At 46.3% G+C, this 70,878-nt stretch overlaps 1 protein-coding gene across 3 annotated transcripts; it reads left to right on the forward strand.

Moving 5' to 3' along the window:
- The first annotated feature begins 26,297 nt into the window (after positions 1 to 26,297).
- On the forward strand, positions 26,298 to 42,011 carry ENO1 (enolase 1). 3 transcript variants are annotated; one of them, XM_082493633.1, is made up of 12 exons: positions 26,298 to 26,354; positions 31,539 to 31,632; positions 32,988 to 33,083; positions 35,280 to 35,338; positions 36,577 to 36,646; positions 36,842 to 36,975; positions 37,145 to 37,367; positions 39,383 to 39,580; positions 39,814 to 40,015; positions 40,392 to 40,500; positions 40,944 to 41,002; positions 41,535 to 42,011. In XM_082493633.1, the coding sequence occupies exons 2-12, from the start codon at positions 31,548 to 31,550 to the stop codon at positions 41,602 to 41,604; spliced, it is 1,305 nt and encodes a 434-aa protein (XP_082349759.1). In that variant the 5' UTR covers positions 26,298 to 26,354; positions 31,539 to 31,547; the 3' UTR covers positions 41,605 to 42,011. The 3 variants fall into 3 exon arrangements, with proteins under 3 accessions (XP_082349759.1, XP_082349758.1, XP_082349760.1); XM_082493632.1 differs by lacking the exon at positions 35,280 to 35,338 and adding an exon at positions 35,625 to 35,683; XM_082493634.1 differs by lacking the exons at positions 26,298 to 26,354; positions 31,539 to 31,632; positions 32,988 to 33,083; positions 35,280 to 35,338 and adding exons at positions 34,427 to 34,490; positions 35,625 to 35,683.
- The last annotated feature ends 28,867 nt before the right edge of the window (positions 42,012 to 70,878 follow it).

Consider the following 70,878-nt stretch of genomic DNA (forward strand, 5'->3'; position numbering starts at 1 on the left):
CCAACTCAGTTCCTGTGGTCAAGTAACCTATGTCTAAGGTGATGGATGCTCCTGATGTCCTGATTGACACATCTCAGGTGACATAGGCCAGCACTTGGGCTGGGTTGTGTTCAGTCCTGTGCAGGGAGTGCATTATATTCCTCTGAGGAGCTGTCTGAGAGTCCATCATGAGTCATGGCACCAGCCTTTGGTGCTCTGGGGTGGAAAGAGTATCAGTTGTTCTGAGGTGCTTTGTTAGATGGGCTGATAATGGCATTTATCCTGTCAACACTTGTTCTTCCTTTGTGTGCTTCAAAGGACTGCTAAACTGGAAATGCACATCATTATAATCTCACCCCTGCCTTGCTCACCCCACTCTCTCCTTCAAATCAAAGCTAGTCCTCAACTGTTGCTGATGAGTCCTTCCCAAGCCTTACCTTTGAGGTTAGCACTCCTCCATCTGGCTGATGCTTATTCACAGCCAATTTATACCCGGTTGTTTCAGGGTACCCTAGTCTTTGAGCTATTTAGCTCATTTCACTCCCTAATGTTTACACTTCCGTTGCCAAAGAGCAACAGTCCTTCTCTTAATCCTTTAATAATCCCCCGTATCTCTACCGTGTACACATGAGCCAGTTGGAGCTCCTTTGTCCCCCAGAGGTACGTGGTATTGAACTCAGTAAGAACCTCCCTGCTGCGTTGTGGGAGTCAAATTCGGGTCGATTCCTGTGCAGTGGGCTGCAGGTTGGAGCCTGTGTTCGCAAATGTGTCCAAACTTGTCTTTAGTTTCTCACATTGGGTTGCTTAAATTACCACTCTCGGGTACTTGAAACAACTTGAAATCTTCAAACAGTTCAGAGCTTGGTCCTCCTACTGGTTTCTGGTTGTGTCCCATTCCACCTGCAGGGTAAATTGGTTTGGAAAAGCTCTGAGTCTGAACGACTGGTGCTGAATCTCAGAAGAAAGTAAAGTGCACACTGATAAAAATAGAGGATTTCTTAAAGTATTTATTAGTTTAAGGGGTTTGGGGTTAATTATGGCATAATTTAACATGGGGAAATTCAGTTTAATTAATTATGCAAGGCTGCTGCCCTCTGTTTTGAAAAAAGCAGAATTGTTGAACAGCCTGGCATGGATTTTGTTGTTGATGAATATAGCCCTTCACATGATTTACTTTAACTTTAGAAGGTGAGTTTTATACTTGCTCTCAAGCTTGTGATGTACACATGTTGACAAAGAAGCTGTTTCCATGCTCAGTCTCTACATCCATTTCCAGACAAGAAAGCGTGCCACTGATGGAAGCACAATGGTTGTGTGGGACCACACTCCGTCCTGCGAGGGCTTTACGTACCCTTGCCTATGTGATGCATCTGTAGGGGAAGGGGTGGTGACTTGATGGTGAGAAATGGGAAAGAAGGACGCGTGAAGGGAAGATGGTGAGAAAGTGAAGGACGTGAGAGACATTTTACTTGAGAAAGCGGCTCCTTTGCCCAAAGAGAGTAGCTTCTTGGCAGGTAGGAAGATCTATGTAGGGTGACCTAAGTCAAACTCCTAGGAGGGATGTGACAATACAAGGTGTTGGTCTGTGCCAAATTCCACTCTGTTCTTTGCCTCTCTCCCACTGATGGAGGCTTTGCTGCCACGTACCTACTTGGAAAAATGACCTGGAGCACTAGCAGGCGCGTAGTGAGCCTATACAAAGCAGAAGGAGAAACAAGCAAATAAAGTTTTCCTCAGTTTCCCCAGCAAGCAGTTTGGATTCTTCTGCTGCCTTAAAAAAAGAAAAAAGTTGGGGTCACTGACAGCTGGTGTCAGACTCCAGAACCACCCCTCCCAAGAGGGTCATGGAGGTTTCTCCCCATGCTATGATATCTCCCTTCAGTTGTCCTGGTTTGCACAGCGCAAGTGCCCGAATATCTGCAGGACTGAGAACTTGGCTCCACAGGTTCACATGAGTCATCCACCCTGCAAAACCGTTGGAGAACGTCCCGAGAAGAGTGTCTCTAGCTTTCCCAAGGACAAGAGTCCCTCCAGCCTGGCTCACATACCCCTTCTGGATACTCTTTTCTCTACCAGCTGCTCCATTGAGCCATAAAATGGCCATTCCAGACTGGGAGGCCCACGCCATGCAGTAGTGCAGCCAATTTTGTGCCCTGTGGTACAGGGGGAAGCTGATGAAATGGCCTCCTATCCACAATCCCACATCTGTGCCCACGGTCATCACCAGCTCATTATCCCTCTCCTGTGTGGAGTAGGAGAGAACGGTCTGACTGCCAGTGTCCTGGGCTTTTGCCCAGAAACATAAGGTGAAGGCTTGGAGAGACATGTCGAGGAGGGGACGAACAGTCACAAAACTCTCAATGTTTTCCACAGGGAAGTAGAAAGCTGGAAAAGTGCTGGATTTAATACCTGAAATAACCAAAAAAAAAAAAAAAAAAAGCCAGCTGTTAGATTTCCTGCTGGGCTTATAAATCAGCCCAAATCCTGAAGAATACACCCAGAGGAACTGGTGAGGCTCTGGCAGTCTTGGCTGTCTTGAGCCACAGTTACTGGCACGTGTCATACCGACAGGGAAAGGGGCTTGAAATGATGAAAACACCCAACTGTTTGGGAAAATTACTTCTCCCCCCCCCCCCCCCCCCCCGCCCCCTTCCTCTTGTCTCACCTTGTGTAAAACAGAGACAATGATTATTTATCCTAGGGGAACTGTGAGCCCAAATCTCTGTTTGTAAAAACGTGCTTACATGTTGCAGGAAAAAGCGGGAGTTGCTGTGAGAGTGGCGAGATTAGAGCTAGCTTTAACGATGCTCTAGTTGAAGAATTTCCATCAGCAAGCCTAGATATGGGACAAAATTCTATCTGCACGTATCGGTATCAAACCTGTTCATGATTTAGGCCATCAAGGACAGCAGGGCATGGGCTCTTTATCCTTGGAAGGTCAGCTGGACTCAAGAACAGATGTGTGTTTCTTACCCATGTGGCTCACTCCATTCAGCAACTCTCTCTTCATGTCTTGGAGCTGCACCTGGATTTGTTCCAGTCTGAGGTTGAATTCTTCCGATTGGCATTGTTCTAGAGCAATCAGACAGCTGAATTTATAGACGGCCAGGACCTGCGCACGGTAGATTTTTTTTCTGCTTTCTAGTTTGTAGAAGGTTTGGGGGAAAACCTTTGTTTTAAAAAGGAGAGCCTTGCCTCCCTGTGGTGCCCGGCTGATCAGAGCCGTTTCTACAGCGGTTGGTGTTCCTCACCCGTATGGATGCAGACGCACCTGAACCTAGTATTCTCACGTGGTGCCAGGTAGCGCCACTTGTCCTGGGAGTGCTGTGTGACACCACTGCGGTCAAAACAAGGGGCTGGCACACAACCTACAGCCACCACTGTGCTGTTGGAAGCAAGATGTGGTGGCGCATGGACCATCTCCAGCTGGGACACTGCTGCTCCTGGGAAAGGTGATCTCCACCATGCCTAGCTTAAGTGATTTGCAACCTAATTCTCTCCAGGGAGGTTTCTCGCCCTTCTGAGGGGAAAGCCCGGGTCCTGGCTGCTGACTGCCTTTACCTTGGGTGAATTTGGCTCTGAAGGAGGACTCCACCACCCGCCCGTTGAGGGGCTGAGCATGCCGGTAGTCGTTGCGCAGCGTCCTGTTTTGCCCGTCCAGCAAGGTGTTCTCCAGGAGGCTGATCTGTGAGCGATGCGGGTTTATTATGGAGGGAAACGGGAACAGCAGTTTTGCCTAGAAGTGCAGTGCAGATCCTGCAGCTCAGGATTGAACCGAGCAATTTCTTATAGGGGATCCCACAGGGCCTCTGGCTGAGTCTCAGCAAGGGAAAGGAACAGAACACCGGGGCTCTTATCAGCTAATTCATGATAAAGGTATTTAGCCTGAAGGAAGTTTTTAACACCTGCCTGATGATCTGCATGGATGGAGATTTTTGCTGCTATATTTGTACTGTTTACTCACAAGCGCCTACCAGCCTTCCCCATGCCAAAAAAGAGTATTTCTTTTTCAAGCGAGAACACATCGTGATCCTCCACTACTGTAGTCTCCGCTTTACCTTGTTCTTCTAGAAAAAGAAAATGTTTCTGATGCTTCTTTATTATTAAGGAAGATGAACCACTCTGCAGGACTCCGCAGTAAGCTTATTTTACTCGTGTTACTTTTTCCCTGCTGAAGCCTTTGTCCTGACAAGGCGGGCGGAGGGGATAGAAGGGAGTCCCACCATGTGGCAGTGTTCAGCTGCTGGGACAAGCAGGGTTCCTCTGCCCACCCCACAAGGTCCTCTGTGTGCCTCTGCGGGAGCCCGGACGAACCCTCTCCTGTCACGCGGCCACAGCTCACGGCAGGGCGCTCCTGAAATGATCCTAAGTGTAGACAAGAAAAATCCCCAAATACTCTTCTAAAAACGTGCCAATTATTCTGTAATTATTTTGACATTATAAATGGCCCTTTTATGGTTGGGGGAGGAGTTGGACTCTCTTGCAGCAGTTTTTGCCTTGCTGATTCTGACTGGTCTCTTACTTTTTGTAGTGCTTCAGGATGGTAGAGCTTAACTGAGCTTTGTTATCCCTCACCACACCTCAGGTAAACTGCTGCTGTACAAAAACCGGCCCTTGCTGTGATGTAGCATCCCAGCGTCATTACAGCCACCCGTAATTCCAGTTGCTTAGGAGTCTATCCCGAAAGCCCTACATGAGAAATGCCCTATTAGATCCTCTGTTCCCAAAAATCACTGGAGGACAGAAAAGGAAACTTGTGTGGAAAGGTGAAGCGTGGGCGAAGGAGAAGATGCCGTGTCTCGTAAACAGCTATCACTTACCTGTGTGTGCGACAGGACAATCGGGGAATGAAAGATGGTCCAGATCACACTCTCGGAGCAAGGTGGGGTTGTTAGAGAGCCCTGGTACCTGTAGAAGTGTGAGAGGTTTTCTGGCAGCATGGCTTGGACATCCAGAGAAACGAGCTTTGTTGACTGACCTCAAAAGGAAAGAGAGAGCTGCGTTTGAGCTGCGTGGGCAGGGACGGCGTGGAGTTGTGCGTGGCGGAGGATGCTTGGCCATGTAACTGCGAGCAAAGCAGCAGCAAAATGTCTGTCCCCCGACCCAGTACGTACGTATGGGTTTTGAGAATATCAAGGATGGAGAAAGGCAGTCCCAGGTCTTACCTGCAAACCTGATTTTTGCCAGTTTGGAAATGAATTCGCTGTAGTAGGTATTCTCGAAGTGCCCGTCCTAAACACAGCATAGAAACTTGAAGAAAAGGTTAGTGACCTGCCTGTCCTTCTGTACTGCTAATCAGCTTGGGGCACTAATTGATGAAATGGGACGCAAAGACAACAACTGCTATCACAGATCTCTCGACAGGCTGGACAATCCTAGGCATTATACCGTATGTACACATAGATATCAGGTAGAAGAGTGAACTATAAGGATCCTTTTCCACCACCTCTAAATCCACACAACGTCAAGTGTTCCCACTTGCAAATCAGAGCGATGCCTTGAGGCACAGCAGGGAAAAGCCAGCTGCTAGAGCTGATAATCCATCTGTACTTCTTACAGGGTAGATTTTTCTGGGGCTCCCAAGTTGTATTGGCTGGTATCGCGTGAAGCCCAGATGGCATATGGGAAGAACAGTCCGGCTACAGCACAGCTTCCTCAAACTGGTGGCAGACATCATCCCTTAGGATAGTTGTGCAAACCCCATACAGGCTGCTGGTGTCTGGACTGCGATTATGGTATAAGCAGCGATCGCAGACTGGCCCCGCTCAGCTGCCTGGGTGTCAAACCTACCGCGTACAGGAAGGCAAGCACAGCCAGTCCGTTTGGTTTGTCTTTGGCTTCTTCAAAGCTTGAGTAGTCAGCTGAGTTGTAGTGGACGATGTGCAGCTGTCAGAAGAGAGCAGGGTCATTTAGCAAGAAGTGATAAATGGCTTCCTCGGTGCCTTACAGGACCCACTGCAGGCTGAAGGGAGCGTCACCATCCCAATTCCTGCTGCCTGTGCCTCACGGCACAGCCAAACAGACCTTTAGTTTGGTAGGTTTGTGACAAATGTGGAGGAACGACTCCATCTTTGAAGGATATTAGTGCTATTGCGATGGCTTTTCTTAGTCTTCTGTGCCAGCACCACCAGGCTCAGCCCTTGCGTTGCACCAACCACCTGCACTTACAGGAGCCCCGTTTCTCGCCCTTGCCTCTGCATTGCTTCCTGCATGCAGGCTTTGTGGGCTGCAGCTTCCCGTCTCCCAGTTGCCAGACTTGCGACGAGCCCTCCCTTCCAGCCCGCTCCGTTCACAAGTACCTCTGCGAAGTATCTCATCCCGTCTATGGTGTGTTCGGAGCCGCTGGTCTCCAGGTCCAGGCCACCCCAGTGCAGGTGCATCTGTACAGCTGTGTAGAGGCCTGGGAGCCCTCTGGAGATGCGCATGGTGGGTGGCAAATCAATCTGAACTGAAAAAGAAACAACGGATGGGAGACAGCAATGGGTGCAGCCCTGCGCATTCCTGTAGTTGCCCTTCTAGCGCCGAGTGCTCTCTGCCAAGAACACCCTCTCCGAACTAAGCCGGCACAGTGGCGGGCAGGGAACCAACTCCAGTGTGCAAGGAGAACCGCTGAAGCTTAAAGCCAGGTGCGGTTAAAATCTTTCCTGACCTCAGGCTCCTGTACCACAAAGCCACGGGCTGTGTCCGCAGACTTTGTTTCCATCTGAGCCGCTCTGGGTTTTCCCCTTAGGCACTATTAAAAGTGCTTGAAATGCTCATCTCTCGCCGAGTACGTCACATCTTGCAGGGCTGTGCACAGATTTGTTAACTGCTTTTTTTTTTCCAAAGAAGAGAAGGGGGTAGAAATCAACAAAGCGACTGGCCTCATCCAACCTGTTGTCATAATTTCACAGAATCATAGAATGGTGAATCACAGAATCATAGAATTTCCAGTATTCTGGACTCTGTGTCTTCTAGGAACGGGCATACTGGGTCAGAGCCCTGTAAATTTGTGTTAATGCTTGAAGGATTTGTAGAGGCAAATCTCTTTGCTTCTCCTTGCCGAGGAGTACTCACAAAGTGACTATGAAACACTTGTCTTCCCGCTAATGTACTGCCACAAATCATATATTATGTTAATAAATATGCCAAACCTAGGAGTGAAAATGGAGACTTGCTTCATCCTAATGAGAGCCCAGAGCATGGTATTAGAAATAGCACCTATCCTTGCAAAATGTAGCACAGTATATATGATTCATTAGTCATTTTGTGAGAGGTTTCTTTTGTTTTTTTTTTAAACTGTTGACACACAGACAAGATGAAAACGTCTTTCCTGGTAATATCCCAAAGAGTCTGGAGTGGGGGGGGGAAAAGCATCTACCTTACTTCTTATGGAAGATCTCTGCTGACTGCTTTCCATAATTAAGGTTATTTACCTCAAGTAGCTCACTATGGTTGCTACTTTCCGCAAAACACAGCCAGAGAATTGTGTTCTGAGCTTATGGGAAGCTTAAGCCTCCTGTAAGATATATTATGCGAATACTTTGCTGAAAGCACGAGGGTAGGTAACAGCCCTGTTCACACCAGTGACAGGTAGAAGCAAAGCGTGTGTGGAGAGCGTGACTGCTCAGAGCTGGAAGTGCCGTACTCCTGCTGTGCTCTGGGGATCCGCTGGGACTGCGCAGCGCGAACCGGAGCGCGGCTGCGCCTTCCTCCAGCGTTTCTGCCCTGCGATTCGGACCCTTGTCCGTTCCTGCCTTACACATCGCAGCACACGCAGCCAGCCTCTCTCTCTTCCCAATGCTGGCCTCTGCAGCGGATGAGTTAATGAAGAAGTTAATGAAGGCCACACTTGAGGTGCCAGTCCTTTAAAAAAAAAAAAATAAAAATCTGCTACCGGAGGAAGTTACACACACCCTTCATCGATGACTTTTTAATCTTCCAGAGCTGTGTGTGTCCTCCCTACCTACTACAAGACCAATCCTGGTTAAAAAAAAAAAAAAAAAAAAAAAAGTAAAAAAAAAAAACAACCACCTCCAAATGCCAAATACAAATGTTTCATTAACCTAAGGTTATCTGTGAGAGTGTGTCTGCACGGATACGGTAGATAGGTGCAGACTCCTTATGCAGACACTCTGCACTGGTGCAAATAGGCTTTATCAGGTGGGATTTAGCCTGGTAATTGTACACCTAGAGAGGAAGCGTAGCTGTTTTCTTAGGCGAGGCAGTTGGTCTTCTGTCCCTGAGAGCCTGTAAGGAGAGTCCCGATGATAAACCCATCTCCTGTCCCTTTCAGATCTGCTGAATGTTTTCTGATGTGGCCCAGTGGAATATTTTCCTTGGGAGATACTTCTGTTTTGTCCCATCTCGCTGACGCCTGTAAGAAAGCCTAGTCTGACTTCACAGGGCTGTGAATAAGGACAGTCGTTTTTCCTTTGTGCTTTACCAAAATGCCCTGCATCAGAAAATCGTTGTTTTGATGTTAACAAAAAAGAATAGGAAAATACACATGTGCAGTCAGAGATCTGAAAGCTAAACCTGCAGGAATTAATTTGTAGGCGGTCGGGGTAGCAATGCTGACATGGGAGCTTCTAACCGAATGTTGAGCTTCTGTGGGCCACAAACAGGAGTACTTATTCATTTTGATTTTTTTAGAAATACAATCACGAATCACAACAGTCTTTCTCTGAAGGCCGCGTGTCTCTCATCACTTCATTTCCTTGCTCTCACTGTACTTCTCTCTGTTACAGAGCAGAAGAAAGAACTGTTGTGTGAGATTACAGAGCTACCAGCTTTATGTTCCAAGAGCCCTCCCAAAAATACTCATTCCCTCCCCACTGCAGCTACTAGAAAATTCTCTCGTTGCTCATGTGTAGTCCAAAAGCATTATCCCAACAGTACCAGCTGATCAATTATTTAGACAATGAATTACAGACTGCAGGAGGGGAATCCAGGACCTCCTAAATCATGAGCCTTGCCCTGAGACTGTGTGGCCAAAGGCAAGGCTCTTAACCCTCCCTGTGCTTCAGCACAGGGGCAAAAGATGCATTTTGTGAGCGCAGAGAGGAGTCAGCATGCACCACGTACTGTTGGCTACTATAGTCCTGCAGTCTTCTAGTTAGCTGACAGAAAGGGTCAATCTATAACGCTGTAGCTGCCTTTTAGCCCTTTTTGATGTCTAACAGAGAAAATACCTTGCAGAACCATAACTGCCTTTTATTTCTCTGGTTTACGTATGTGTTTCTGGAGAGCTTTCCTGTGCGATTGGGCAGAACAGCAAAACTAGGAGAGCAGAAAGAAGTGAGACGGCAAAGCAAAGTAAGGTGAATTTTTTTTTAAAAAAAAAAAAGGGTATTGTCTGTGAATAGCATTTCAATCAGCTAAAACGAATAATCTGTTCCTGCGCTGTCATGAGCTTGACATCCTCCCAGGACATCTGCTCAGCCAGGGAAGAAAAAAAAACCCGCCTACCCCTATGGCAAAGCTGGCTTATTCCACCGCATTTCAACCTAGTGTCACTTGCTGGCCAAAAAAGGCTTGTGATAATGTTCTGGCTATGGCAGGGTGCTGAGATGGACACACAGGAGCTGGTCCCGTATCCTGCATGTGCTGAGAGATTACATACATGAACTCATAACATGTCCTTTATACCCCAAATGCAATGGGGTAAGTGCGCGCTACGCTGCCCAGGTGAAACCTCCAGAGGGGACACCACAGCGCTACTTTACAGCTTAAAAGCAGAAAGCTGTCGGGTTCAAGTATTTCTCCCATCAGCTGTCCCAGCGGAAGGTATGTCTTTCTCCTGTTGAACGCTGCAGAACTCAGCCCGGTGTGATGCACGGAAAGTGCAGGGTGCGGTGTGGATGAAAGCGGTGCGGATGAAAGGGTTGGGCTTTCAGGACAGACCGACTATAAAAGGCATCTGCATTTCAAAAATGTAAGGCCTTTTCTCGGCAGCTGCTGACCTGTTCCCTGCATGGGATGCTGCAGCATCGCCCATTGTCATGGAAACGGGGCATGGGAGGCCCCTGGATGCCGCCTGTGCAGTCATCCGAGCGTGTACCAAGCCACGGCTCAGGGGGCAAAACGGGGCTGGAGGGGACAGGCAGCTCTTGCTTCCTTGTGCCTTAGAGCTTCTCCTTCTGCCACAAAGGTGACGGACAGCTGGAGCTGCTGCAGGACCAGTAAACTCCTTGAGCTGTGTCCTTTGCCAGCAATGAGTTCTTAACCAGCTCCTCGTTTTAGGTGGGTGATGCGAAGGACCCCCCCAGTCTTACCGGAGTGACCGTTGTTGGTCATTGTGAAATCCCCTCGCAAAGGCCCATCGTAACCACTCAGCTCCAGCTGCAGTAACTGGGGGTTGTACCTCACTTTTTTCCTCTGGATGTCAATCGGAGATTGGCGCTTGCCCGCACAGTCTGCAAAGTGCTCTCCCCAGTGCTCCTCATCCAGCTCTCCTTCTGTGGGGAGGAGAAGCAAACCAGGAGACATGGTGAGAACTGCTGTTAGCTCCGGAGTCGGAAAACTCTCCTCGTTTGCCAGCAGGGCATGCCGATCTAGTTATTATAACACCAGGAGCTGCGGCAATGAAAGGTTTCTCTGCCTTCCCTAGAGTGAAAATACACATCATTCGGTCTGCAAGACAACTGTGCTGCAAAATAAGAAACCTGCATTGCAGTCATAGCTTACTGATGGCTGGAGACTGAACCTCCACCCAAAGAGAAGCAGTGCTTATACAGAAATGGGGATTTAAGTGGGGCTCTCAGCTGCCAAAGGTGTGAAATCAGGTTCTCAACCAATGGGAGAGTGAGCAGGACCAGGGCAGCAGGCGGGAAGTCTCTGCTTAGGATCGGGAACTGGCAGCAGGTTTGCTATTTTTAACTCGGGAGAGAGCTAACAAAAGAAGAATAGGAGTGAAATGGTCTAAATAAATGGAAGCTTTTGTATGTTTGCTGGGATAGGACGGCTCTGGTCTGGCTTTGATGTCCGGGGTGTGTTTTTTATTAACAGAACCTCCTTTCCTGAGCACGGTGCTACGCCTCTTCCGGGCACCCCCTTTTTACACTCAACAAATAATGACAAAGCGATTCATTGCTCTTGTGAGACAGATCCCGGTGCGGAATAGGACCTGGGCGTCCCATTTTCATGATTCCGTTGATTGCTCTGAGCTCTTGATGCCCCTTCACCTCCCCATTAGCCTAATTAGCCCCCAAAGGTTATGGTAAGCGTTAACGCCAGCTCCTTGTCCGGCTCAGCGTCACCCGCTCAGGCACAAACCTGCGACACGGGACTAAGAACTGAAGGCCATAGCTTCACCTGCACCATCGCCTCTGCCAGTATTTCATGCTAAAATCCTCCTGCGGTCACCTATAGAGGGAGCAAATGCATAGGGGACCCGGTTTGCTGCCTGCTTTTCCCAGTGGCTCTGAGCCTCTTTGCCCTAATTGGAATCTTTCCTGCAGAGGTCTGGGGGCTGCTGAAACTCTTCACAACTGCTTGGACACTTCAAGGCTATTTGCCCTCTCTGTAGTTCTATATTTAGGACTTTAAGCATGAGTAGAAATTTGGATTCTGTCTCTGTCGTGGCAGTGACTGACAGTCAGTCACGGAAACCTTTTCTTCTTCACCCTAAAACTGCAATATATCGATCCATGTCGGAGTCGTGTCTCTCTGAGACAAACAGAGCCGGAGCTGAGGAATAATCATCATGTGATTGTTGAACTCGGTGACTTCAAATCCCACAGAGATGGTTTGGAAGGAGAGGTGATTGTTTTAAAAAGAAGATAGTTCAAAGCTACTTCACCGTTTTCCTAATTTGCAAATTATTATAATTATAGCCACGCCTGGAGATTTGTTGCTATTTGCCAATTCTTTTTTTTTTATGTCATTTAAGTAATGTCAGTTTGTAGGTATTTGTTTCCTGACATCGGTTAATGATGGGGGGCTTAGGAGATGCAGACAGCCTGGCCAAAAGAAAATCCAGAGAAAACTTCTGCAAACAGCGTAGTGTCCTAATTGCAATATTGCATCTCTTCTTCAACAATACCCTTTGTTTTAGCTTGACTCCCAGCCCAGTGACGTTCATAAAAGGACTACCGTTTACTTCAATGAGCTCTGCAAACAACCCCCCGAAACAAATGAAAAATCAGATAAAATTTCACAAAATATATGAATACATAAATAAGCACTTCTTCGTGATCTGCGCTGCATGGGGTATGACAATAAAATAATGAGCAGGCAGTATTTAAAGCTTTTCCTTCCAGGATCATCCAAAGGGCAGCTTTTATTCTAACACATTGAAAAGATTTTCCCCATTGTTTGAACCTCGTTGGTCTGCCAACTCTGACAATGTGTCCTAACCACACAAAGGAGTAAAAAGGGGTGACATTGAAGAGAATCACTTTCGAGACAGGCAGGCATCAATAAAGGGGAATAAATTAGCTGCTCTGTAGAGATCTTTCACTAATGGAAAGAGAGTCAAGCTGAGTGTCGCTTCTGCGGTGCAAAAAGGACGGGAGCGTCTTTAGCAAGCCGGCAGTCAGTAGCGATCCCAAAACAGCCTCGTTTTTCATTACCTTTGTATGTCCAGTGCAGTAGGTGAGGGCAGCCGAGGTGCAGCAGGAGCAGGCGGAACAGGGCAGCAGTGACCCACATGTCTCTCGCTGGATCTGCAGTCGGAACCAAGGCGGGGAGTGCATGTCTTTAAAAAGCCCCAGGAAGCGTAAATAGCAATTTACTCTGCACCCATCCCGCCCTCCTCCTCACCCATCCAAAACAATAACAGCAAACGATGCCCCTGAGAGATTTTATTTGGGCGGCCAGCTTTAAAGGCTAAAGGCGCTTTATTGATCCTCTGAACCAAGCTGTCCGTGCAGATGGAACAGGTTTCCCCCGTGGCCAAAGCTGATGGCCAAAGCCGACGGCCTCGGGGCCACGGTCTGACCCCAGATGCTACGCGCTCGCTGCCCACTATTGCTGCCCATTCGGTCCTGGTGAGCAGGTAGAAAAGCTTCGCTGCAAGTATGGGTAAAACTGCTCTTTGAGCAAAGATGCCCAACACAGCTCTCAAGCACTGTCCTGAGGTGGCCAACGGTTTCCTTCTTACACAGAGGAAGGCGCCAAGGCAGAAGGGACCGGTTTTCAAAAGTGCTGAGCATTCACAATCCTATTAGAAGTCAAAACTGTAGACGCTCGGCTCCTTTGAAAATCAGACTTCTGAGGCCAGATGTAAAAGTGCTCCACTCCTACAAGCCTAATATTTCAAAGCATTTTGCTTTCGGCACCTTCCCGACTCACTTTTGAATGTGAGACGTTCACAACCTTTGGAAAATTCAGAGCTCTGAAAAACTGTTTAGGCTGTTGAGAGATACAGGCATGATACGAGATGCTGAAACCCTGGTGGCTTTTTAAAAAACATAGAGGAATTAAAATGAAAACTAGCCGGTGTCAGATGACTAAATGCTCTTGTGGACTTCAGCACCTGCTCTGTATGTCTTCAGGCGCTTGATTTCCTTAAAAATGTGTCCCAGCCAAATAATTGTCCAGTAAAAAAAGTAATTTGGCAGACCAGGGAACAGGCCACGGATCTTCTGCCTGCCTTTGTGTGTCCTGTTACTAGGCAAATGCCATTCCCTTGGAAAAGCCTTCTCCTCCCCCCAAGGATGACACGCTACCGACAAACAGCCCTTTCCACCCTGCAGTGCCTCCCAACCCCTGACCCGTGGTTTAATAACAAAAGGGGAGCAGAAATCTCCCCAGGAATGGAATTCTCCCCTGGCACTGAGAAGAGCTACAGCTTCCACCAAATGCAGGGCAACTTTGCTGTTAATTTTAGGTGACAGGCAGCAATATTACACATTTGGCAAGAAGAAAGCTCACATCAGTGAAATCTCAGCACTTCTGTTCGCAGTGTCCCTGCCACTTGCAATAATGTTTGCAATTATTCTTTTCAGCAATAAGGTATGTAATGACAGCAATTCCATAGTAAGAGCCATAGGGGAGTTACAGATTTCACGTGAACTCAGGTTTCTAGGATTAGACTGTACTAAAGAACAGATGACCTTTTTTTTTATTCAAAATCTTATTCTTTGCAAGTGAATTATTAGCATTAAAAGGCCTTTCCTGGTTTGCCTTTTCATGCAGTGCATATTTAATCTTTGGGAACTGCTGCAATATGGAGTTGATTAACCAAATGTGTATTTTTGCCTCTCTCCCCTAAAGAAGTCATTTACTCTGACAGTTGCACTGAACTGTGTAAGGACTAAACTAATCAAACACGCCCTGCAATGCACTTCATAATCCTTGTGTATCCAGTTGGGTAAATAGGCTTTGAAATTAGCTGAGGGAGAAATTTTGGAGGTTTATACCTGTTCTCACTCCAGGATTCCACACAGCAGCACAGGAGGTTGTGAACAAGAGTCAAGAACGGGAGGTCACCTCTGCACCAGAGCATCCCTCCTGCCACCCTGCCCGCCTGTGTGCCAAGAGCGCTTAAATGGATGTCACTGAGGGACAAGCTGTTTCTCTTGCCCGTGCTTTATCGATCAGCTAGCCCAGTCTGCACAAAGGATTTGAAATAAAGCCCATTCGGGAATGAACTGGTGCCAGGAAACTGGAGATGACGGTAAATTAATTTTTAATGGAGCTTTTGCAACGTGCTAAACTTGTGACATTTCACTTGGCAGCAGCAGGAGCTGTGGGTGCTCAGCACACGCAAAACCCACGTCTCTGTTAGCTCAAGTTAGCTCCCCCCAAATTAGCGGCTACTCTGGAGGACACAGGAGTCTGGGGAGAGGATTTACTACGGGCACTAAGTATGGATTTGGTTTGGAGTTGTGACAGAAAAATAATTTTAATTAAACTCTTTAAATGTATTTTAATATTAAGCTTCTAACTCCAAACTGAATAATATGGAAGGAGTCCTTCTCCTGTATAAAGTATTGCTCACGTCAACAGTCACTTTTTGGTTCTCGGAGCTTGCAGCTTTGTTTAGCGTATATGGAGCTGAACCAGACTGGCTTAAGGTTTGTCTTTATCAGCCGTCTGCTTTGCTCCTCGGTATTGTTGCTAGAGAGGAGTATGGATGTAGTGCCTAGGGACCCCAGACATCACAGCAGGACTGCGCTTGAAGCAAACTGGAGTTTTACAGGCGAAGAAGATTGTGGGTCTAACAGGAATCGTCTCTGCGCCCAGATTTAGCCAGTGGGAAAATCTAATGTGGGATGTCTCAGCCACGAATATTCTTGGCAGGCAGCTTTCACACAGACGCAGATCTACAGGCTTCAGCCTCCCCCCTCCCGCCCCGACTACAGTAGGAAATAAGCCTTTAATCCCACATCATTGGCTTCCGTGCACTTCACTTTTATCTCTACAGTTTTCCCTGACTCTTTGCCATCTTTTAAATACGGCTTCTCCCAGGCTATTCCCTCTGTCCTCGCCGGCCTGAAGCTCAGCCCGGGTCTGACTTTCAGATCCGTTCTGAGTATCGGGAGCCACATTAAAACCGTGACATCGCATTGAAGTAGCTGGCGCAACACCGCCGTGCTCCTTTGACCCAGAACTTGAAAGGGTTAACTCCTTTCCCTGTGAATCAGCAGGGGTTTCATCAGGGGTTGCAGGAATAGCTGCATCGCTCCCAAGTCCAGCAAACGTTTGACCAGGAACAGGCTGTTTGATGTGGGACAAACAGATTGCCTTCAATCGGGCTATCTCGGTTTTCGCGAGTGAGTCTAAAAGCTCTTCAAATAGAGCTCTCCCCGCCGAGGCCGTGCTGGGCGAACAAAAGTGTTCAGAGCCTACACAAGTTTTACAAAAGACAAAAAGCAGCTAGTGCTGCTAAGCCCAAACCCACGAGTCAAGTGGGCAATAGCCGTGCAGAATGAAACGTGAGATCCTTTTATTCAACAGTTCCTGTAAGGTTTTTACATCTTCCTTCCAAAAATGGCCCTCGCTTCTTTGAAATTTTGCCCATGCTTCCCCCCCCCCCCATTTTTACCCCCTGGCTTTCAACTACCCACAGAGACCACAGAAGTCAGAGGTAGAAAAGCGTTGGAATTAATTTCTCCAGTTCACATAATCCCTTTAGGTCTCCTTCTTCTTATATAATATTTTGATGTGCTTTGCTAAATTCACCTTCTACCGACATAAATTCAGCTACGTTTGTTGATTCTGCTGAAGCTTTGTGATAGAAATGGGCTTTGAGGCAGTCCGAGATAGACACCCAGAGGTTTACACCAGCGTTCCTAAAAGCAGGATTTGCCCGTTTTAAAGCAGAGAGGTTTCCTCGGCGAATGCCATTTCACGGTCTAACGGATCTCAGCATTAGCTACCTGCAGTTCATTGTCAACCTAAATTTTCTTTTGCTCAGTTTCAGCCAATTACTCTTAGTTATAGCTGTAGCCTTTGGATTATCTTAAAACGCTTTTCCCTCTTTAATGTTCACATCATTTCTGGGGTGGGTATCACCTCACCGCACCACCAGCGCGAGCAGCCTTTCACTCGCCGTTTCCCCAAGGTGGTGAAAAGGACAATGGGATGCTATAAAAAGAGGAGAACATGGTGAAATAATCCCTCTTCATTTTCTTTTCCAGGAAATGTAATTAGAGTTCTTGTAACGTCTATATAGGTCCGCTCTACAGACTTTGCTGAAAGTGACTTCGTGTTCTGGGTCTTTATTTGAGACTTTGAAAAAAACCAAAACACAAAGGATTAGGAGGGGGGAGCTCAATCTTCCCTCTCCATTTAGAGTAATTTTAGAAAAAAAGAGCTTTTTTAGAAAAAAAAAGTTAGAAATTTTTCCATCATATGAGGGCTCTGTGCTGTGGACTGGATGGCGGTGGGATAAAGAAGGAATAATTCAGTGACAAGACAGCTTGGCAGCATGTGCAAATACCTGTCCACCTCCTCGGACACTGTGTTATGAATATTTTATACATATCTGCACCTCCTCCCATAAAAACATTCATTTTGCTTCTGATGTCCCCGTGTAACAGCATGCAGAGGAAGCACAGTTGCTGCTCAGTCTCTCTGAAAAGCAATATTAGCAGTGCGCAAACGCAGGAGAAGACCCCCCAAGCCCCTTAACAAACAAACGCTCTTCGCAGAACAAATGAGGGCTCTGGAACGGTGGTTTTTGCCCACTGCTGGGTAAGCACTTTTCCTTTCTTCTTTCAGCTGCATTGTGTGTTGAGCAGCTGTGACATCCAGTGGCCAAACACAATACGGTTGGGTTTGGTACGGAACTCTTCATACATGGTAACAATAACACAGCCCTTCCATTGCACTTTTCATCTTCAAATTGCTGTGTAAACAGTAATTCGTTAACCCCTACGCAGCTCAGTGGGACAGATGAATGTGGTGGCCCTACAAGTAGACACGAGAAAGGGAACCCACTCTCCGAGCCCTCCACAAGCACGGCAGTCAGCGCCGTAGGGAGGTGAAGAGCCTGCCCCAGGGCGAGAGAGAGGACCTTCACCCACCAGTGCTCAGAGATAGGGGATCAGAAAGGCGCAGCTCATTCAGCATCTGATGAAGAGGCCACACCTGAGGGAAGGGTTGTGCTCTTTTTCCCCAGAGCAAGAGAGCCCACGGTTAGGGACTGGGGAAAGCTATATGAGAGGACACAGCAGGACCAGAGCTGGTTTGGAAGAGATGCTTTGTCAGAGGCCTGGCCAGAGGAAAAGGCTTCTGCAGTGATTTTCTGAAGATGTCAGAGGGCTTTGTTGATAGATGTGGAAGGTAGGGAGCATAAACAGGGATTTGGATTAAGAAATACGGCGGGAGAATCAAAGAAATGTGACCGTAATGAGATTCCAGCGGTTAACTGGGATTCCTGTTGTGACAGGTAGATTGGAAGATACAGAAAACAAAGCAGTGGAAAAGAGGAGCTGGGTCTCGCCCGTGGAGCAAGGCATCCCACACTGATGCTAGCAAACATCTATTCCGCAAAGAAAGAAAGAAATGGACCGAGAGACGGGTTTTCACAGGCCCATGTAAATGGGGAGGAATAGAGGGTATAAAGTCTCTGACAGAGGTTTAATCATAGCATTTAGCGCATTTCAGACTTTGCTCCACTCTTTGCCCGTGCTTGAGGTTTGCGCTGAGGGAGCCGAGTGGGTGGTCGGAGCGTATGCGCTGAGCGCGGACAGCCTGGGAGAGCTGGTTTTCAGCGAGCGTCACAGGTGCAATTTCTCCATACCCCATAGAGTATAAGATCCAGGAAGACACGTAAAAGTTGTGTGCCTAGTTGTGAGTTCACCACCTCAAGCTTCCTTCCCAGCCCATGCAGAGGAACAGCCTCGCTACAGATGCTGTGTTTTATATGGGTATCTCTGAGCTCAATCCAGACGTGCCCGTTTCCTTTTGATTACAAAAGCAGACTCTGCGTGGCTCTGACATCCAAACTATGGACAGCTGCATCCAGTTTCAGAGAGCGAGAAATCAGTCCCCGCTTTCCCCAAGTCCTCTGTGCCCCAGTGTTTGCTTGCTCAGACCTGCAGTGGTATTTTTTGCTGTGGGCAAGGTCCACGCAGGGACACTAAGGAGGAGCAGAAGCGCCCGCAGCCCTTCCTCTCCCAGTAGCTCATCACAGCTGCGCTCTGCCTGTGCAAGAGGGGGGAAGAGGGTAGGAGCTAAAAGTGATTCCCATGGGAATTAGGTCGATTTTTAAGGCAGGAAGACAACATGAAGGAAATTTAAATCCCGCCGTCTGTGCTGTACCTGTTCTGTGGCAAGAGAATCCTGCTCGATAACCCTTGTGCTTTGCATGAGTGTTATGCGCTCATTAAGAAAACAAATGAGTTGTTATTGGTTTACTCATACTGGGTTTTTTAGGTTTCCATTCTAAAAAAACCCTAAATACCAAATACAATCTCTTAATGGCTAATCGATTCCTAGCTTGCTTTCCCCTTTATAGCAGAGTTATATTTCAAAGCGAGAGGGAAAGACCTGCTCAGCAAGGAGCCTCCAACACCCTGTAAGCGGCAGTGCAAGGCTTGCACGCTGGCCTCTGTAGAGGGGATTACTTAATGGGTTCGTCATGGTTTGAATGAGCAGCTACGGCCTTTGGATGCACAATTCCTGGCAATTAATATCCAGCTGGTTTAAAAGCTTGCAGTTTCACCTCAAATCACCGTAGCAGATCATTAGCTGCTGGGAAATGTACTCTTTGGTATCAGCACCCCGGTTTGTGCGTTGGCTCGCTTCCAAATAACCCTTCACCATCACCTGAGAATGGAGGCAGTAGTTTTAAACGTAGGGTAGCATTTACAGGAGTTAAAAAGTAGTATATATTTTTCCTATCCCAGCCATCTTACCTGCTTTTTTTGGTTGTTGCTGTGGCTGTTGTGCAGTAACATTCCATTTTAAACAAAATACGTTCAAAGTATGCTGCCTGCCACACCAGTGTTTAACACAGCTCTCACGTACGCAGGCGGGCTGATGATCGACCCATGCTACATAGTCATAGCTGCACACCAACCTGTGTCCACAGTATCACCCCTCAAAAACGGCCAGTTGGTCTAACGTTACCTGCATCTTCAGCATCCATTAAAGCCTTTTTAGTACTAAATAAATCCTGAGCTCCCATTTCATAGAAAATCAGACATGCAATTCTCTGGCCGAGGCCTGTAAGCCCTGCTGGCTTGCAAACCGGGGGCAGGGATTTCCATAGAAAATTCAAATCCCAAACCTACTGAAGCCAGCTGGAGTTGGAGAAAATCGGAAACCAGACCGCCAGGTGAGACAGCAGGCTGAGGTCCCTGCAGCCATGCAGGGTTGGCCACTCTGATAGCAGGTCCTCCCTGACAACTCTTAGTTTAATTTTTGTGCTGTAATTACAAGTTTTCTATATGAGCACCTGAAAAGATCTAATTCAGTCTAGGTCCTCCCCTTACAGACGCCAGTTATTGTACTGAAGTTACTTAAAAACTGGCTATTAAATGCAAGAACTGGTGGCTTTTAACTCATTTTCAGGACACTAACTAGTCCATCTCTCAAATCCTGGGAGAAGACAGGAGAATTAAGAGAAGTGGTGGAAGTTAGGAGCACTGAGAAAGACATCGGGTCTGTCATCTCAAGTCATTTCATTATTCATGTGCCTAAAACTTGTGGTGTTTAATCACAGAGTTAAGCTGTAGGACAAAAGCATGACAGAAAAGGGGGATGAGCCGCACGAGAGAGGGATGTAAAGCCAAAGGAGGTTTTGAATGCCTGGAAGAAAACATCTTAAATAGTCATTCAGTAATTTTAATAGATACCCAGAAACAACATTAGCCAGATTCTGTCATTACCTTTCCAACGAACGCTCCTTAAAAATACCACGATCCGCGGCGTCAATGACGAGAACAAATCTGAGCGATGGCGTGCCGCCTTCTGCATCCGCTCGCCTTCCTCCGGAGATCTCGCCTCGACTGCCGTGACGTAGTACCGCGGTCAGAACGCCTCGTTCACGAGGCCACTTAAATGCGGGACTGCTTTGCAAAAAGAATCCTACCCAAACAGAAACAGGCCGGCACTTGCAGATCTGTCGGCTAGAGTAGACGAGGGTGGTGCGTACCCCGCGACCCAGGCACATGTTCTTCAGCTGTTTTGTGAGGCGCTGGGGAGAAAGAGAAGTCCCTGAATATTCAGGAAGCTCAAGGTGCTACAAAAGCTCACGCCCTGGAATGCACCTTACACTGCGGAATGGTTATTAAGCACATTAGTGCACCGGCAGACAAGTCCTGATCTGTGGTGGTGGTTCTGCTCCCCGCCTTGGCATCCTCAGCTGTTTGAACCGGTGATTTCACACTCTGCAAAGCTCTGAACTCTCCTGCCCAACCACTTTAACCGGGGAAGGAAAAGGCTGGCTTCTGCGCTCACGAGCATGTTGCAAGCGATCAAAAAAACTTACATATAGTACACTTATGATTTTACCGTGGCCTGTAAAGCGCGAGGAATGACTAGGCCTTGCAATGGAAGGGGATTTTGGTCACGAGAATGGTGTTCCATTCCCGGGTGGTGGATGCCTGTAAGCCAGAGCTGTGTCGGTGTTTTTTCGCCATCTGCTCCATCAGCATGTTATACCAATGTGTTAGTGTACTTGCGTGGGCTGTCAAACTGGATTACTGGCTACACTGGCTTTATGTTTCCCAAAAGTCTCTGTTCCCAGTGTCCACCTCATTAGCCATACACCCCCCTCCCAAACCGTGAAAGAAATATATTATTTTAAAAGAATGCACTGAGTATTTGATTAACTGGTAACAAGCCCAGATTCCCACAGAAACTCATGCCAGAAAGATGTCTCATAGCCTCAGGGATGCTCAAATTTTCTTTAAAGAAAGAGAAAAAGAAAAATCAGGCAAGATACATGATTGAGCAGTGGCGGTTTTAATATCAGCTCTGACTTTTATTTTAATAGGTATGGTAGAATGTAATTTTAAATCTGCTGATCCAGGAAAAATTATACCAACACCTGAACAGTGCCAGACTTCTGATCATGGATGCCTGATCAATGCTGCCTCTAGCTACTGTAGTGGCGTGTCTTCAGCTGCGCCCTCTCTCGCGGAAACACGATTCAGTGGAGCGGACGTGGCTCTTGGCACGGGGTCTGTGGCCGGAACCGCGGGTGAGCCCTGTCTGCCGGGGATGGGACCGTGCGAGTTAGGGGGGATGCAGGTTCTCAGCACACGGCTTGTTGCTCACACTCCAGCGGAGGAAATTTGCTTGCTTTGTGATGTTTTTGCAGTCACAAGGAAAGAAAAGCCGAGGTGAGGGACAAGTGGGAGAGTGTAGGCTGGTCTCCTACAGCCAGTCCTCTCCCACAGCTTTGGTTTGATTGAACAGGATCGCTGAGATGCAAGAGCCTCAGTGCTCAGCCTCCCAGGCCAGAGGGTTTGCTCTACATGCCACTTCTGCCCGCCACCGAGCTAATTATGACCTTGCATAATATGTTTTCTATTCCCAAAGAGCACCCTACCATACTTCACCATCAGTCTTGTGCTCAGCTATTACAGCGCTGAATTTCCCTTGGCCTCAGTCTTTCTTGTGCTCCATCTTTTCTAGCTCATTATAAGACTCAGCACCTCTACGAGATTTTCTATGCATAGCAATCAAGGGGCTTTTACAAAGGGCAAAGACGGTGGAGCATCTCTCATCCGTTTGATGATTTCCGGCATCTGATCATCGCTCAGCAGCGTGTTTATGCAGGGAGTGCGCCCCTCTCCTGCCTTTGCACCAGGATAAGTCAGGAACTACTCCCAAGGACACGGCTGTAAGGGGTATAACATGCAGTTTTGGGCAGGCTGGCACTGCAAAGAATCATTCACTTAAAAAGCGATAGTTTAATTCCAAGGGCTTTTCCTGGCCAATATTCCTTTATCTCAGCGGTGTGCCATGCAGCAGCTTTTCAACCTGATTCACGGCTGTGCAGCCCACATGAATCTGCACCCCCAGCAAGGCAGAAAAAGCACAGAACCCAGCACGCAGTGCCGCTCCGGGTGTGCGGGACATATTGCAGAGTCACACCGCAGCTCGGGTTTCGAACGGCGTCTCCTTGCGAGCAGCCCAGGAGTCGTGCAGGGGCGCCTCGTGGGGCACTGTGTCAGCATGGCGTGCCTAGGGAAGGAAGGCGGTCGCTTCAACAGATTTCTTTTGCTTTTTATTAGGCTTAAAGCTTGTCTCAGGGGGATGTTCTCAGGAAGAAGAGAAAAATGTGCCCAGAAGCAATGATCAGTCATAGTAAGGCTGGAAGGGTGAGGCAGTTCTGGAGCAAGCACAAGCATAACTAACTTTGCAAGCAACAACATGGCTTCGTACGGTGCAGTCAGGGTGAACTGGGCACTGCCAGACCCCTGGAGCCCCTGGACCCCAACTCCAGGCTTGGGGAACTACACAGGTTTGATGTTATGTACGTGAAATACTGCAGAGCCAGGCCCCCATCAGCCTGAACGCAGGCTGTGCGGTGTCAGGTGAAACGGGAGGGAGCAAACCCAGGGGAACTGGGATTCCCCATGGGATTACGCTCATGGGGCTGGACCACCGGTCCCTGCTCAAGGCTTCACACTCGCAGCTGGGGATGGTGCTCTGCCTTGAACAGGAGCAATCATGTCCAGGAGTGAAGGCTAAGGGCACGGGAAGGTGAGAAGGGACAAGACCATGCCTTTCCCAGGTCAGCCTATGGCCTTCTTCAAATGTTTTGACCTTGCAGTGGGATTCCGCTCATTGCAGACTCCCTTCCGCAGTGCAATGTGTGACTATCCCTCAGTTAAAAAATCCTGGAAGAAAAACAGGCTTATGGGAAGCGTGGGCACAGCTGTTCTCCACAATAAACCCACAAGGACCTTGCGTTAGAAACGCAACTTATCTAGCGTAACCAAAGCAGTATATTCCCTGGGAGCCATACCATTGCGGAGAGCCTGGAGGAATGGTGGCGACCAGGGCTGAGGGGGAAGGAGGCACGTCCACCCGCCAGCACCGCACACCCCTATGGTCCAACGCTCCAGCACAGAGGAGGAGATGGAGCGGGGCCTCGCCAAGCTGGTTGCAGGGAGCAGCTACCGGCAGGAGGTGGGTAAATAAGTCCAGGAAGGAACAGGATCCCTCTGGATTGCCACAGCTGGGAACAACTCCTGTGAGCGGTCATGCTCTTATTAAACGCCATGACACGTGGTTTCCGCTAAGTCCATAGAAAGTTGAGTATTACTTTCCAGGGATGGAGGCTTTGTTGATCACAGGGCACCCAGTTCATTCAGTGGTGCATGGTTCATACTTCACCATAATGCAGCAGACTAAATAATTATCATTAACAATTTGATGTTTTTTTTCAATGTCCACAGAGGGATCCACTCTTTTCAGGAATGTGAGTCACTCTATTTTGGCAAAGCCTTTAATTCTGTGGCCTGGTGTTGAGCTCTGTTCTGCTCCATTATTTTTTCATCACAATGCGGTGTTCACGCACGTGTCTTGGGGCTGTTAAAGGAGAAGTGGCTGCCCGAGCATTCGCACCCCATTCAAGGAGTCGCACACACCCCACCCAAGTCTTTAACTGCCAGGACCAGGGTCCCTTCGCAGCAGGGGACCCTCATGAGCCGACGGGTGCCCCTTTTGACTCTTCGCATGTGCGTGTGCACACACACACACACACACACTATTACCCTTGGGCATGCTCCCTCCTTCTGCAGGCTCGACCCTGGGTTTCCTGCAGCAGAGTCTCAGCAGTCGGATTTTATAAAAATAAATAATTTAATTGGAAGGTACAGCTAGCTGGGTGCCTCCAGAGAGGGATGTAAAACAACGAAATCCCTGGGCGATTATACTTTTGCCATCTCTACACCCGCCCCTCACGTGCTGTTCACACATCTTTTAGTCCAACGGGGATTTTTGGTCTGGGGTCTTCGAACACTTTCTTGGATTCTCTCTCTGTGTCCGGGCAGGCCGGCCATTGACTACTCTTGTCTTGTTGATTTGCAGTCTCTGCTGAGGGCTGTCGCCTCCTTATCTTCTGATTTACACTTCTTGTGCACCTGCGCTCGCTGGCAGAAGGCGGGGAACTGAAAAGTCCCAGACTTAGGGAAAAACACTACCAACACACCAGTGTGTTATCAATATTTTCCTTATACTAAAAGAATAAACACAGCACTATACCAGCTGCTAGGAAAAATACTAAGAAAATAAACTCTATTGTGGCCTAAAGGCTTCAGCAAATCTAGCTACTCATGCCGAGTAAAGATAGGCAAACAGCATGAATCACACCATGCTATAACCCTATGTAATTTATTCTAATTAAAACTTACTTATTTAAGCTAAACAACAAATATCTCTCAACAGGGCATCAGGTGCCCTTGTGCAGATCCGGGCAAAACACTTTAATAAGTTTTTTTTCCCATTGGCACACTGGTACCTGAGGTGTCGTCATCGATGGAGTGAGCGCGCCTTCTCTACCTCAGGAAGTGTAACGGTTATTCACTTCAAAATCAAAGCAAACATTTATTGTATTTGTAATTAACCTTTTCCTAGAACTAATAACACCCCCCCTCTCTTCCCAGCCTTCCTCTTGTCCGTGTGCCGCCTCCTTGCCAGTGTTAGTCACCATTTCTAAGCACACCTTGTGAAGGCATGGCCGTCCCATCCTCCCAGCCAGCAGTGATGGGATGTCAGCGACATGGCAGCACTAAGCTGAATCACAGAATCACAGAATCACAGAATGGTCGGGGTTGGAAGGGACATTCAGAGATCATCTAGCTCACCCCCCTGCCAAAGTAGGGTCACCCAGAGCAGGTTGGACAGCAACGCATCCAGGCGAGTTTTGAGTATCTCCAGAGGAGACTCCACAGCCTCTCTGGGCAGCCTGTGCCAGGGCTCTGCCACCCTCAAAGTACTGTGTCCAACTCAGGGGCCACCAACATAAGAAGGACGTGGACCTGTTGGAGCAGGTCCAGAGGAGGCCACGAAGATGATGAGAGGGCTGAAGCACTTCTCCTATGAGGACAGGCTGAGAGAGTTGGGGTTGTTCAGCCTGGAGAAGAGAAGGCGTTGGGTAGACCTTACAGGGGCCTTTCAGTACTTAAAAGGGGTGTACAGAAAAGGTGGAGAGGGACTCTTTATCAGGGAGTAGAGCGATAGGACGAGGGGTAATGGCTTCAAACTGGAAGAGGGGAGATTTAAGTTAGATATTAGGAAAAAACTCTTTCCTGTGCGGGCGGTGAGCCCCTGGCGCAGGGTGCCCCGAGAAGCTGTGGCTGCCCCATCCCTGGAGGTGCTCAAGGCCAGGTTGGACGGGGCTGGGAGCAACCTGGGCTGGGGGGAGGTGTCCCTGCCCAGGGCAGGGGGTGGGACCGCATGGTCTTTAAGGTCCCTTCCAACCTCAACCATTCCGTGATTCTACGAAATTCCTTCTCCCCCTCCCACAAGTGTATGTCCAGTGTATGTCCATACAGGGCCATGCAGAGCCCACGTGCCCCACGGATGCACAGTGCACAAAGGGACCCTCGGCTTTGTACCCACACGCCGGCAGAAAGGCCCTGGGGATGTCAGCGCCCCTCTCACCAGGCCGGTCCGTCCCCTGACAGCGGGCCGGGCTCTCCCCACGCACCCGGGCCCCGCCGCCCCCCCACCCGCGTGGGGCCGCCCCCGCCCGCCCGGGGATTTTCCACGAGCCGACCGGGCCTCCGCGGCACGTAGCGCACGCACCCCGAGCCCGCCTCTGGCGCGAGGAGGCGGTAGCCAATGGGAGAGCGGCAAGGGGCCATGCCGACCAATGGAAGACCGGAGAGGGGCTGAACCGACCAATGGAGGGCGGGAGAGGGCGGTTCATCCGTATGGGGTGGGCTATAGCCTGGCGTCCGCGCAGTCGTTCCTTCCCAGTCAGAGGTGAGGCGGCGAGCGGGTAACTGGTGCGGAGCGGGGCTGCTGGGCCGAAGGTGAGTGTGGCGGCGGCAGCAGGGTCTGCCTCAGCCGCCCGGCCTCCCCGCAGTTGTCCGCGGGGCGGGAGGCCCCGGTGGGGTCGCGGTTTCCCTTCCCCTGGAGTCCCCCTGCCGCTCCCGTGAGATGGGGCCGCACCCGCCCTGCCTGCGGGCCTGGCCGGGCCTAGGCGGTCTGTGAGGGGGTGATGGCCGCTGTGGGGGTGCTTGGCGCCACATAGCGCGGCAGCCGCATCGCGGGGGCGGGGGGAGGTCTGCGCCGGCCGTAGACCCGCCAGCGTGCGCCGGGGGTGGGGGGCGGATATGTAAAATCTTTTGGGGAATATGGAGGGTCAAGGCTTCCTTCAAAGGCAGGGTTTAACCTCTCTCTCTTAATCATTAACAGTTGATCTCGGATTGCGTGTCGTGATTTGGACCTTCCCCTCTTTAGTGGCAGTGGATGTCCTTCAGCTTTGCATCACAAATATTTAACGTTTGATGTCAGCACTCAAATCTGTGTGCCTTAGGTCTCCTAGTGGGGTTAATTAAGTACTAGTTAAGGCAGCACTTGTGGAGAGAAGTACCTGATAACCTTGTGTGCATCTCTGGATGTTAAGGTGTGGAAAAAAATTGCCTTTTAACCATCTTGCCTCGTGCAGGGTTGCCAGAGAGGATCTTGGTCTTTCTCCTGTTCCGTTACATGACTGCTGAGTCACAGGGCAGGGCTATGACTTTCTGAGCCTGGCAGGAAGTAGTCAAGTTTGTCATCCAAACCCACAGATTGAGGCAATGCAGTTTCAGGCCTCCATCTTATTAAACAACGAGATGAGAAAGTGGTTCAACATGTCTGTGACTTGCTCCCTGCTAGGCATTATTTAAAACACATTGCATCATGTTGCAGAGCATAGAGGTGAATTAATACTGTGTGGAACATGAAGGAATAGGATTGGAAGGTGGCCTTGTTGGTCCACACTTGTCCAGTTTTCAGGAGTGCTTCAGCAGTAGAATTAATAAGTTAGGATCTAATACAGTGAGGGCAAAGGTCTAATGAGCAGTAAGTGCTTTTCTGAGTGGTGGTGGTATGAGACTTGCAGTCTTACAGGACCTTAAGTGTCATGAAAGACTTCCACTGATAACTGTATGGCAGGTCAGTAATAAGACACTAAGTTGGGTAGTTCTTTCTATGGCCAGACTTTACTGGTTTTTGTTAATCTCCATGCAGGTGCTTGCAGTGCTCAGGGTTAACAGTGTCTTAAGAGAAATGTGGCTGCAAAATAGCTCACCAGTGTGGATTTTGGTGGTAAAGTTGGCTATAAACAATCTCTGGAAATAAATATTTAAGTTGGAGTAGTCTGCAATGGTGTTAGAGTACTGCATTCTCTGTGCAGAGCACAGGATCAGATAGGGAATAAGCGATGATTTCTTGGACTCCAGTTGATAGTGAAGCTAGTCCTCAGAACTGGCAGTGGACTGTAAATTTAGCCTTCAAGTAGGTAATAACATGTGCTTCTGGGAAGGCCAGGAAAAGCTAGTGTGTGGTGTTCCTCTCCTTAAGGGAGGCACTGACCTTGCCAACAGATGATAGTACAAAAAAAGGTTTAAGGCAATGCATGCAAATACTGCTCTGGTATTTGTGTGTGTTTGGCTAGCTCTATCACTGAGTACAAAAGGTCTGCAGCAGGCAGTGCTACTGATGAGCTCTCTTGTGTTCCGTTAGCATTTCCACAGCTAGACCTGTGCATGGGCTGACTCTCACTTTCTAGATGAGTTCACTGAATTCATTGAGGCAGAATACATAATACTGAGCTTGTGATGAGCTAAACAACATCTGATTTTTACCCAGGAATAGCTTAGTGGGAAAACTGTTTCTTGAACGCAGAAGTGAGGGGGTTTGCAAAACGAGCCAAAAAATGGTGTGAGGAATTTCTGGAATGGTGCAGTGCTGTGAAATGCCTCTTTCTAAAGAAAAGGGAGGGACAACGGTAGAGGTCACTTCTCAAGGACGCTTGAGTAATGTCAGACCTGGCAGACAATCCCAAAGGAAGCTCTTGCAGTGTATATTCCTGAAGTGCCACCTTCTTTGTGAAGCTGAACAAACACTTCTTACATTACACTAAGACTGGCTCTGCTTTCAAAGAATAAGGCGCCTAATGTTTTGTTGCAGAACCATGTTTCTGAAAATTAAAGTAAAGCGTAGTGTAGCAGGTGCCAGCCTACCAAGCTCTGAAAGCCCTTTTCAGATAAATGGGATTCTTCCTATTAGCCATTGCTCAGTCCATATGCAGAGAGATAAGTGTTAGCATGGATGGGACTGATAACTAGAGAGTTGCAGGGATTTATTTCTAGCTTATATATTTACTGATTAAATTAGAGTCGTGGCAGCATGAAGGCCAGCTTGAACTAAGTTGTCTTGCTTCTTAGGTTAGCCATATCATCTGTCAGTGTGCAGGTCTTACTGTAAAGCGGGTAACAGCTAAAATCTTTGAGCTGCGTTATGTGATATGCTTCTTAGAGGCAGGACAACTGGAAAGGATGCTTTAAAGCCAAGTGGATAAACCAAATGGCTACCCATGTTTTTAACATGGGGAGGGAAAATTTGCTGTGGGGGAAGAGTCAGTGTATGAAGTTAACACACCCACGAACACACACTCCATACAAGCAGCAGTATTCCTAAGGTCTTCTTTTCTTAACTGCAGAGAGATTCATGACCATTTCTGTAAACAGGGTTACCACCCACATTAGCTTGCCAAAAAGCCAGCTTCCAGATAGTTCTACTTCTGAGGCTGAGCTTTCTTCTCTGCAGATGAGCTGGGTTTGGTGCCAGTCGATGGCTCACAGGCATTTGTATGACTTGATTTTTAAAATGTAGCTGAGCTTACATAAGGCATTCCTTACTGCAGTTTTCTTAAGGGAAGGGGGAAAAGGGAACTATACAGAAGATTGTGGTGATTTTTCTTCCTTTTAAGAGGAAAAGCTATTCCTGTAAATACTCAAGTCAGGGTGTAACTATTAATGCAAGCTCTTAATTAGAGCTGTGTTTCTATTTCAAGATAGGTTACGTTTGTCTCTGAACAGCTGCTGTGCATATTAAGAACTGTTGCACTTTAGTCTTCTATCAAAAAGAATTCTAACTAGTAGCAGATATTTCCTGTGTTAGGATTGCTTGGCCGCTCTTAGGCGGTGAGGTGACATTCCTTTAGATCTCTCTGGAAACAAGGCTTCTGGCTTTAGACTGTTCTTCCCACCTAGGTTGAGATTTTTGTCCTCTCAACATATGACTAACTCTCACGAAGTATGAAAAGTTTTCCCAGTTGAAATAGCATGAAGTGATGTTTTTGATATATTCTCATGACTGCAGGTGTTACTACAGGATATAAATGCCAAGCTGAGGCTAGCAGCAGGGGTTGCTGCATGCTGAGAGGAGTGCAAGGCTTGTGAGGTCCCTGGGGAGAGTGTCTGAGGGGGTTTATGTGCCCCTAGCACCCTTGGGCTGTGTGGGAGAGGGACCAGGTGGCAGGTCTCATAAGGGTTGACTGAGTCTTGGGTGGTTCCAGCAGTGCCTGTGCCAGTTCAAGCTGCTGGAAGCCACACATAACTGGCCTCTTGGGAGTGCCAGAAACCAGGGGATGGAAACAGGAGTGGGGTTTGTTGGGAGTGGTGTCAGCAGTTTGCGTGGCAGCTCTCGTGGAAGGACATGCCATGCTCATGCCTGGGCTGCTGCCACCTCTGCTTACCTGCAGGCTTAGGCTGCAACCTGACGGTCACCCCAGCTGAACTGGTGGCTGTTGCAAGCCTACCCAGAAGCTTTAGGTCTCCGATGAATTAGAAGGATGACATCTTTCAACAGAATTACCACTTTATTGGTGGACTCTTTCCCTTGTCTAAGGAGACTGTGATGTGCTGAAAGAAAATGGTGGTGTCCACCTGCTGCAACTGCAAGGCTGTGGCTGACACCCAAACAGAAGCACTGCAGCTTACCTGTGCTGATGTCTCCATCCAAACAGTCTTCTCAAGGACTGGAGTAGCTGTCCAGACCTTGGGTTGCATGGAATTTTGGTATCTGGAGCTCCCCTGGCATATGAAGGCAGTGCTGGATGTCGTAGCTGCAAATGCAGCCATGGGAAAAACTCAAACACATAGCTGTGTAACAAGAGGAGCTCAACAGGCAGTGCAGCAGATATGATCAGGAGAAAGTTATATGGCATTGTGCACTGTTCCAGGCTGAGCAATAGCCCTGCTTTAACGTGCATTTCTCTAGAGAAGTTTGCTGCCCTACCAGCAGCTTGCATTTGTTACATCACTGAGGGGCTGCTAAGGCTAGTGAACCCTACAAATTGTCTGCTGCTACTAATCTGTGTAGGGCCTAATGATCCTCCAATGAGGTAACGTAGAAACATCAAAAGAGACTATGTCCCTTGGAGCAATGTTAAAAGGATGAGAAACAGAGGTGGTGGTCTGCTGTATCATCCCAGTCAGAGGGGGGTCCTTTGGGAGCTGATAGGATTTACCTCACCAAGTGGGGCAAGAACATTTTTGCCAGCAGCTGGCCACACTTTAAACTAGATTTAGTGGGGGGTGAGGGGGAGGAGATGGATTTTTGAGCAATAAAGATGAGACTTTATAAAAAGTTGACAGGGTCAGTAGCACAACTGAAGTGTCTATATACCAATGAATGCAGCATGGGTAGCAAACAGGAGGAATTGGAAGCCACTGTGCACCTAGAAAGCTATAATCTAATTGCTGTCGCTGAAACTTGGTGGGATGAATCACATGACTGGAGTGCTGTAATCAATGGCTATAGACTGTTCAGGAGGGACAGGCAAGGAACGGCGGCATGGGGGTTGCCCTTGTGTTTAAAAAAAGGATTGATTGCACAGAGCTGTGCTTGAAGAATATTGATGAACAGGTTAAAACTAAAAGTTTTAAACTGAAAGAGGGTGGGGTTTAGTTTGGAGACAACTAAGAACTTTATGATGAGGGTGATGAGACACTGGAAGAGGTTGCCAAGAGAAGTTATGGATGCCCCATCACTGGAAGCCTTCAAAGTCAGGGTGGACAGTTCTTTGAGCAGCCTGATACAGTAAAAGATGTCCCTCCCCATGGCAGGGGCATTGAACTAGATATCTTTGAAGGTCCCTTCCACCCAAACCATTCTATGATTAATGCGAGTTAATTAAATTAAAGAGAGTTTACTCTTCTTTTCAGGTGTTAAAGATGTCCATTCTCAAGATCCATGCCCGTGAAATCTTTGACTCCCGTGGGAATCCCACTGTTGAGGTAGACCTCTTTACCAACAAAGGTGAGTCCTTAGCTGTAGATGTTTATTCCTTTCTTGTATCTGATAGAACTGAAGAGGCAGTCAAAAGTATGCAAATTGTTCTGTTCTAGCAGTGGAATTGTGCTAACTCTTTCCTCCATACATACAGCACGTTGCTGAGCTTGCTGTGGGACTTGCAGGAAAAACCTGTGCCTCATTCTACTGGGATGAATTTGCTGAGCCCAGCATGCTGGCCTGGACAATGAAGGGCTTTTTGAAGTGTGCTGCTGCTTACAGTCTAAATTGTGCAAGTGTTTATCCAAACCTGCCTTCTTCCCCTTGCCCTGAGTGTAAATTGGGATAGCACTTGCAAGCTGAGTTAACAAGGCCTTCGTTCCTGTCCTTAAGCAGCAGCTAATGATCTTGGTTTTCAGTGTTCCCGAAGCTCTGTATGGTTGCACTTGAGGTTTACTTCTTGATTTGTCTAGCAGTCACTTTGTGTAATGTAATGAAGCAGTCCTCTGCTGCAGAGTTGAATCTCGGGTAATAGTTTCTTCTGCGTAAGTACTCGGGCATGACTAAACAACTTGTCTAATTGGGTTTTTGCATATAACATCTTATATTTTTAATTATTGTAGGACTTTTCCTTGGTTTGTTACTTGTTCATCCCACATCTGATAGGATCTGACAAAGGCATTGTGCAAACACATACCAGTTTGATTTGGTGGAATGAGCAAACACAATAGCTGTAATACGCTAACTAAATAGCTGATCTTTCTGCCTCAAAAGATTAATGCAGTCATTTAATGAGATTGCCCCTACTAAGCTCTTTGCTGTAGTGGGATAAGGGAAAGACTGGAGACTGACGTTGGCATCTTGAAGCACAGGCAGAACAGACTCCACTGTACTGATTTACTCAAAGTTCAGCATCTTTGGCTGGAAGAATGAGCTGTCTGGTGGTTGTCCTGTTGTCAGAAGAGCTCAGAACTCATATTAACAAAAGAGGCCTCCTAATTGTCCCTTGTATGCCATATCTTAGAAGAATTTAAGAGCTCACCTGCTGGACTGAGCTCAAAAATAGATTCTGTGAATAAAGCTACCTTTTCGGAAGGGGAACAGGTGACTTTCCTAACTTAAACATTTGAAATGCACAATGGAAGAGAATAAGTGAGTCAACTTGCTGTTGATCAGTATGATGGAGACACTGGTGAATTGGTGATGCTGTAAAGGAACAGACAGCTCTCAGGATCATTGTATAAGTGAGCAGAGATGTGGTTTAGAGGTTACCTCTCCCATCTCCAGGGGTGGAAATATGTGGTGGGTTGGGATGGCATATGGGTAGAGAATGTTTTGTGAGTTTGAATGTGCTAAGACAGTTCTTTTTTCTGTTGTTACAGGTCTGTTCAGAGCAGCTGTTCCCAGCGGTGCTTCAACTGGAATCTATGAAGCTCTGGAGCTTCGTGACAATGATAAGACACGCTACATGGGGAAAGGTAAAACTGAATTTGGGTACCTAGCTTGGCCTGTTAAAATGGCTGTGTTGCTGCATATGGTTATGCCAGATTGCAGCAGAGGACTTGTGGGCTCTTTTACTGATATCCATGTTCTGTATAAGGCATGGCAATTAAGCAAAAGCAATGGAGATTAATAGTAAGATAATAGCAATGCATACCACGCGTAGACTGTGTGGCTGAGACGGAGGTAAAGCACTGACTGCTGGATTTTCCAGGGGGCAATGTGGAGAGTGACTCTGTCTCCAGCAGTGCATCTACATAGTGGTGGAGATAACTGTACTTCCTCATGTGTGTACATAGAGGTCAGGCATGCCAGCTAGGTGATAATGTCTCTAGTACACTATGCACAAACATACTCTAAGCCACTCCTGTTGCCCTGCATGTCGGTGCATGTCAGAGTACAGAGCGTGTTGTAAGAGCATCCAGACTACCTGTTCCAAAATGCTTGGTGATACTGCAGCTAGTCACAAGATCTCTCCATAGACCAAATGTTCAAAGAACTATTAAACGTATCTGCTCAGGCACTATAGGTGCCTTAGATCCCAGTGTGTTAAATCCTGAACCTGAGGTTTATGTCAGCTGCTGACCACAGCTAATGTGCAGCTGGCAATCATGGAAGATACTTTTGTTTCAGACTGCATAATAGCTAAACCCACTTTAGCTTTTTGTCTGTCATTCTAAGGTATCCAGGATACTTAAGTTTGTGTTGATGGCATAATATTTTAGTTGTATGGGGACTGACTTTACGTTCCAAAAGGAAACTAAACACAGCAGTCACCAAACTGGCTTGGGAACAAATATGGGGGGAAATTAATAGCCATGTACAAAATTTCATTACCTAATAAATATCCTGATAGTAATTCTTATGACTACTCTGAGTGCTTGGACAGTCAGGACTCCTTTTTATCTTGCTGCTGTAAAAGCACTGGTCATACCTTCCAAGTATATGAAATCAACTTGACTTTTGACTGGGAGAGGGAATTACTTGTCTTCAAACTTTTCTGCCAGTCAGGTGGAAGGAAGCTGAAATATTTTGTGCCTAGTGGTTAGAATGGACGACTACTGAATTGAAGAGCCTTGTCTGAGAAGGTTCATGGCTGTTACTACTTTAACACAGAATAAACTCCTAGATGACTGGAGATCCCAAAGAGTTTATGCTGTTTACCTAGGGCACTCTCCCTTGAGAAGAGTAAATGTGTACTTCAGTGTGCTAAATGTCTGTGTGCGTAGACCTGTTAAATCTGATCCTACAGGCATTTCTTCATGGCACTAGACAGTAGCCTGAGCTTCCACAACAGGGTATCACAGCTGAAGGTTTTTGTCAGCTGGGGAATAACATGAGTCATGAAAAAATAATCACCAAATGGGATGAGTTACAGGTTGCTGGTAGGTCTTTTGTAATATAAATCTGTAGACTTAGACCATTTAAAAGGCAGTTAATGCGTTTTGGGATGCACTTAATTAGCATTCACCAGTTGTGAAGCTTACGTGTTTGAAAATCTTTAATATGACAGTATTCCTTAGGCAGATATTGGTAGCTGGGTAATGATGGTCTCTCCCTATGGGGAGGAAGCAAGTTCATACTGGAACCGCTGGTTTGTGCAATGGTGGGCCCACATAGATTAATTAAAAGGATGTGGCTGTGTTCATGCTTTACTTCCTGTCTGAAGCCAGGAGCAGACAGTAGATTTTCGTGCCTCTGTCTAGGTACAGAGGCAGTGTACTTCAGCATTGTATCCAGTGTAAAACATGTCCTACAGTGATGCTTTAGCAATGTTACAAAATAATAGCAGATAGTGAAATGCCTGAGCTGCTGCATGCTTAACTTCTGGGGAAACCTCTTGCTTTCCCCTTACTCATTCATTCTAGGAGTGGCCTATCGTAAAATTGTTTCTAAATGCTGTCATTCAGCCACTTGAGGTTTGGATCCACAATGGTGTTTACAATAGTACGGAAACCTGGGTGGAGAGACCAAATACAGCCTCACTGGCTGATGTGCAGTTTCCTCTACACTTTGAACCCTCTTGTTTCTAGTCTGCTGCTCAGTATCAGACACTTGCTGACTGTCTGTTTACCTATTTGTGTCCTTTTCACTTTCTTGCATGACTGGCTTTGTTTTTTGGCTGTGAGTCTTCATCTCTTCCTTGATTCTCTTGTCCATTTCGCTTCTGTCAGGTGTATCCAGAGCTGTTAAATATGTTAACGAGTTCCTGGGGACAGCATTGTGTACACAGGTAATGGATGTGCATTCAGTGCAACCTTGTCACTTGGGTAAATTTCTCCAGTGCATGGTCTTGCAAACTAACTTTGCAGCAGGCATTCCTAGATGATGCTTACTTCATGCAACTTCCATTCAATTGAGATGACCTCTAAGTGTTTAGATTTGGCTGTAAGCTCAGGTTGGATTGAGGTTTGAATAGCATGAGGTGGTATTTTTGAGATTTTTGTTACTGAGATCACCTACTAATGCCTGCATAACCAGTGTGGTTGACCAGTGTCCAATTTGCTTGTTCCTTCCAGGTGTCTCAAAAGCTGTTGAGCACGTCAATAAAACAATTGCACCTGCACTGATTAGCAAGGTAGGAGCAGTCTGTCTTTTGCTAACATCAGCTAATGCCAGTCCAGTGTGTCCTTACTGATGGGTTGTCTCTCTAAAGACAGTTCCTGTAACTGTCTTTATTACATGGGGGGTGTTAGCCTGTGTGTTGGAGTGCATGTGAACGGACTGACCTCCAGCAATTGCTTTACTTAATGACAGCATATCTAACACTTAATCAAAACAATTTCTAGCAGCCTAGTATTGTAGTGTGCAGAAATACTTAAGCGCTTGGGAACATCAGTGGTGTGCAGTTAAGATACAAGCTGCTTTATGCTTAAAAGGGTGGCTGAAAGATGGGGAGGGACTGGGTTTCATCTAGGCTGGCTAATTTGGAAGGGAATCTGGGGGATCTTGGTAAAATCTGTTTGAGTGAGATTCCTGTGCGTTCTGTGGGTGTTGAGCCCTAGCTAAAAAGGATGGTGCAAAACTAAGTGGCAATGCATAAAGTGGTTGCACATTCTTAGTGACAATTCCAAACACTATGTATTAAGTTACAAATGGATGTATGTTGTGAGCAAGCTGGTTGTCTTTGAGCTTGCACTGAAGGGGCAGGGGGCACAAACTGGGGCTATGCCGTACCAGGCAGATAGCAGTGTAAATGTCAGGAAGTCAAGGGACGTGATAGCCTTGCAGCTCTGGATGTGAAGACCAAAACAAGCTTTTGATGCATCCAGCTTACCTGTCAGCCTTGGTCTGCTGGAAGACAAGAAGATGCTGCTGTGTGATAAGGACAGCACTAGTCTCTTCAACTGTTGGAAGTTGCCCTTAAGAGAGTCTTGGTGCCTGCTTGGGAAATAAAAATGCAGTGGGTAGGTGAGAGTATGTAGAGCCATGTTTGGTGTCAAGCAGTGCTTTGCTTGCTTCTCTCTGCAGAATGTCAACGTTGTGGAGCAAGAAAAGATTGATAAACTGATGCTGGAAATGGATGGATCGGAGAACAAATGTAAGTGAGCCTTGTGTTGCAGTGAGGTGTGTAAAGATGAAGATTGGTTTATAGAATTCTAGCTTACCTTATCAGAAACAATGGGCAGTGCATGGCATACGCTGTGCACTACCATAACCAAGACCATGGTGTTGGTATTGCTGAGTCTTTTCATGAAGACGTAACACTTCTGTAAACAACTTCTTCCTATTTCAGCCAAATTTGGTGCCAATGCCATCTTGGGTGTATCTCTGGCTGTATGCAAAGCTGGTGCTGCTGAGAAGGGTGTCCCCTTGTACCGTCACATTGCTGACCTTGCTGGAAACGCAGAAGTCATTCTTCCAGTTCCTGTAAGTCTCTTGATAGAGCTACCTACAGACTTGATCTGACCAGGTGCTTCATGATGTCTTGTGGTCTTGGATCAAGTTTTCTACAGAATGGAGAGTCCTAACATAAATGCTGTTACCAGTTTACACTGAAGCACTCTTAACTTGACTTCTCTTTTTTGGTTACTCCAAGGCTTTCAATGTGATCAATGGTGGCTCCCATGCTGGCAATAAGCTGGCTATGCAGGAGTTCATGATCCTCCCTGTGGGTGCTGACAGTTTCAAGGAGGCAATGCGCATTGGTGCAGAGGTCTATCACAACCTGAAGAACGTAATCAAGGAGAAGTATGGCAAGGATGCAACCAATGTGGGTGATGAGGGTGGCTTTGCCCCCAACATCCTGGAAAATAAAGAAGGTAAGAATGAGTGAAGTGTGCAAGGAGGTATAACTGATGGTCAGAGAATAAAGACCATATTTGTCCAGTATGAGTGGAAAGCAAGATCAGGTTGCAGCACTTGCTGCGGTTTCTTTGCTCTGCTGCTTATCCTGACAAACTTTCCAAGATTTCTGGGGGATTGTTCAGCCTGGAGAAGAGAAGGCTCCCAGGGAAACTTTAGAGCACTTTCCAGTACCTAAAGGGGGCCTACAGGAAAGCTGGGAAGGGACTCTTGGTCAGGGAGTGTAGTGATAACACAAGAGATGATGATTTTAAACTGGAAGAGGGGAGATTTAGATGAGATATTAGGAAGAAATTCTTTCCTGTGAGGTTGAGCCCCGGCCCAGGTTGCCCAGAGAAGCTGTGGCTGCCCCATCCCTGGAGGTGTTCAAGGCCAGGTTGGACAGGGCTTGGAGCAACCTGATCTGGTGGGAGGTGTCCCCGCCCATGGCAGGGGGGTTGGAACTAGATCTTTAAGGTCCCTTCCAACCTCAACCATTCTGTGATTCTATGCTGTACTGGTGTCGTCCAGTATAGACCACAGAGTTGTTCTCTTCAGCATAATTTGTGCAGCTTGACAGGATGGCTTTGACTTCAGTGCCTCAGTACTGTTTAATTCCTGTAGCAGCTTAAGGGAATCTTACCCCTTCCATTTGAAAAGTGGTGTAGCAATGTCTGCATGCATTGCAGGTTTCCCAGAAGTCAGCAGTCAAACTTTAGTGGAGTGTTTTTTCTGCTGACAAAGGAGGAAAACAGTTTGAACTATGCCCAGTAATGTGTGGGAGTGCATGAAGGCTTGTCTGGGAAGTTGAAGCTTTTGCTGCTTCCACAGCCAAACAGTTCTGTTCAGAAACCTGTGGGGGAGGGAGACTGTTTGTCTTGTGGAAAGTGAAATACCTGTTTCTGCAAAAACTGTAGCAGAAGAGATGTTTTTCTCCCTCTTTTGCAGAAGTGGAGCTGCTGATAAGCCAGTAGAATACTAGAACTTTAACTTGTTACCTTAAAGCTGTTAGTTATATTATTGTTGAAGGTAGCCTCTGAACAAATTGCCTGATGCTGAAGATACTGAGCCAGCACTAGAAATCAGGGTGTTTTTGAATCCCACAGTCGCATGCAGCTCATGCTAGGTCTGTACCCTAGCAGACAGACATCAGTGAAGATGACCTTGAATGACCAATGCAGTCCAAGGAACTTGTGTTGCTGGCAGCAGCTGCTTTTGCAGTTTGTTCTGCATTATCATCTGAAGAAAAAAAAAAAAAAAACAAACCCAACCCACAATAAAACCCCCGAACAAGCAACCCACAACAAAAAACAAACAAAAACATTTGATCTAAGCTTACTACTGTAAATAGCCTGTCTGACCCAGCTGCTTGGCTTTGAGTCAGGGGTGATTGGAAGGGTCTTACTGGTTGTGACCATACTGAGTTTCTGTGCTTGGACTCTGCTAAACAGGGCCACATAGTAGGTAGTATCCAGAGAGTCCTACTGAGTAGGTAGTTCTGTTCCCTCTTCTGCATATAAATGTGCAAGTGGAGAACAGGTAGATGCAAAGAGAGGGCGCCCTGTGCAGGGGCAGGCTGTGTATCACAGTGCCTGTCAGGGTTTGGATGCTTACCACCTTCGTGGTTAACATCTGATCTGGAGCTAAAAGGGATTAAAGTGCAGTCACTACTCCCTGTCCACGTGCATAAAGCTGAAAGAGGATGTGGTATCATCTAGTATTAAGCTTTCTGGGCTGACATGTAGTCCTGCATGAAGAGATTATGAATCCTGTAATGGTGTCTCAAGAGTATTACAGGCTAAAAGCAGTATTAAAGTAATATCTTCTTCCAGTCAGTTCAGAAGTGGGAGAGAACCTTTCCTGTGTGGCCCTTGGGCTTTTTGTAGGGGGTAATGGAAATTCTTTGCCAAGTGGATGTACTGTTGCTGGTAAACGAATAGCTTTTGAGTTAAGATGTTTGGCAGGAACTCAGAAACGCCATACTGTATTTCAGCTCTGGAGTTGCTGAAGACTGCTATCAGCAAGGCTGGCTACTCTGAAAAGGTTGTCATTGGCATGGATGTGGCTGCCTCAGAGTTCTACCGTGATGGAAAGTATGACCTGGACTTCAAATCCCCTGATGATCCCAGCAGATACATTTCTCCTGATCAGCTGGCAGACCTGTACAAAGGCTTTGTCAAGAACTACCCCTGTAAGTTGGTTGTCAACAAGAAGCACAGTAGTAGTGGTGAATAGGGGTTAGGGTGCAGTCTACCTTATAAGAGGGATCAAGAGCAGAACAATCAGCTTAGCCTTTTTGGGGTCTTAGCAGTGTTCTTTGAGGTGGGTAGTACTTGGCTGCAGCACTTTGGTACCACTGCTTTCAAACAAGACTGACCTTTCACAGGGTGGCATTGTCTCAAAGCTCCTTGTATCCCTCTACAGTGGTGTCCATTGAAGATCCATTTGACCAGGATGACTGGGCTGCCTGGAAGAAGTTCACTGGCAGTGTTGGTATCCAGGTGGTTGGTGATGATCTGACTGTGACCAATCCAAAGCGTATTGCCAAGGCTGTGGAGGAGAAATCCTGCAACTGTCTCCTTCTTAAGGTCAACCAGATCGGCTCTGTGACAGAGTCCCTGCAAGCGTAAGTTCTTCCCTATTGGCTATGCCAGTGAGGGGGATTGGTCAATTGAGAGAGGGGAACATGCAGACCAGAGATCTGCTGATTGGGCAGCTGTGAAGGAAGAACTATTAACTAATAGAGGATATTGGCAAGTAAACTTTGTACCTTCATGGTCTTAAAGTCATGTAGGCACATCAAACAACTTCACTGGGTCTAAGTGTGTGTAAAAGCAGCTCTTTATCACTTCATTGTTGTATGATCCTAACCCTAACATGTGCCAAAGGGCAGTTCTGTCTTGCCAAAGCGAGGAATGTGTGCCACTTGGAAGCATCGCTAGGGCGAAGGCTGCTGAGCAAATGGGCACTGTGTGAGGCTTCATCTGTTTTATCTCTTCTAGCTGCAAGCTCGCCCAGTCCAATGGCTGGGGTGTGATGGTGAGTCACCGCTCTGGAGAAACAGAAGATACCTTCATTGCTGATCTGGTAGTTGGTCTCTGCACTGGTCAGGTTGGTATCTGTAGCTGCCATAGCTTGCCTTCTTGCTTGATGAGTTAATACGGTGTTAAAGCTGTGCTGCGTAGCAGATAGGGTCTGCTCTGACTTAAGGCATGCTAATTTGCTGTTCCTGTATATAGGAAGCTGATTTGTCTAATGGGAGTGTGATGAGGGAACACGTTATCTTGTGTAAACTCACCTTTAACCACCAATCTAAAAAATCTTAGTCAACTCCAGAGGGTGTATTGGGATTTCCTGGTACTGAAGCTGTTAGGAAATGAACAACCTTTATGGCTCCCAAGCCCTATCCTGTTTGAGTATACAGATATTTAGAGCCTGATGCTGAAATAAAGCTTGTGATAACGCTTATTACTCAGAGTAGAATAGTTTTGTCCTGGCCTCCGTGGCCTTATTTCTGTTGAGTTCTTTACTAACTTCCTGATTTCCCCTTTCAGATCAAAACTGGTGCCCCTTGCCGATCTGAGCGTCTAGCCAAGTACAACCAGCTGCTGAGGTGAGACTCGGGAAGGGAGAAAGGGGTGAGGGTTAAGCCTAACGTTGAATGGATGCTCCACTAATGCATTTGGGGCACAGCTTGGTCTTCTGCATCTCAGAAATACTCTGCAGCTTAAGGCCATAAACTGACACCAGCAGATGTGCTTTTGGGCTGGCGCTGTGCTTGCAGAGTGTGCCATGGGCTACCTGATGAGTTGGGCGGGTAATGTCCATGATACATGCACTAAAGGGGAACATCATACAGAGCATCCAGTGGTATTAGATATGAGACACTGTCCTTCTGTCTGCATGATGCTGTTCCCTTGGGCAAGCATTTAAAGTGTTTGGATGAAGTTATGAGATGGGTGATACTGACGAGTGCAGTTAAATGTGTGTATAACTGAAGTTGCTTGGTGGGAACTGGCTTGTGACTCTGGTAGTAGCTTCAGTGCCAGGTAGATCAGGTGATTTGGCATAAGGCCAACAGCTGTGCTAATGCAGGAGTTGTACGCTGTCTGCTCACACCCAGCACTCTCTTCCCTTTTCATCAGAATTGAAGAGGAGCTTGGCAGCAAGGCCCGTTTTGCTGGAAGGAACTTCAGGAACCCTCGTGTCAACTAAGCCGTGTGGTTCAGTCACCCCCTGTTCTGGTTTAAAGCACTAGTCATCTACTTAGATCACAATTACCTATACTAGAAAGATAAGGGCAGCTGAAGGGCAAAGACCAGTTTGCAGGTCCTCTTCCCCCCTAGATGATTCTTTCACCTAATGTTTTCACCAAGTCTGATCTGTTACTTGTAATGCTCTACTGCTTTTGTAGAACAGTCCCTGGGGGAAGTTGTGTATTAAACACCCTCTGGGACCATGACCTTGTGACTCTGGGCATAAACACTTAACTCTTTTCTCTGCCTGTCTGGTCTTCAATGTTTGGAGCTGTGTGACTTGCAGTGCAGCAAAAGAGGTACCTGCGAACAGAAATAGTAGTGTTTTTACATGTGATAAATAAAAGCATCAAACAACCCAACAAAGTGTGGCTTTGAGTTACTTTGGGGAGGCTGAGGAGCAGGGATAGCTACCTCTGTGTCATCGTGCCCTGTTTTAAGTCAAGGGAGCAAGAGTTGGACTGCTGTCAGTGCGGCCATGGGGTGGACTTGATTTGCTTTGTGAGAAATAGATGAAGAATTAGCTGAATGTATGTGCCTGCTATCAAGTAGTGGCCTTCAAGGATGTTTTCAGTCATTTGGAAGGGGGACTAAGAATAGGTTTCTAACCCTTAGATCAATTGTGGTCCTGCAGGGGAAGAGGAAAAAGCTCAGAGGTCTTCCTTCATTTATCAAAGATGAGGTGTATCCTCACAAGTGCTGTGGTTACCCTTTATTGTGGACTGTTGCAGATGTCTGCTTGTCAGTCTTGTCACAGTACTACTGAAGAAATTCAGTGATTGACTTTGCTTTTAGTGAGAGGTAGGCACAGTGTTGACCGTATTGGAAGTGAATTTATAACCTCCATTGTGATCAGTTGCGATGTGAAGATGTAGCTCAATAAGACACGATTTGTGGAACAGAACCATGCCTGAACCCTTGTGCCTGGAAGAGAAAAAAGGAAAAGCTACATGTGAAATCAGTGATTGTAGAAGATGGTGATAGATTTTATAGATATTTCTGTGTAACATTACAAGGAATGCTGGTATGAGTGGGATGCAGTATTCAATTAAAAAACTTTAGTCAGTGTTAACTGCTGCATTTGTTTTACCTTTGTTAATAGCACTGTAATATAAGATGTAATTGAAAGCTGATCTGATAGCTGCACTTTAATTTTTACCCTATTAGTGTCTAGGTACCATTTTTCACATGGGGGAAGAAAAGGCTTTGGGGGACTTCCAGCTGTGTGAGAACAGATGGCCATAAACAAAAGGCTCATGAGCAAATATTTATGTTTCCAAAGCCCTTTGTTTTGTTCAGATTGCAGCTCTGCTGGATTGGCTGGGCAGGGAAGGGAAGGTGGTGAGAGGTTGCAAAGCATCCTCAGTCAGCACTTGTGTTCTTGGGGATAAGGATGAGGAATCCCTTTTTCTCAGGATTTGGAATGAGATTGTTCAGCGATTCTGTCACTCTGCAGAGTCACTGCCTGAGCAGCACCCTCAGAGCGGGGCAGCCGGGGGCAGAGCTACGAGGTTTGTCCCGTGCCCAGCAGGAAAAAGCAAGTTATTGCACAATGAGGGAGGGGTGGTTTAAACCAGTTCTTGTTGCTTATGGGTTTTTGGTTTTTCCCATAATGGCAGATTTGTAAGGAAAAGATTCCAGATTCAAAAGTCACTTCAGTGGCCATTCTACTTTCAGTTCCCTGAAACTAAATTACCTGTGGCTGGAAACGTTTATGGTCTGTGAGGAGCACAACAGTGCCCCGCTGTGGGCGTTGCGTGTGTTGCAACGTGGTGGGGTAAGTCAATTTTATATCTCTTAGGGTTTTAAATTGATAAGATGGAAATGGCCCACTTAAAGCCAGCGGTGCTGCAGGGTACGTGTCACCATTTACCTTAAACCCTGTGCCTTAAAGAACATCGTCAGTTCTAGTCTGGGGGAAAATACAACGCGTTTTATTTCGTAAGCTGCTGTTAAGAGGTACGGAGTGATAAAATGCTGAGGGGCGAGGACTGGGTGTTACATCCTGAAACAAACCTGTACAACAGTGCTCTGCCATCAGAGGATGGGGGATGTGAGAGTGCCCTGTGAGGAGCAAAGCCAGAGCAGAGGTGTCTGAGAGTTGCTGGGAGATTTTAGTTCTGCCCAGCTCCGGTGTGAGGAATATCTGTGACAGGATTCTGCAGGGAGGGGCCCGGCGCTGGGCAAGCGTGGCTTCTACAGTGTCTACCGATCAATGCCTTCTAACTAGCAAGGCTCATCTGATGGTGTTTCCAAAATACCTTGTCTTGTATAAAGCTGCCACACCAAGAATGCTAAACACCCCTCAGGTGGGAAAGGGGGAGTTTTTGGTATCTTTGTTATAACTGGTACCACAGAGGAAGGAAAATAAGGGCTCTTGTACAGTGCAGGGCTTTCCGATGGGAGGACCCCCTGTGCAAAAGGCTCAAGCTCATCACGAGCCCCCGATCCTATGAGCTCACTCCACTTGAAAGCAGGAAGAGTATTGAACCCCCATCACCTGGGCTGTGGGTACGTTTGGGTCCAGGTCTGTGCTTTGCAGTGTCCGAATGAGCGTGGACCAAGATCCCATGGGAGTACGGTGAATTTGGAGCTCAGCCCTCCCCAGGCCCTGCAGCCCCTTCAGCAGATGGACTCGGAGCCAGCGCAGACGCAGCTGGCTATGAAACACAGGCAATAACCGGTGCAACGAACGCATCCATCCCTTTGTTGGGCAGTTGGCAACCGTTTCTCCTCATGAGATTTATCTCCTCTGTCAAACCCTTCTTAAGAAGAGCTTTGCTATAAATACCAAATTTACCAGCCTGAGCTCAGCGCCTGGTAAATGCCTCATCTTGCATATATTTGTCTTTTCATAAGGTGTTGGTCTAAGCTGGTTGCGCTCCATGCAGATTTGAAGCCTGGTGCACTTTTCACACATAGCTGATCTCTGAATTAGACCTGTTAAATGAATAAACCAGCTAATTACACATAAATCCTATCAAGGGATTTTTCTTCTTCTGTCAAAGAGGCAAGCTTGTAATATATGCAAAATGCTTTCGAAAGCTGTGTAGCAGACCCGTGTTCGGAAGCAATAGCATGGCTGTTTCTCACCTGGTACTGCAGAAAGTGAAGTCCAAATCCTCAACCCACCCTATGCTGTATTTCCACCTGGTGATTTTCTTTTATTAAGCATCAGAAAGCAAAAAGATCTGGGAAATCAGGTCCCTGGTTGCCACAAATGGACAAAACACTCTCTGGCAGTACAGCTGTGAGGGACTGACCGGCACGGGTCGTGGCTGGCACCCGGGCTGCTGTACGTGTGGGCGGCTACACGAAACTGGGGGAAGAAGTAAGGGAGAGCATTGAGCCGGAATCCTCCTCTGCCAGGGTGAATTGTTTGGTCCCAGCTCGGACAGAAGAGCCTTCTGCTGGTTAACAACGCTGCAAATGGAGCCCAGGTATTAATTCATTATCGTTCACACCTTGTTGTCACTGGAAGGTGGAGGACTGTTACAGGTACAATTACCAGATGTGTTCTGTCTTAAAATAATTAGGAAATTCCATGCAAAGTGGCAGGGTTAGAAGAATGTCGCTTGGGCTGTAAAGTCAAAAGCTAAAGTCAGGTGCCGTTGAGCTGATGCTCCTCTCTACACCAGGAAATCAGTCCCCCCATGTCAGATGCTGTGCTCAGCCGTCCCATCAAACCAGAGCTGTGTAAAGCTTTCAAGTTAAATCTCAGAGACTATTTGGGGCAGACCAGCAAGGCGCTTCCAGCTGCAGAGGATTCAGGCTCTACCTAATGAGGCTTCAGCATGGAAAGGAGTTACTTGCAAAGGAAGAAAAGAGACCAGAATGGGTAAGTGCTGAAACGCAGGACTGTGGTTTGTAGATAAGAATTTAAAATGTGTTAGAGAAAAGTGAACGATTGGTAACTCTGTGTGTGTGTTTGGAGTGAGAGGAATAAGTGAATAGGGAACAAGATTTGATTGCTGAAAATCAAGACCTAAACCTGCAGCGCCGGAGAGAGGGAGCGATGTGGCTGCTCCTTAATCAGGGCTTGAATCCCGCTGCACAGCTCCTCACCTTTCTGTACCGTCCCCATGGAGCTCCTACTCGAAAGGCTGTGCTTTATAACAGAGTGCAAATGTGGCACAGCCAGTGTCTTTATTACTGTAATAATTTGCAGGGATGGCACTCTTTGGAGCAGAAGGAGGTATCAGCTTAGCAAACATGAACGGGGAGGCTATTCTGAGAATAGCAGGCAGCCTCCAAAGCGGATCTGGAGTAAGAAGCAGGCAGAAGAGATGAGTGATGAGCAGAGAGGAGAGGCAGGCGGCACTTTCGGGAGCTATTCAGGTAACAGGATATATAATGGAGCGATGCAGAGGACTGGAGTGGGAAATATCTCCCGTTACCCGCTGGCTCTGTTTCTGGGTTTGTAGAGGTAGATTTTCTGCCTTGTAGCCCAGCCTGCTCTTAGTATTAATTTCCTAATTCCTTAGCTTCTAGGTCTTGTCCAGAGACCTTGTCTCAGAGTTTGTTCTGGCTGGAAAGGAATGTTGCCATGCCTCTATAATCAATGAGAAACCAAATGATTCGACATGTGGCTTTCTCGCTAGAGATTAGCCCCTGGTAGGGAGTACGCGCATCATTCATAACCTCCACTCTCAGAGACTGAAGCTGGCACTGCAAGGTGTGTTTTCCAATCCTTTGGTTATTTTGCACCACCCGTGGAGCCTGCTCACTCATTTTCTAGTGTCGTGGGCATCAAAACTGCACCCAATCAGCAGCAACAGTGTCAAACACAGCAGTCCTATAACCTCCCGAGTCCAATTTGGAAGCTGACTGTCAGATCACCCACCTGGTGAGGACAGCTCTGTCCCTTGAGCACAGAGACCCGACTTTACGTGCGTCCACAGCGCGATGCTGGCTGGGGTGAGGATCTGCATTGCTCAGTGTCCACGTTTCATCCTGTTCACCTTTCTTCCCTGATTTTCGTGTTACTCAAAAATGTTAGAAATGATAATTTTTTTTTCTTAGATCATTGCTTTTAAAAAGAAACAAAACTACAGTTGAAGAGCAGATCGACCCTGTTCCTTGCAGCAACTGCTCAGCTCAGTGAAACCTTGACACTTGCCAGGTAGGAGATTTTACTGCCTCTAATGTGGGTAATGATTTTACACCCAGTGCTTTTTTCCCTCCTGCTTGCTTATCCCGGCCACAAAAAAGTCACTGTCTGGTTGCGTGCAGCCACCATGATCATCCCGTGGCATGCACTGCTCACCCTGCGCTGCTGTGCCCCTTTCGTGTCCCTGGGAAGGACCTGGGCAAGCCATGCCACGTTTCCCTGTCGCTGGAGAGGCAGAAGCCGTGGGAGCGAGCCATCTTTCTTTGAAGGAAATTCATTGACTGCGGTGCTTCGTCAACACCCACTCGTTCATTCACAGAGATAAAGACGCGTGTAAACAGCCTCACGCGCTGCTGGGGGCTCGTCAGCTGCGGGGGGCTCGTTGTCAGCCGGCGGCCGCGGGGAAAAGCCCCAATTCGGCGCTCAGGACCAGTAAGAGCAGATGAAGGGAGCGCAGCTGCTGCGTTATCCCCACTGGAAGGAGGATATGGGGCTTTCCTGCTGCTGTGTAGACTGCGAGGAGCCAGGAGGGTGGATGGCGGAGGCAGGGAGAGAGGATCTCTGCTGGGCAGCCGGCCAGCCCTGCCGGCCCTGCCGCAGCATCGCGGGCTGTGGCCTCGCGCTCCCTTTCACAGCAGGATTTAAAGAACTGTGCCAGGCACCAGCTTAGTCCCACCACTCCCTTGGAAAGCTTTTATTACTGCTCTCTTTGTGTCGCTGGGTGAAATGATTTCCTTGTAGATAGGAGCTGTGGGTGGGTGTGAGAATAAAACGCGAGAACTCTGCTCCTCTCTGAGCACACGGGAACAAAGCCTCCCTGCGTCTGACCGCCGGGGTCACCAGGACGGTGCTCAAGATGTCCCGGTTTGGTCATTTCTACAGTGAGAGAGATACCCATTTGTGTTCCCTCTTTCGGTCCCCAAGAGGGACTGAAGTGCTCTCAGATCTGACACGCTCTACATGTACTTTGTGCTCCATGGATAGATACAATCGCAGAGAGCAGAAGTGCAGGGTGTGGAGGAGGGTAAGGAGAAGAAATAAAGCCATAGCAGCTGTGGCACTCAATTCTGCAATGAAAAGGTGAAGGAACAAAACCAAACAAACCAAGGAAGAGAACTGAGGCAGGGAAGAAGAAAAAGGGTTGAGTGAAGAACCCAGGCGATAAAAATGAGAGATATGCAAACAAAATAAACTATAAGGAAGAAAACAATCACGAGGTCCAGATCACCTCCTTGTGCCACGCTTGAAGTTTGCATGTGGTGAAATCTCGTGTCTCTAATACAATGCACAGGCTTAGCTCTGCCTGGAAAGACTTCCATTTAATCATCCAGGGTGGCAGTTACAGGCTTAAGTTACGGGAGAAAAAAGAAAAACAAACTAGTTCCGCAAAATAAAAACTTTGGACAAAGCCCAGGCAAAATGATGCTTTGCTGACAGCGGTGTCTGCAGTGGAGGCTCCGTGAGCAGCACTGAGCATCCCCAGGGCTGTCACCTCCCGCTTCCAGTGGGGCTGAGCCTCCTCTCCTTGGCTGTGCTCGCGGTCCGGCTGAGCGCAGCTCTGGCTCAGCATCTCCCCTCGCTGATGGTGGCTGTCAGCAAGCAGCAATTTTAGTGGTGTAACAGGGTGTAGGAGGTTAGCCCAGCCCTCCAAAGAGCAATTGGAGAAGGAGGGAGCTCTGCGATGGGCAGGGGTTGTAGCGTTCCCTCTGAAAATGAGCTGGGAAAGCACCTGGTTTGGGGCATGTCAGAATATGGGGTCTTCCTCGGTTTCTTTGCAAGGACCGGGACTGTCCCAAGGCAGCACCATCCCGTGCTATTCAAAAAGGTTTTTATTTTTTCAGAAGCGGTGGCTCCTTCTCTGCCAGATGCTTCACTTCAGCCAGCCCAAACTCCTGCTAGCAGTGACGAATGGCAAAGATGACTTCTGCCCACCTGCAACTGTTTACGAACTTGGCAAAGTGATTTGAGCTCAAAATATTATTTGCATGATGGTGTGTTTTGTTTTAGCATTTTGCGAACAAAACACTTTCACTTACAGAGTTTGTTTTGAAGGAATGTTTCTTTTGAAAACTCCTCAAGAAAGCTTTTAAAACAAACTAACAAGGAAACCAAACGCTTCCTGCCAGACAAAACACTGTCTTGGCTAATGTGCCCATTGCTGAGCCTCTCGGTTTCGGGGTCCCCCAACAGGTTTTGTGTGTGGACAGGGAAACAGAAACTTTGATTTCTGTGTGCGTTTAACTTGCAGCACGTGAGTTGCCTGAGCCCCTCACCCCGCAAAACCCACTCACCTTTATTGTTGAGTCTGTGGTTAATTGCAAGTGTTTTATGACGCGTTTTAATCTGAGAAGTCATCCAAACCACCAGCTGACTCTCGCCTACAAAACGTTTGCAAAGAGCGTCGGTCACGGAGGCCCCACTGTCCTGTAGCAGCTGCATTAGTCAAAGCAAAGGACACAGACAGAAGTTCATATGTCAAGATGCCAACGTGCCTCAGCCGGTTGCTGTGGCCTTTATCCATGTCTCATTTTAAGTGCTTGTTTTCGCTCCCTGAAATTTTGCAGAAGGGTCTTGAATAATATATACTGCCTTAAACAGGCATCCAGTGCTGCAAAATAAGAGGACTGATTCTGTAAATTCAACTACCTGTGCAGGCATTAGACCCCAAACGCAGGTTAAGATGCTTTTCGGTCTGAGTGCCAGCGGTGAACGGCTGCAGCCGAGCAGGGAGAGCGCAGGAGCTCAGCCCCTGGCAGGGGGCGCGGGGGCGGCCTTGGGAGAGGGCACGGGGAAAACGCCTCCACTGAGAGCTTCCAATCTGCTTCTGAAAACTCTTCAGCAAAGTGTGTAGACCTCGTTTCTGGTGGTTTATGATGACCTGACCCTCTGCTGCTTATTTAGAGTGACAGGGTGAAAGTTTATCAAACTGCCCCAGTAAGCGTCAGCCTGCTGCTGATCAGAGACTTCCAGGATCAGCCCAGGCGATCAGTGCTCACAGACTCCAAGGACAGAAAACACCACTACAACCTGACTGGATTAAATCGGTTTAACTTAGCTACTGTCCCAAACAGAGACAACCCCAAAGCAACGCAAATGCGCTGAATCTGAGGCTACTTTCTCCCCAAACACTGCTGACACCAAGAAGGAAAGAGGGGTGGGACTTTGCAGGGGAGAATAGACATTTGTGTTGTCCTTTTTCTTCCTTCTCACTGTGACCAGAGTCCTCGTCATTTTTAGGTGCCTGAAGTGTTGCGATGTGGCTGTGCAGAATGGAGTCCTGCTGATGTCCCAGCCTTGCCATTGCTCCAGAGGGACCAGCTGGCGGGTGAATATTAGTATATGTTGGGCTTGGGGATTTTTGCATCAGAAGCCTAATGCCAACCATGTCTCGTTTGCACTATTGCGAGCACGTGCAAAATCAAAAAGATACTGAAAAAAGCCGGGTGTGCTAAAGCTCCTAAACCAGTACTTTGGAGGGTACATGACAAATCCCTGGGAAAGACCTGCTGGTGCAGCAGAGTGGAGCTGGAGGGCTCTTGGCAAGGCAGGTTCCGGGATGCGATCCTACCTCCACGCTCTCTTATTTTTTGATTTGTCTCCTCACTGAAGCAGGTCTGCAAACAAAAGCTGGGGAAGAAAAGCTCACAGGCTGCCGCACTGCTCTGCTGCGAAGCTGTCTGACCCATTTTACTGCACTTCTTATTTAAGTCCTAACCTGTGGGTTTTATGGTCTGTAGTACTCGGGTTCTTTTCTCATCTCCCGCAATAAACAGTGATTGAAAGATGCATATCGCAGCTTCTATGTAGGCTACAAAATCACTGACGGTGGGAATAGCTGAATTCAGAGCCTAAAAGCCTACTGTCCCACCAAAATCCAGAGAGTAGATATTCCTAGGTATGTACAGCCTGAACCCGTCCTCAGTCTCTAAACAAGAGAGGTGTATGTCTTTAGGAAGGCAGATAGATTTCTCTATTACTTAACAAAACCTAAAATCCTCCTGCCCCGCTGTTCCGGATGAAGAGTGTTAAGAAAAGCCGGTGCTCTCCTCAGCCCCAGACCTATTCTGAGGCCTCGGATGTGTTGTTCCATTTCTCTATTGCTCATTTGTCTCACCTGTCCCATGGGACGGATGACACTTTCCAGTAAGGTGGAGAGAATTCATCAGTCGATTTTGTACAGTGCTTTGAAGATAACAAGTGCTGAGGGGAAAAAAGAGATGGTGCTTGAAATGGAAATTTCCCCATTTCTGTCACTATATTTTCTCTCCTTTTAAAAAAGTACATTCAAATGTACCATCAAAGGTAGCAGTGTTGCAACACCAGGGAAAGAGCAGCTACAATGGGGAGGTGGGAGCCAGAAAACTCCTCCTGGAGGAGCAGATTTGCAGTGGGAAGGACAAAAATGCAAATCTGAAATCAATCCATCTCTCTCTCCCTCAAACGCTTCGGCCGTGTATAACAGTTTAAAGTGAAGTCAGTCACTGAGGACGAGAAGAGAAGCTTGTAAATCCATTTACTACTTTCCGCACTAAAGGAGAAGCGGTGAATTTACAGTGGAAATGCAGTAAGTGCCCGGACGAGGTGCTCCACATTAGCGGGAGAGGATGGCTCAAAAAATATCAGAGCAAACCTTTGAACAAACAGAAAGCACGTGGGCCTCGGGAGCCGGACGGCTCAACAGCTTTGTGGGCTAATCTTCCCTCCGCTGCCCCGCTCTGAGTTTTCATCGAAGGCACAGAGGTGTCTACGCCGCATCTCCTCCCGTGTCCCCCTTGGTTTGTAGTCCCATTGCGCTGGCAGCACGAGCCTGAGTGTCGCTCCCCCCCGACGCCTTCCCTGCCAGCGCCGGGGTGGGCAACTGCGGCACAAAAATGGGGCTTCTTCCCAGAATGGGGGAATTCAGCCTCTCCAGGAGCAGGCGAATCTGCTCACAGCTCAGCGGGCTTAACAGCGGGCGTTGCAAAAGCTCTGGATTCCCTCCCATCACCCCTCTTTCTCGACTGCACGTGGAAACCGCTTTCTGCCTGGTTTAGCAAGACCCCGGACCGCTGCTGTGATTCCAGAGCTCCTCTGTGATTCCAGAGCTCCTCTGTGATTCCAGAGCTCCTCTGTGACTCCGGAGCTCCTCTCCTGCCAGGCCGGTGAGCCTGTACCAAGCCCACCGTGCTTCGGGTGTGTTGGAGGCAGCCAGCTCTCCAGTCTGTAATTTCACATTCAACCGCTTTTCACACGCGCTTCTATTATGAGCAATCGATTGATGTTAACCATAAGAAAGGTAGAAACGAGCCGACTCCGTGCGTGTGCCAAGCTTGTCACCGACAGCGAAGTCCCTTTGCAAAAGTCCACGAGTTCAGATGAAATTGGAAGGGCACCCACTTGGGAGCTGTGTTAGACACGTGTGTGTCTGCAGGATACAACCTTGTGCAAAACTGGCGCTTTTCTATGGGAAAGCAGCAAACTGAACCGCCTCTGCCTTCGCAGCGCGCGGCTGCAGACACAGATCGAAAGATGCCCCTGTGTTTGTGTGCGTGAACACGCGTGAACGCAGCCGCTACTTGATGGCCAGCGGCTGCTGCTTCTTGGACACAAGGCTGTGATGCCTGGAAGTGAAATGGTACGCTAATATACAACAAAAACACACACAACCCCTCCTCGTGCTTAAGATCCTTTTTACAGTATTCTGCTTAAAAGGATTACTTTCGGTTTGTGATGTCATTACAATCCAAAAGCTGTTTTGTGTTAAAAGTAAATTTGTTATATTTTCTTTCCTTCCCAGTTTTTATCTGGTATGTAAATCACAGAATGAATTACCTCGTAACTCTCCCCAGGTACAAGCGGGATACAGAAATAAGTATCAAGGGGTGATGCAATTAATCCCACTCATGAGGAAAGACTGTCATTAGTCATTTGCAGCTTCAGCACTGGTGACTTTCAAGGTGTACAAATCTCTCGTTAGACACATTTCATGTTCTGCAGATGGCCATTTTGTCTCCTCGCTGCATGCACTGGAACATGCCCAAGTATACAAAAATGAGAGGAACGATTGTTAGGGCTGAAATTTTTTGTTCATTTTCAATGGGATTTTTTTTTCTTTGCATGGCGCACATCCTGGGCTTTGATAAATGAGTCTCACTAGACACTGTGGTAAGCCAACCTCTGCTAATATTCATTATGCAGAAGCCACTAGGAAATGGTCTGAGTCAGGGAAATGGAAAACCTTTAAAAGATAAAAAGATTTTTTTTTTTTTTTTCCTGGGGAAACTAATTTATAACACTTTACATTTCTGGGATGTTTTAGAATCTTAAAAGCGGAAAATTTGGGGTTGTATGTGCTGTCAATGTATTCAAAACTTCATAGCAAAGGTAGAATGATTGAGCCACGTGCAGAGATACAGACAAGACAGTTTTTTAGATCACAGAAAACGAACTCGAAGGTAACCGATGTTAAAGAATCTGAAAGAAGCTGCCAAGGTGGAAGCTGGGTGTGAACGTGCTGTGTGCCACTGACGCGATGAGCTCCGTAGTGGGCATGTCTCCACTGCATGGTAAATATCCAGTTGCTTCTTCCTCTTCCAGTAGTCCTGCAAGAAACCAAGAGCGTCTGTGCCACAGTCACCACGGGGCAGCGGATACCCAGGAACTTGTCGCTTTGGCCTCTCCTGTTGGTGACTCGTTTCTCCAGCTTCTGAAAAGTTGCACCAGGTTAACAAATAACGTGATTCCTTTTAACAGATTCTGTTGAGCCGCTGTTAATTTTGTGTGCGCTTGAATGTGTGTGGATATGCTCAAACTGATTTAAATCTCATTTTCTTACTTTTGCTTTCATTGCAACCCATACAGCCAGTTCGAAACAGAGATAACTGTGTGTAGGTGGAGTTCGCGACCATCCCGTGCATTGTCCTCCAAGTGGTATGAGGCTTCCAAAAATTCTCTAGCAATATGTGTGAAAATGAGATTTTAAATTCCTTAAGGTTTCTACAGTAAATGAAACAAAACAGACCCCCCCCCCCAAAGCAAACGGTTTTCAGCTTAAGGGCTGGTATTCAGATATTACAAAGGGAAAGAGAGAATATAATCCTTTTTTTTTGTGAGCGGAGTTAGGTCATCTGTAAAAGCCTCTCGGAATATTATCTTCCAAGCTAATCGCTGTATTGACATTTGCCTGTTTCATTAGAGCTGAGTTTTTACTGCATTGCTGAGGTTAGAACCTGACTCATCTGTCATGGTCAAGGACTGGTTTGTAATTTCATGACTGCAGGATCAAAAAAAAAAAAAAATCTCTCTCCCTTCTTTTAACTAGTTGGGTTGAAATGGTGTTCACAGAATTCTCAGCAGTGGTGTGTTTTGACTTCATAGCTCCTAGTTAGATTTTTCCTCACAGATTTTTGTTTCTTTCATTTGGCAAAGTGACAGTTGTTAAAAAAAAAAGAGCCATATTAAAACACATATTTAAAGAGATAAATTTTAAAAGTCAAATATACCGCATACACTAACATACAGATGCCAGATATAATAGATGCAAGGGCTAACAAAGGGAGGAAGAAAGAAATATTATCTAAAACTACAAAGAAAAAAACAATTTAGGCCAGAACGAAGTCTGTTCGTTGTCCGTGTAACAACCCTCCATGGCTACTGGCTGAACAGATCCGTTCACGGCCTCTGTAATACACTGACAGTAAACTTTGCAGCAAAAGGGAAGTGTCAGAGAAGTTTTGTGCGTGTGCAGGAAACAGATCAGCATCCGAAAGGAGTCAAAAGTTGTCTGCAGAATCCTCCTTTACCCAGGGTAAGAATTCTAACAGAATTCACACTAATAAATGCAGAAATGCTTCACATCATTATTATGCAAATGTATTTATTCCCTTCAAGAGCGTTTCTAAGGTTTGCTGGATGCACCACCGATACTTTACCCACATGAGCATTATCTGGATTTGGCAGCAAAGTTGTCACGAAACATTTTAACTCTTCACTCATTGATGACCTATTTTGTCTGAAAGAGATTTTCCTTTTGCATCAGTGCCTGCTTTCTGTCCACTCACTAAGTGCTATTTTGCCACTGGGGTTTTTTTGTTGTTGTTTGGGTTTTTTTGGTAATGAAGAAGATGAAATGGTAACAGACAAAACCCAGTATGATTTTTCGTAACATAGGAACAGTAATACTAAGCGTTTGAAGTTTCTGCTGTGTCTTTTTCCTCAGTCGATGCGCGACCGGCAGAACAGAGCTCTGTAGCTGGGAGGCCCTGCCAGGAGCTGGTGGAACAACGTGGGACAGGAGGTCTGTGGGCGCCTGGAAGACGGGAAAGCGGCAGGTGAGGCGGGAGCAACACTGTGTATTTTCTGATAACCTGAAAGGCACATTCCAGCCTTCAGCAAGACTCCTGGAGCACTTAAAAGCATGCTCTTGGCTAAATGAGCTCCGTGATGGACACCCTGGCAGCCCTGCCAGCGGGTTTGGGAATACTGATGGGACTCTGGTGTGACCCTGCTTGCGGCCAAGACAGAGGCATTTCCAGTTGACAGCAGCGGCAGTTTCACATCCAGAATACTTAGATAGCAGAAACGCTGCTGCTTCAGATCTTTAGAAATATCCAGGGTTAAGGAACAGGATTTTGAGGATTAACATTTTGTGAGTAGATACCTTATGTGGCATGTTGGAATTTAACTCTCTTCGTGGATTTGGCCAATTAGCCTTTCTGTGCATCAGGAATTTTATACCTCCCAGGAGCGCTGGGGGATAGACACACGAAACATTGCGGAGATGTCAGAAACTGCCTTGTTAGAGACCTGCTAGTAGCTCATATAGACAATCTATATGTACATAAAATATTTTACATGTAGAACATGCCCAGTCATTTCACCATCAATCTCTCTCCGCCGGGATGGGAACCATGAAAATCTGCAGTCACCAGACAGAGGAGCAATAATGTCTCTCTGCAGCATTTGCGCCTTCCTTGATCTTCCTTGTGTTGATTAAACCTTGTACTACTTTAGCTGGTGGAAGATTATAGGACAAGCTCTGTGGCTTTGTTTATTATTGTCTGCAGGAAGGGCTGCATCTTTGCGAGAAAAAAAAAAAAAAGCAAAAAGAGGCAAAAAAAGCAGCAGCTTCAAGTGCTATTCCTGCAACAATCCTCTGGTTAAGCAAACTTATAATTGGATCACTTGTTTGTGGTATGAGGACGTGGGTATGCCTGCTATAACTGGCTGTGAATAATCACCTACTTCTGCAGTTCAACTTGCGTGAATTTCGGGGGGTGCACAGATGTTAGTTATAGAATATAGGAGGAAATTCCCCCCAAACATGCTTATTTTTGTTTAACAACAAAATGTGACATCAAAACATTGTGAGTAAATACTTCTAAGCCTCATGTGGTGACATGATCACCAAGAGGTTAGTAGAAGAGGAAAGAGGGAGAGAAAGAGAGACAGAGGGAGGGAAGGAAGGAGGGAGGGAGGGAGGCTGCTGTGAAGAATTTTCCCGTCACAGAGGTGGTGACTGGAGAAAGCCGAAGGCAAGCTCGCCGTTGTGGCAATTTGTACAGTTCTTAATGCACGCAGCCAGAGAGCAAGGAACATGAAATTGTAATTAGCAGAGAAAATAGGAGAGATGGAATCAGACTCTATCAAGGACAGCTTAAGTGTAGCCTCCAAAATGGCTGTGTCAGACATTTAACTGATGTGCATTTTTAGACGCTTATCTAAATTAGTTATTAGAACACAATCAACTCTGTGTCTCAACCTCTGGTGGTAATGTCCCTGAAGTTATGCTAGGGATAAATTTGTCCTGTATGTTCAGAGCGAAGAACTAAATTCTTCTGATGTACAGACCTCAAATATTCTGTGTGCCTTTCTCTTCAGTGAAAACAGTTCCCACTTCCCTCTGCAACAGCAATAATGTTAACAGCCTCCAACTTATCTCCTGTGATGCTACGAGAATCAGCCGTGAAGACAGTTTACAGAGACAGCAAATAGTGGGGGTTACACAAGTGTAATTGAGGGCAAAATCTGTCCTGACATATCCTAGTGCTTTTTCAAAAAGAAGATATAATTCCACATGAAATTTCTCCGATCCCCTGGAAGACTGTGTGACTTTCTTTACAGCCATGTGATTTATTTTGCTGCCCTGTGTTCTATGGATGAAAGGGGAGGTTAATGTTAAATAACAAGTTTGCTCTGTTTTCGGTACTGGTACCTTCATGCTATCTTTTCTAACTACGTGATAACTCAGAGATGAAGCAGCTTAAAAACTTCCTAAGTGACCAAGTATTTTATTAATTGCTACTCAGTAATTTGGAATTCTGCTGTTGTGACAACTTCCTCACCGCACAGAGCAATAAAAAGCAGCATCAGCTTTTTGTCTAGAAATGCACCTATGCGTAATCTTAGCTTTCTGTGCAAGACCAGTAATGGTGGCTTAATGTGCCTAATATGGAGTGTGGACCTAAAAGGTCTGATTGACTTGGAGCCACAGTGCAGCCAAAAGCTTCTGACACAGCCATAAAATTTTGTACCTTGTCTCCCACTGACGACACTTCAAACGTTTACTCATAATGCTGATAACTCTTTACTTCTGCCCCTCTGCTCTGCTCTGGGAAGACCCCCCCCGCGGTGCTGCATCCAGCTCTGGGGCCACCAACAGAAGAAGGACATGGACCTGTTGGAGTGGGGACAGACGAGGCCACGGAGGTGATTAGAGGGCTGGAGCCCCTCTGCTGGGAGCACAGGCTGAGAGAGTTGGGGGTGTTCAGCCTGGAGAAGAGAAGGCTCCGGGGAGACCTTATAGTGGCCTTCCAGTCCCTACAGGGGCTACAGGAGAGCTGGGGAGGGACTTTTTACAAGGGCATGGAGTGATAGGATGAGGGGGAATGGTTTTAAACTGAAAGAGGGGAGATTTAGGTAAGATATTAGGAAGGATTTCTTGAATGTACGGGTGGTGAGCCCCTGGCCCAGGTTGCCCAGAGAAGTTGTGGCTGCCCCATCCCTGGAGGTGTTCAGGGCCAGGTTGGACGGGGCTGGGAGCAACCTGGGCTGGGGGGAGGTGTCCCTGCCCAGGGCAGGGGGGCGGAACTGGATGATCTTTCAACCTTCCAACTCTCACCATTCTATGATTCCATTTATTCACGCAAACAAGACAACTCTGAAGAAACACTTGCAGGTTGACCACGTTCCATGGCAGAGCCCTGGTGGAAGGGCACTAGGCCACGTACAAACCAAGCGGCACAACGCCAGTGCTGCCCCGCCTTGGCGCCAGGCTCCTGCCCCTCCCCAGGCCGGCCTGGCCTGCGTGGCCGATGCCCGCCCGCCTGCTCGGGCCAGCGGTACCAGGGCCAGGGCAGGCCGCGGAGCTGTCGCGCAGGCCGCGGGTGTCACGCTGCCCATTATTTTCTCTTGCCAAGCGTGCCATGGCAGCAGGGGAGGAAGGCAACCTGAAGACAATTTTCACCCCCCACCCGACGCTTTTGATATTTAATTATTAAACCGACCCGCAGAAGGACTCAGGAGTGCGTGAGAGGGGCTGTGTGTATGCAGAGGGCCGCGCTGGCAGCCCGGGCCCTTTGTGCCGCTGGGCCCAGCGCCCCTTCCCCGGCAGCGCCCCGGCCCGCTCCCCGCACCACCACCCCCCCGCCTTCCCCCTATTCTTTTAAATCACTTCCATCCACTTCACCGATTGGTTCCGACCTCCTGCCGGGTCACGGGGTGCCCCTCCTCCTCCAATGGGGAAGCCGGATACTGGCATGCGGCTCCGGCCTGGCTGCGTTGCTGGGTGCCCGTTCGGTGCGTGCGTGCGTGCGTGCGTGAGGGAAGGCAGGCGGAGGCAGCGCTCGGCTGCCTGGACCCCCGGCCCGCCGCCGCCCCTCCTCCTCCTTCTCCTTCTCCTCCTCCTTCCCCCCCTCCCCACGCTCCCCCGCCCCGGCCCGGTCGCCGCCCCGCTCCTCGTCTCCCCGTTAAAATGCCCCTGGGCTGCCGCTGTTGAGGCACCGCGCGGGGACCCTGCCGCTCGCCGCCGCCACCCGGGCAAGAGGGGAGCCGCTTCCTCCCCCCCCCCGCCGCCGCCGCCCCGCTCCCGCCCAGCGGCACCGCCGCCGCCGCTTTGTCCCGGCAGCGAGAGGCAGCCGCCGTTGATGGTGTAGCCCAGCGCCGAGGTAGGTGGGCGCGGAGCGGGGTGTGGGGGGGGGAACTTGCCGGGGTTTTGTTGTGGCGGCGGGTCGGTGTGTGTGTGTGTGGGGGGGGGTGAGGCCCTTCCTGGCGTGTGTGGTGCGGGGATGGGTGTTTATTTGTTTATCGGTGTAAAGGAGCGCGGGAGAGGAGGCGAGGGGGCTGCGGGCGGGATGTGCGGGGCTGGCGGCGGGAGAGGCGCGGGGGGGCCCGGGGCTGCGGGCGGGGATGGCGGGGGGGGGGGGGGAGTCGGTGTCCAGACCTGGGCCCGCTCCGGCCCCGGGGGTGCGAGCGCAGGGTCGGGCTGGTGTGTGTCTGTGTGTGTGTTTGGGGTTTTCTCCGCGGCGGGGGTGTCGTGTCTGCGTGCTGGGCAGCAGAGGAAGGGCTCTCGGAGGAAGGTTTAACTTGTTAACCTTTTAAATCAACGGGAGAATGGGAAATATTTGACTTAAATGGACACACAGTGGAAATCGACTCGGGTGTGTGAAAGATGCGCTTATTTTCGTGTGTGGTAGGTATGGAATGGTGAAATGAAGATTTTATGCAAATGAATTTAATCATAACATTTTCAGTAGCATAGGAAGGGGGTGGGTTTTTTCTTTCTTCCCCCCCCAGTTTCCCTTTCTAAAGTGTGGAAAGAAGATGACCAGAATCAGAAAAGTAGTAGGAGGTAGACAACATTAGAGGCTTCATTGCAGAAACTGGCTGTTCAAGAAATTGCTGGGAAGAAAACAACGTGATTCATTGTTGAAGTGTCTTTTTCCTTAGATTTATTTTTACATGCTGGTTGCAGTTATTTTGATTTATTGACTTCTTATGCTGAGTTTTTCCTCGAAGCAGTAATGTTCTTGCAGATTAGAGGCTCAGAACGTTTTTATGCAGTCAGCAGGCACTGTCTGATGTCTGTTTACTCCTGAGTTACATTGGCCAATTATTGAAATCAAAGATATTATTTTGCTTGTGCGCCAACGTAACCGAAATGAGGAGCCTCAGCCACGAGTTCTTACTGTTACAATTTGGTAAAGATGCTTTCTCAGAACAAGTGTGAAGTGACTTAAATGGAATAGTATGCCCGTTCTTAAATACGGATTTTAACCAGATAAAAATGAACACTGTGTCAAAAGCCGTAGTTGTTGGTTGTAAAAGGCGTGTGTCAAATGTCCCATTAATGTGCAGCATATAATATTTTTTTGTAGTTCTAGTATTACCAGGCAAACGCTTTGGTTTTTTGTACACAGCTCCCTTAGAATTGAGAAATCCATGGTGATTAAGAGGGGTGGAAGCGTTTCTGTAATAATAAAAGCACTTCTGGTAAATACGTCTTATCTTGGTTTTACTCCTTGAGTTTGTACCATAAACTATGAACTGGGGTTGATTTCAGTGGCCTGGTTTGGATAAGTAGCGATTTTAGAGATTTGTCGTGTCGGCTGATGAGGTCTGGAGGGAAGAGGAGGAGGTAGATGCACACAATGCCCAGCCTTGGGAGCTCATTGTTCTTTGCCGTACACTCTGCTGTGTTTGGGACCGTGTTCTCGCTCAAACGCGGTATCTTTTTCTTTTGAGAAGTGAAAGATGGAGAGTGGGAAGCATTTTCTACCTCTTTCCTCCTTCCCCAGGATGGCCTTTTGGTAACCTTGCAAAAAAGCAAAACAGTAAATTAGAAGCTAAAGGGCGCCAAAACATTCTGTATGTTCTTTCCTCCTCCCCTCCCAGTGCTGGCTCTGCTGCTTTCTCTGTCTGCAAGTGAATATAGGAAGAGAGAGGGAGCACATGAGGTGAGACTCGGAAGTACACTCTTTTGAACCCCTCTCAACTTTCTTTCGTGTTCTACCTTCTCCCCTAAATGAAAACCCCAGCTGGCTCGAAATAAAAATTGCTCCACTTCAGCATTGTGTATTAGCTTTGGGATGTTTGGTCTGGAGGCACATGTGCAAGGAAAACTGCTGCCAAGGCAGAATACTTCAGATAAATGCATTGGGATGACAAAAGTAAAAGGAAGTGTGCAGAGGTGGATTTCGGTGTATACATGGTTTCCTTTCTTGATATTTGTTTAATTTTTCTGTTTTTACAGTGGCATTTGTTTAAAAAAAAAAAAAAAAGGAAAAACAAACAAACAAACAAAACCCCTAACCCCACAACAAAAAAACACAAACCAAAACCCAAACACCACCTCCCCCCCAAACAATTGTAGAATCAGCATATCTGGAGCTGGAAGGAACCCGTAAGGATCATCGAGTCCAACTCCCTGCTCCCCGCAGGGCTACTGCTATGTGTGTGTGCTGAAGCTGTGAAAGAGCAACTGCTGCACAAGGGCTTGAGCTTTTGGGTTACTGAGATACAGTAAAATCTCAGCTCAGTGAGCACTGCAACTAGCTGGTGATATTGGGGTATGTGGAAGGGGGTAAAAAAACAACACGTGGGTGTTGGGGAAAAGATACCAGGGTGCCGGATCCTTTGGAAACAGGCAGCAGGGACTGTCATAGTTTAATTGTGAGGCCTCTAAGTTTTGATTTTGACTAACTGACTTCAGTGTATAATTGGGCTAAATGACTTCGGTTTCCTTACTGAATAAAATGTGGTGATTGCCTCTGGATTGAGGACAATTTTTTTTTTTGTTGTTTGTATTTTTCTACTGCTTGTATATGTTTGGTGTGGCTGGTGATAATTTTAACATTGTTGTAGGCTGTTGTCTGCATGAATGCTACAATTTGAGTTCACAGAGAGGTACAGTAAATACTTACGCTGTCTCTGTGGCTTTATGATTCCTATGGCATGTGAATTTGAGCTATAAAGTGACTGAGAGAGGGACAACTCTGTCTGGACAAAGCTCTTGGTATCCCCATGCAAAACGGCAAGCATTTCTTGGGCTGACAAGGTAAGTGGACCTGGAACAGACAGACCTGCCTTAAGCAATAATTACGTAGCTGGATTAACAAGTAGTGGTTTCCTCAGGTCCAAGGGTTTGTTTTACCTTAGTGGGGGTTTTGTATGCATGCAGAAGTCCATCCTGTGGAGTTGTGGCTGTAGATTCGGAGCTGCTGCAGCAAAAGGCTGATAATCAACAACATTCATGAAAGTAAAGAGATGGTGTGTGTAATTCTTAATGCTGATTATAGCTCAGGTGAGAAGAACGGCATTCTAATGTAGCAGTTTAATAATTGACTTTTTTTTTAATAACACAGTATTTGTGAGTTTACTATCATAGCTACAAAATGCATTTCTCTGTTCTAGCCATACTGGGTAGTTGTTTTGCCCATAAAGATGTTATTTCACTTTTGGGAGTGGGAGGAAAAAAGCGTGCTATGAGCATATAGAAATTTGCAAGTATGTGTTACTGGTGGTGTAATGGCACAGCAGAACCTGTGTTATCCTCTCAGCAGAGCTGTTTGTACATTAAGATTGCCTGAGGGTAGCTTTGATTTCATTACCTGCCATATTTAAGGACACTGTAAGCTTCAGTAACATGTTACGCTCTGTTGTTGGCATATGAATACAGTACTCAAATTGTAGTTAATTTCCAATTGTCATTATTTTTCAAACTAGAAAACAATTAGTTATGTGATCCTGAAATGAGATGAGTGAGCGACTCATAAATTTAAAAGGGTTTGTCGGGGTTGGAGTTAGTTATTAAAAAAAAAAAAAAAAAAAGAGACAACCAGCTCTCTAACTTTCTAAGGTATGTGGTTTGGTTTGTTTGTTTTTTTTTTTTTTTTTTTTTTTTTAGAATGGTGTCCTGGTTAGACTAACTATTTTTAAGGTTCAGCTATTTTTCACTCTGGTTTTGCTATGGAAATATATTGCAGTTGTTTCAGTTGCGTGAAGTCTATAAACAAATCATCCTGCTTGACTTAAAGGGATGCATAGTATCTGACTTTAGCACAGAGCTTAAATTTAAATCAATAGGCTTAAAATACGGCATATTTATAAAAAAAAAAAAAAAGACCTATCTTGAAACCAAAACAGAACAAAACCCCTATTGATTGGAGACCTGTTTATTTAGTGTGCTTTTTAGAAGCTGCTTGAAATGAAGCTTGTACTCCACTGATGTTAAGTTGGTTTATTGGAATAGGGAAACTGGAAGGCACACGAGATTGGCATTGGTGGTGTGGAAGGTATCGGAAGGAGGGGAGGGTGATTAGATGCAGTTTGGAAATGGCGTTTCTAGCAAGTTGCTAGGAAAAAAAAATAAAAATCTAGCCACTTCTTGGAGTGATAGGAGGTGTTAGGGAGCAGGACCAACAACGCAGTATTGTGCTCTTTATGTTGGTTTGCCAGCAGCATTTTACACAAGCTTTTATAACGTTGGTAGCTGTGCCCAACTGCTCTTTTCAGAGAGGCTGATGTATGAACAAAGGAGCAAACAAGATATGAATACTGTGCTGGCTCCTTTTTATTTACAAGTCTACTGGGGCAAGGAATTGCTGTAAGTGACTGAAAAAACCCCAACAGATCCAAATATTAGCTGACTATTCCTGTCTTAATAGGTGGTGTTTGTTTTGATTTTGGGATTTTTTGTTTGTTTGTTTTAATACAAATGACTGTTGAGTTCACTGAGCATCCAGAGTAGTACCTTGACCTACAGAAAAGTGAAACTAGCCTGGATATAAACATCAGTTTTTCCTCTATGCGTAATGGGGATAATGATGGCCTTTTTTTGTGAAATTCTTAGAAATGCGTGCATGAAATGCACTGTATTGGAGCTGGAGGTGTTTCTCTAAATTCCAGGCATAAAGGGTTGCATTTGTATTTGGCATCTTAATTCTGTTAAAAGCACGTCTCTGAAAATGTAGATCAGTTTAGGTATTGCATAAATTTGATAGATTAAAAAGTAAATTTTTATGATTGAGTTATTAAAAACAGTTAATTCTCTGAACATGTAGGTTGTCTTTTGTTCTTCCTACAGAGCACGAATGAGAGGCTATAGCGTTCAGTGTTTTAAGATTCAAGGCAAGTGGAAGAAAATGAGGGCTCATTAATTTTGAGGTCTTAATTCATCAATGTGTTTGATCTACTTGTGTATATTAAAAAAAAAAAATTATTCTCATGGTATTATCAATCCCTGATACTGAGAGTCAATTTTGGCCTGTTTCAAATATGTAGCAAGATTTCTGTTTTAGAAGGGTGGATGTTATGTGGTCTTTTCTAGTGTGTGCAATGAACATTGTGGTGTAAATTTATTTTCATGACCAGCGGTACTATGAAGTACTCTGAAGCTTATGTTCTAATAGTTCTTCTGAGGTGACAAGACCTTCTAAGTCCTGAAGTCTGCCCCCTCCATCCCTGATGCCAGTCCCTTTCTTTTTCCCCTGTCCTTCAAAACACTTGAACGGGCAAGTGGCATGGATGTGCCTGCGGACTAGCTGCTGCCAAGCAAAACTTAAAATGCTGGTTTCTGTCTGGCCATGCCTTAGTGGGGATGTAATTAATCAGAGAGGTTTTTTCTGATCCATCTGCGGGTTTGCACAAAACTTTCAGGAATGTTGGTTATTGTTGAGATGACTGTTGTGGCAGGCTGCTTGGAAATTCATTACGCACCAGAAGTTGCTGGCATGAAATGAGAGGATAAGGGAATTGGGGAGGGGGGGAGAGGGGAAAGCGAGGTGAATTAGGGAAGTTTATTTTCTCTGAGAAACCAGGTTAAAGAAAGAAAAAGGAAATTCTGTCATCTGCTAATAAGTATTTCTGTCTGCGTGATGAGCAGTTTCTCCTTTATGTTCGTCTTTTTGATATGGCCAACTCTTTTGGGGTGGAAACAGACAAGTTCTTGGCATTTGGCCCATCTTCCTGCAGATCTTCCTCTTTTTTTTTGCAGGTGTTTGGAAGCATTCTTAGTGATCAGCTGGTCTGGGAGCAGGGTTAAATACATAGAGGGAACATTCTTGTTATATATTATGCTGAAAATGAATAAACCCATTAATGAACAAAATTTCTTGTTAGTGAGAAAACACTGTTAAAATTTTAGAAACCCCAGCTTTTGTTTGGTTTGACAGAACTCTTGGTGTGTGTCTGTGTTTATACCAATTCTCCAACAAATGAATCCTTATGTAGAGTAAGCCTCATTCATTTTAGGGGTCTGAAAAAATGATGGAACTCCTTTGATCTTGGATATCTTGCAAGTGGTATGTATTCAATTCTTAGGCCGATAGTGTGTATTAAACTCTTCATCCTCCAGTCAGATTTCAGGAATCGTAGTAGGCTGAATGTGCGTAGGGGAATGGATGGGGGAATCCTCTTGCGCGGGTTTGTTGATCGTGTGCGTCATTATGAACATTACCTATATCTATAGTTGAGCCTAACGTGAGGTAGGGGCGCGTTAATGAATTAGTGTAGGATAAGTTGTAACTTACTGAATGTTAGATACACAGCAAGTGTTCGTTCTCAGTGACCGCATATGTGAGAGATGCTGATTTTCTTTTTCTGAAGGAAGGTAACTTCAAGCAGCCCTGTTTACTTCTAGCTTTTAGTAAATGGCTCTGGGCGCTTAACGCAGAGCGGCTGTGACTCATGGGACCTCATCTGTGTGTTTATACCTGGAATCAGCAGTCTGTGCAGTACTACTCATTCCGTAATCACCTGTGTATTACAAACTGACAAATTGTCTTGTTTTAGCTCATATCTTAAAAATTTTAACAAAATATATTTGTAATGTTGGGAATAGAATAGCTCTAGTGAAGAGAGGTTTTAACTTTTTTTTTAAGTGAGAAACAGCGCAAAGCGTGTATAGACTGTGGGAGAGCGAAGATGTGTAGTGAATAGCAGATTTCTAGTGTTAGAGTTGCAGCTGAACGCATTGAGTCAGGCTTTGATGCCAGAGATAGGTCTTTCCTATGATGCTACTGAAATCACTGTGGTCTAGAGGCAGCTCATAAGACTGTACTTTGTTTTAAACCTGAGCACTTATGGTAATTACGTGGCCGCATTGTTGCGTAAAGCAGGATGATCGAGACTTGAGTGTGTTGGTGTGGTGGAATAGAGAATTAAAACAGAATATGATGCTTTCTGTCAAAGCCTACTGTTTTGGCAACCAGTTTAAAGAACAATGGCAAGTTCAGTTAGTAATTAACTATGTATTATAGGATGTTAGGGGATCAGATGCTTTGTGCTAAATATCAAATTTGTTAAATATATGTGTTTAAGGATTATGAATCTTCTTAAACAAATGTGTGTATGACATTAGCCTGCTGATAGCAACAAACAACCGCAAGGGACTAGAATACATGGCATTGACGCTAAAATGCCTCTATCTTTTCCTTGATTTAGGAGTCTTCATCCATTCATGCATGTTAACATGAAAAGCGTCATGAATATGAAAGAAGAAAGTGATGGTACACCACAGAATTTTAAGTGCTTTAAGGGTTGTATTTCTCCAAGAAATTATACCCAGTAAAAAATCATGGTGCCCAGGCAATCGGGACTTTTGGATTTGCTTTGAATTAAGAAAGAGCACTTGGCATGTGGGAAGGTTCTTCAGGGCAAATGCTTCATGGTGATAGTGTGAACACACACATCAAATGCTCTTTTCTATACCTGTAATTGAAGAGTGGCTCTGAGCTTGGGAAACTTGAAGGGAACTGCTTTTCTCTTAAACTTCCACTCTGTGTGCGTGGGGGTTGTTTGCGTGATTTTTTTTTTTTTTTTTTTTTTTATAATAGTGGTGCTCATCTGTTCTTTGGAAGTTTTCCTTGCCCACAAAAACAACCTGTCTCTTGGAATTGTACCTCTGTTCCTTTATAATTCTTCAGCTTGTTTTGCCATCTCCTCTGTCTGCAATACCTTCAATGCAGGTACTTTACCTCGTGTTCAGGTGCATCAGCATCACTGTGATCACACCACAGTATGACCTACAACTGAAGTATAAACTTAGAAGTGTGAAAGAAACTTCAAAGTATGGAAGTAAAAGTATGAACTTACATTGGTGAGGTTACTTAAAATTTACCTGGTGAAGGCCCAGTATCTGACAAGATTCTGCAAAGTAAGCTTTGCCTTGCTCCTTGTTCTTGGTAAATTTTAAAATGGGAAAGACCACAGGTTGTTTAGGTGAGCAAAACACACCTGATTTAATAATAGTTGTGTGTTCTTCTGGTACCTGATATCTCTGTGCCAGAATGGTACATCTTGCATAAAAAGGAATGCAATGTCTTCATTACAGATCTTCTAATGAGGTCGGTGCAGGAGACTTAAACACTTCATCCTCATTTTTACAAACTGGGAGTGAGATGCAGGAAATGTAATTTATGTCTCCAAGGTCATTCACTTTCGTGAAACTTAATAGACCTACCTCTGACTGCTTCTTAAACCACTGAATTATGCTACTTGCCGTCTAAGATGAACCCTTAAGATGAGAAACTTTACCCAGTAATAGAATGAACTTAAAGGTATCTGTACATTTAAAGATTTCTGAGAGTCAAATGCCCAGCTAGCAAGAGCCATCAGGAAATAAACTGGCTTACATTAATACTGGTTTGAGCTGTGCATTTGGTTTCTAATGTGTTTTATTTGTAGGACTTAAACTATAGGTTTATTGTTATCACACACACAAGTTTGTTTGATGTTACTGGGAACCAAATCGAAATGGGCATGTTTTAAGAGAAGTAAAACCCATTTTATTTTATTTTTTGAGAACTCGCTGTGATTTTCCCCGTGTATCTGTGATTAATCAGGGAACCCCCCCCGCCCCCCCCCTTTCCTTGTTCACAGTGTTTTCTGTGACTCAGTTTCCATGGTAAATTTTATATTCCCTGCTGCTTAATTCAGGGCAGAAGCTATGGAAGGCTTTCAGATGATGACAGTAGAAAAACTGTTGAAGGCTGCTCTTGTGTTGGCTGGCCAAAGCTAGAGTAGGGTATTGTTTCGGAGGTTAAACTTTAAATCAAAGGAACTGAGTGAAAAGGGGCAAACATGGATAACTTGATGAAAGTGATTGTGAAGAAACATGGATGGAGTGTGGTAATGGAAGTAGTTCTCCTGAGGCAGAGATGCAAATACAACAGCCTAATGTCTGAATAAAGGGAGTATGGATTTAGGGCTTTTCTGTTTATAGGTAGTCTCTTGGTGTTGGGGGCAGGTTGCAGTGCATGCTTCTGGATGGAAGTCTGAATAATATTTGGATTAGAAAAGAGCCAAGCTGACTGGTACCGTATGTTCTTGAAAGAGAACTTAGGCAGAATCCAAGTTCTCTTCTGCCCTGCTGACACAGTCCTGGCTGCTGTTTGAATGTCTTCGTCAGAGTTTTGAGATATTGTAGGAGTGCAGTGGGTGAAAAGATGTGGTGCACACCGTCTAGTAGTCTTAAGATTTTTTTTTTTTTTATTGCACTAATTTGTAGGGGGGTGCTAGAATTGTCGATGACATCTTGCTATATGTCGAATGTCCTTTAGCAGGTCGCTAGAAATGTATGTGGCTTGTAACATACTTATTTTGTACCTCTGCTTATATTTTTTTTTTTTTCCCCCCATAATTATGCCAATTTCTGTACTGTAGACTTTAGGATTCTACCTGATGTTGTTCTTTTTTGGTGATTAATGAGAGCGTTTGGGGATATGTTTCTTTTTCCTTGAGTCTCGGTCACTATCACAGCTTACCTTCCGTGGCTGGCTTCGTTACACGCAGTTCTGTAAACAGCGTATCTGCTCGTTCTTCTGGTTGGAAAAAGTCATTTGATTCCTATTTCCTGCTTCTCTTCATGTTGAATAGACTTAGTCTTTTATTGTTGAATTGTATTGTCTAACTGCATGCTTCTCTTTCCATGTCTGTAATATATGAAAAATGAAACTGGCTCCACTTGTATTCTCATTGTATGTCGCTCCTCTCCGTGCAGGCCTGCTTCTGTTAATGAGAGCCCTGTTCTCTTCCCTGCGCTAATTATTCATCAAATAACTACTTCCATAGCTTTTGTCCCAAAGTACAAGTTTAGCAAGATGTGGAAAGTAATTACTTTTGCGTATGTTTAGTGAGGTCTTCTGAGTCCTGGTAAGTTATATTCACACTTTTCCTTGCTGGGACTTTTCTGAGGCCCTAATGCACGTTAGATATTCCTGAACAGAAACAAAGGCTGGGAGGGATTATGAATGAACGAGGCCTCTTGTTTATAATTCAGTTAAAATTAAACATGTTTCCTGTATGAAATCCCAAAGATATTTTAATTAGGTGATACATTTAATTCCCGAAGATGATAAAGTGTCATGTTAATGCTTTAAAAGCAATGCAAAAAAATCCTCCCAAGCTTAGCAGCTTGGCCACCCCCAAATACAGAGAAAACTTGACTTGGCAGCTCAGAACCATGAAAATCTGTGCTGTGGCAAACCTTTCATTTTGTTTCTATGCTGTGTTATTGTTTGGTATAGAAGACCAGTAAGCTGTAAAATAATGACCAAATATGTAGTGGTCTGGTGTGTGGGTTTTTTTTTGTTTTTGTTTTTTTTTTTTTTTAATGGCAGTTTGTGCTCAACAGTGGGTTATAGGAACAATAGGTAAACTCTCAGGAACCTGTTGTTCTGCTGGTTAAGAAATGACTACATGTCAAAAATATCATTTGAGCCGTCTCTTTTTTTCAGTTTATTGTGGTTACTTGAACCTTCCCCCCCCAGTGAGGAATGAAGTTCTTTTGCTGTTTTCCCATGTTGTTATTTTTTTTTCTTCCTGTCAGAGCATAGGTGGGCTTTAAAAAGTATGGATGTTGTTTTGGTGGTGTGTGGTTTTTTTATTTTATTTATTCCTATAGTGATGTCTGGAGATTCATATGTATGAGGTGGTATATTTGCATCAAGGCACCAGTGAGCACTGTTCCATGTGGCTATAGATCAACACTTTCTCACTGTATCTTTTAATTTAAGACATGGCCGCTCTTCTTTTACTTCAAAGTCTAATTCTGATCGCGACTTTCTGTTGTATCTTTGCATTTGTTATTTTGTGTCTTGAGGTGTCACCAATATCTATTTGGTATTACTTGTCTGTATCAAAGTAGTTACGGATTTTTTGATAACATTAGCTGTAGAAAATGCCTAGTTCTTCAGTATTGAATGGAAATTATTCTTGTTTTTTAAATGCCTGTTCTGTTAGCTGCCAAATTTGAGTTCTGTTCGATTTTCTTAAAGTTTTAGAATAAATTTCTAGCTTGCCGTTTTCCATGGTTCTCAGAACTGTTTTATGCTACAATTCTTGTCCTGAATCAAGTTTGCCTTTAAAATAAGCTTTGTAGGAATTACTGTAACTTCTTACTCCCTGGTTTACTTATTTGTCCTTTTAGCAGAAAATATATGCCTTGATGCTTTGTAATAAGAAGGATGTCTCTAGGTATTACTAATGGAGAGCTCCTATACTTGGTCTCCCTCTTGTTACTAATTGACTATTTGCTCATTCAGAGAACAGTTCTGAATCAATACTGGAAATACATTCTGAGTAACGTTCCCTCTACCTCCTTAAAGTGAATGAAATTGGGATTTTGCTTTCAGGTGTACAAAGGTGAAGATACAAATGTTGAATGAGCCTTCCAGGTTGGAAAGAGGTTGTGTCACCCATTAGTAAGCTAAGGAAAGCCAGAAGGTTATTTCCTATGTACATGTTTGCTCTTAATAAAAATATATTCATTAGAATCTAGTTCAGTAGGAACATAATTTGAACCTCATTTAAATATGGTTCTTTAAAATCAGTCTGTGGTTCAGTGGGTGTATGAAGGAGAATAAAATTTGTATTCTCTCTAGCTTGCTTTCCACCCTTCTCCCCAGGTGAGAGGAAGGAAGGGCTCCAGAGAAGACAATTAGGCAGAAGAGAGAAATACTTTCAGTGAAGAAAACAGACTGATCCTTCTGTGATCCGAAGTTTCTGTTTGAAGTCCAACCAGGCCTGTTCTCTGTGTGGCCGGCTGTGTTTTTGAGCTTGTATAGCCTTTCCGCCTGGTCTCTGGTTAGGAGAAGAGGTGGTGGCTGTAGTGAGTTTGTGTCAGGAGTAAAACCAAATTATTATTTAAAC

Source organism: Vanellus vanellus (genome assembly GCF_965231255.1).
Source record: "Vanellus vanellus genome assembly, chromosome: 20".
Classification (NCBI taxonomy): Eukaryota; Metazoa; Chordata; class Aves; order Charadriiformes; family Charadriidae; genus Vanellus; species Vanellus vanellus.

Excerpts from the sequence above, each read along its gene's own strand:
- ENO1 (XM_082493633.1), top strand. The coding sequence starts at position 31,548 with ATGTCCATTCTCAAGATCCATGCCCGTGAAATCTTTGACTCCCGTGGG. Across the intron at positions 36,647-36,841 it reads GGATGGATCGGAGAACAAAT|CCAAATTTGGTGCCAATGCC; the intron begins GTAAGTGAGCCT and ends TTCCTATTTCAG. Across the intron at positions 37,368-39,382 it reads CATCCTGGAAAATAAAGAAG|CTCTGGAGTTGCTGAAGACT; the intron begins GTAAGAATGAGT and ends ACTGTATTTCAG.